Source organism: Rhinoderma darwinii, chromosome 4 (genome assembly GCF_050947455.1).
Source record: "Rhinoderma darwinii isolate aRhiDar2 chromosome 4, aRhiDar2.hap1, whole genome shotgun sequence".
Classification (NCBI taxonomy): Eukaryota; Metazoa; Chordata; class Amphibia; order Anura; family Rhinodermatidae; genus Rhinoderma; species Rhinoderma darwinii.
In genome coordinates this window covers 310,965,307-311,037,395 of record NC_134690.1, presented here as the reverse complement: position 1 = coordinate 311,037,395, position 72,089 = coordinate 310,965,307, and the positions used below count along the sequence as shown (strand labels likewise).

The 72,089-nt window shown below is 46.8% G+C and overlaps 1 long non-coding RNA gene across 1 annotated transcript; it reads right to left on the bottom strand.

Annotated features, from left to right (window-relative positions):
* Positions 1-45,667: 45,667 nt before the first annotated feature.
* Positions 45,668-52,758, bottom strand: LOC142761212 (uncharacterized). Its single transcript, XR_012883563.1, has 3 exons — positions 52,693-52,758; positions 45,956-46,336; positions 45,668-45,855 (listed from the first exon to the last, which is right to left on the bottom strand). It is a non-coding gene; the product is annotated as an uncharacterized LOC142761212 (long non-coding RNA).
* Positions 52,759-72,089: the final 19,331 nt, after the last annotated feature.

The window sequence follows — 72,089 nt, the reverse complement described above, 5'->3', positions numbered from 1 at the left end:
TATGTCCCAGTTCCCTATCAACCCTGCCGTGGACCCTGTCCGGGAATAGACCGACCCAAGCCTCCTTTGTTGTTTTTGCCATACCCTCTTGGCGTTGCGGTCCTTAGGGCCTGGAAGTACGCTTATAGACCCCCTGGGTCCTTTAACTCCTATTACGGATAATCCAGCCTTTCCTGCTGGTAAGGCTGGTCGCTCCTTCCTAGGTAGGTCATCCACCGACCCCATGTATTTTTCCCAGGTCCTCTCCGCTTCCTCTCTTCTCCCTCTAACCTCCATCTGCCCCGATGATGTGCCCTCTACTCGCCATATGTATGAATACGCCCAGTTAAAGCATTTTTATGGAGCGGTTAATCGACGCGCTTATCTTCACCGGTGGTTGACTGACTTTGAGCGCCTATGTGTTTCCACCCAGCCCCCTACCCATGCCATCTCCACATTATATAAATTACTCCTTTCACAGCGTTCCCAACAACTCCCCTCCTTCTGCGGGGCCTGGGAGAGAGAATTACATACTACATTTACTGATGCACAATGGAAGCGGTGTTTCTCCCTTTCTCAAAAAGCCTCTATAGCCATTAGGGCCCAGGAAACTAGTTACAAAATTGTCTCTAGATGGTACCGGGTCCCGGCTGCTCTTCATAAATGGTATCCGTCTGTGCCTGACAATTGTTGGCGTTGTGGTGCTGTGGGAGGTTCCATGTCTCATGTTTGGTGGAGTTGCCCCTTGTTGAGGAGTTTTTGTGATGCAGTACTTAAAGAGGCTCTGTCACCAGATTTTGCAACCCCTATCTGCTATTGCAGCAGATAGGCGCTGCAATGTAGATTACAGTAACGTTTTTATTTTAAAAAAACGAGCATTTTTGGCCAAGTTATGACCATTTTTGTATTTATGCAAATGAGGCTTGCAAAAGTCCAAGTGGGCGTGTTTAAAAGTAAAAGTCCAAGTGGGCGTGTATTATGTGCGTACATCGGGGCGTTTTTACTACTTTTACTAGCTGGGCGTTCTGACGAGAAGTATCATCCACTTCTCTTCAGAACGCCCAGCTTCTGGCAGTGCAGACACAGAGCGTGTTCTCCATAGATCACGCTGTGATGTCACTCACAGGTCCTGCATCGTGTCGGACGAGCGAGGACACATCGGTACCAGAGGCTACAGTTGATTCTGCAGCAGCATCAGCGTTTGCAGGTAAGTAGCCTGTCTGGCTGTCTGTTTGCCTAAACACAGCGTACGCTGCTATCTCTGTATTGCCGCCGAATTGTGTATCGCAGCGGCAACGCTGAGAACACTAAATAAAACACAACAGTTAGTTTGTCTCTCTGCATTGCCGCATAATTAACAACTGCAGCGGCAACGCTGAGAACACAAAACGCACTCGGTGACCAGCTAGCTGCTCACTGAGATAGATTGCCTTCTGTCCGCGTTGCTGGCCGAGCTGTTGCTTGAGCCAGGAATGGAACAGCAAGGCTGGTAACAAAACAAATACAACACAATCTGAAGACTAATTAACTGTTCATTGACACAAAAATTGTAATCCTTTTGCGCTGCTACTCACCAAAAGTTTGGAGCGGCAACGCTTAAAAGGTAGTCAATGATCAGGCAGTTGCTCATAGAGTTTGAACACAACCTCCTGTAGTGTGCATATGCAAGGTATCTTACAGATACAAAAATAACCCTTGCAGCACCACCTCCTTTATTTCCACCTGAGTAGTAGGGCCAACAAGCTTCCTACCCAGTGGAATTTGTTTAAAGCTGTAATCACACTGTGCAATAATTTAATCAAAATACCACACAATGTGGCAATAAAGGGGACATTGCACAGTATAATCCTTCTCCTACTACACTAGTCGGTATCAATAAAAAATAAAAAATTTGAAGGCGACATTGTCCACCATGCTCTACCTTTCCTCTTCTCTCCCTATACCTACATTTTTCATGATTTAATAGGTGGTGTACACCAGAGCATGGAGGGATAAATTTAACAACTTATAATATAAATTGGAGGTCTACTCTACCAATTTCCTCAAGAAACTACCCAATGCCAAGACGTTAGCTACCTTGTTTGTCAAACACATCCTGCGTCTCCATGGGGTTCCTGTCAATATTGTTTCTGACAGAGGGGTACAAGTTGTTTCATTGTTTTGGAGAGCTTTCTGTAAAAAGTTGGAGAGATTGATCTGTCCTTCTCCTCGGCCTTCCATCCTGAAACTAATGGCCAAACTGAGAGGACTAATCAGTCTCTAGAACAATATTTAAGGTGTTTTATCTCTGACTGTCAATATGATTGGGTCTCCTTCATTCCCCTCGCTGAATTTTCCCTTAATAACCGGGTCAGTTACTCACCAGGGGTCTCCCCCTTTTTCTGTAATTTTGAATTTAATCCACGGCTCGCCTCCGTTTCACCGGGTGGTTCCAACAATCCCGAGGTAGATATCGTTCATCGGGAACTGTGCACAGTTTGGGCCCAGGTTCAGAAGAACCTAGAGGCGTCCCAGAGCATACAAAAGACTCAGGCAGATTGTAATCACGGGGTAGGGAGACAGACAGGTGAGCCCTAATCTACCCGCCACTCAGTCCCTGCCTACTTGCACGGCCCGTCCTAGGCGACGGCGTACAGCTGGGCGACAGTCCCTACGCTCAATATGTGCACGACAGACAAACAGACAAGGGTACACAGAAGCTAAGGGAAATGGGGCAGTTGCCCACGGCGACACCGTGAGCATCAAGAGTAGTGAACAAGCCGAGTCAAACCAGGAGTGTACGAGGTACCAAACGCAGAGCAGGAGAGTAGTCAGTAAAGCCAGGGTCAATATGAAGCAGATGTCACTAGTACAAGCAGCAGCAGCAGAGCCAGGAAACAGGCAGAATCACAGGCATAGGAGGAGCAGGAAATGAAGGTAAAAATAGACAGGCTGTGATAGGTTCTCCCACTTCTCAGCCTCCCAGCCCGAGTGGTAGATGATCGAGTCACTATCAGACTTAGGAGCAGGTGCAGACTGATTAACCATGGGCGTCGACACAGAAGCTATGTCTGGCAGATCCTTTACAGTAGCCCCCCCTTTTATGAGTGGCCACTGGACCCTTTCTAGGTGGACCTGGCTTATTGGGGAACCGAAGATGGAACCTCCTGAGCAATACCCCAGCGTGAACATCCCGGGCGGGTACCAAAGTCCTCTCCTCAGGCCCGTCCTACTTGCACGGCCCGTCCTAGGCGACGGCGTACAACTGGGCGACGGTCCCTACGCTCAATATGTGCATGACAGACAAACAGACAAGGGTACACAGAAGCTAAGGGAAAAGGGGCAGTTGCCCACGGCGACACCGTGAGCAAGAAGAGTAGTGAACAAGCCGAGTCAAACCAGGAGTGTACGAGGTACCAAACGCAGAGCAGGAGAGTAGTCAGTAAAGCCAGGGTCAATATGTAGCAGAGGTCAATAGTACAAGCAGCAGCAGCAGAGCCAGGAAACAGGCAGAATCACAGGCAAAGGAGCAGGAAATGAAGGTAAAAATAGACAGAGGGTGGGAGCTAGCTCCATCTGGCCAGGCTATCATAGGCTCTCCCACTACTCAGCCTCCCAGCCCGAGTGGTAGATGATCGAGTCACTGCCTCGCTGCAGGACAACTGTCCCGTACTGAAAACATGATTACAGTACGGGACAGTTGTCCTGCAGCGAGGCAGGGACTCCTAGCATCGTACATAAGTATGATGCTAGGAGCCCGGCTCCCTGCACTGTGTTCGGTCCGGTACTTGCGGCCGAAATACGTCCGTCAATTACGGACGTAATTAGTGTGTGTGCACATACCCTTAGAGTGACTCGATCTGCTACCACTCAGGCTGAGGAGTGGGAGAACCTATCACAGTCTGGCCAGACGGTTCTAGCTCCCGCCCTCGGTCTATGTATACCTTTATTTGCTTCTTGTCTTTGCCTGTGATTCTGTCTTGTTTCCTGGCTCTGCTGTTCCAGCTATTACTATTGACCTCAGCTTCATTTTGACCCTGGCTTTACTGACTACGCTCCTGCTCTGCGTTTGGTACCTCGTACACTCCTGGTTTGACTCAGCTCGTTCACTACTTTTGATGCTCACGGTGTTGCCGTGGGCAACTGCCCCATTTCCCTTAGGTTCTGTGTACCCTTGTCTGTTTGTCTCTCGTGCACGTATTGAGTGTAGGGACCGTCGTCCAGTTGTACGCTGTCGCCTAGGACGGGTCGTGCAAGTAGGCAGGGACTGAGTGGCGGGTAGATTAGGGCTCACTTGTCTGTCTCCTTACCTCGTCATTACAGTGGATGAGCAGGTTGAAGAACAAAATTGCTTTGGGGTTGTACCCAAACAGGCTCTCCCATCAGGACACCTCTGAGTCTCTTTTCAGGGAATGGCATGGAGGCTCGATTCTCAGACTCTTTAAAGGACGAGTGTCACGAAAACATTTTTTTTTATATCAATTTGCATTTAGTGTTTTATTATAAAATATTTTATTTATGTGTGTTTGTGTTTTACTTTTTTCTAACTTTTACTTCACTATGGGGGCTGCCATTTTGTTTTTCATCTCTGTATGTGTCGATTAACGACACATACAGAGATGGAATACGGCAGCTACAGTGCATAGGAGTCAATGAACGGGAGCCGTTCCATTGACTTTGCTCTATGGCTCTATACTGCGCAGACGCAGGTCAGTCACACAGAGCAGAGCAGCTGTTTGCAGGGAAAGAACAGGCGCCATCTTGAAGACCAGCTGCACTGCAGGTAAGATGTGTGTCTCTGCATGTCCCACTCTCTATCTCACAGACCCCCGCTCTCGTGACCCTCGACGGGCCCCCCCCCCACCCGACGGTGAGAGGTTCATTAGTCACATTCCCAAACAGTCTCAGCACAACTAGAGAGATTTATCGTTATGGGGTCTGGGAAAGCTGGGTGACCACCATTACCCCTCCTACTGGATTGTGAGATTCATTAGTCACATCCCCAAACACACTCCAGTAGGAGTAATGGTGGTCACCCAGCTTTCCCAGACCCCTGAACGATAAATCTCTCTAGTTGTGCTGAGACTGAGAGATTCATTAGTCACATTCACAAACAGTCACAGCACAACTAGAGAGATTTACCGTTCAGGGGTCTGGGAAAGCTGGGTGAGCACCATTACTCCTCCCACTGGAGTGTGAGAGGTTCATTAGTCACATCCCTAAACATTCCAGTATGAGGGGTAATGGTGGTCACTTAGCTTTCCCAGACGCAGATATAACCAGGATTGGGCTGGATGGACGGGCTGAGGGTGCACAGGGTTTTTGGTGATCCCCCTCTGTCATGTGATCGGACCTAGGTTACCGGTTCATCAGACGGGGTTCATGTGACTATAAATCTGTCCATAACAAGAGACAGTTTACTCAGGACAAGCCCTGCCCTCATGCCGTAGTTGTGTGGTTCTGTCTGCAGTGATGGCGCTGGGTGGCTCTGACAACCGCCTCCCCCGTCGGGTCATCTCAGGACACAGCGCCGCACCTGTCCTCAGGTTGTGTCTGGTATTGCAGTTCACCTCCATTGAAGTGAATAGGACAGAGCTGTAATAACACACACGACCTGAGGACAGGTGCGGCACCATGTTTTCCTGGACGACCCTTTTAAGACTTTTCCCGTGTGTGTGTGTGGCAGAGCGGAGTGTGCACGGGCGCCGCTGATACTTCATAGCCGCCTATCAGCTGTTTTGAAGAATCAGCGGCGAGCACACACACACACACACACACACACACACACACACACACATTAGTCGCACAGATGGTGTAGTAAACATATTGCACTCGGTACCAACTCCAATACCCTTGACCCATGTATCTTAAGCTTGAAGAGGGTATTGGGTTGACCTTCATCTCACAGGTCCCCTCTGTATCTCAACACTGGTGTCTAAGCATCCGGTCCTAACTACCTTGGCAGAGGATCGCATCCTCCTCCTTTCAACATCCATCTGTACAGACAAATATGGATGGCTGCCCTTATAGGTTAAGATATCTGAGGGGAGCTGTAGATGAAGTACCATTTTGTGGATCTTCACAATTCTCATGTTTGTGGAACTATATCCCTATCTTACCAAACCCATTATCTTAAAATCAAGATATGAGTGTAATGCCAGGGTAACCTCCCCCTGTCAACCTTTCCTAAAGGACCACTCCAGTTAAACACAAAAGAATCAGCCATACTTTTAATTGCTGTTTTTAATTGCACTCGCAGAAGGCCTCAGATGAAATTGTGCTAAATAACAATTCCAACGTTATTATCCCAAATAGAGAGCAATTAAAACATTTTGCGATTATAGATAAATGCATTACCATCTTGAATTTCAAGGTCTAGGTGCGCAGTATAACAAGTTTACTTATAGTGTTATATGTTACCTGTCCGCACCTCTAGACCTAATGTTAGTTCACAGGAATAGACCACAATAGAATCTGTGAAGGAACCACAGAAGAAAACACAATGACAACAAAAGAACTGGGAACAAACAACAGGCCATAAACACACAGTACAGACATCAAAGAGATAACACCTAATTGTGAACATGTAAATTATGGCCTACTTAAAATTCACAGCTGAATTCCAAACCAGTTGTGGTTCGTTATTCAGATCTTTGAACACATTGTTTAGCAAATGTGTGGTGGAGCTTCTCATGTATTCTCATGTAAGGCCATTTTGTCCTTTTCTAAATCCACCATTTGATGTAATGTGGCCATTTTCTATTGCTTGATTACTAGGCTTTGCACGGTTGATCATTCCATGGCAGTTTCTAGCAATATGTCCCATCTGACCACATTTAAAACATTTAACAGGACCACATTGCTTAGTACCCAAAGACTTTCAGTACTTCGCAATTTGGCCTGAGCCGGCACATGCAAAACATTTAACAGTACATGCTCTGCTGGACTTAGGGCAGTCAACAGTACATGATCTCTTAAAGTTCTGCATGGCTAGGGACGCACTTCTTATTATTGTACGGTTACATTTGCGTAACACTTTAGTAACCGTGTTACCTTCAGGTTTCTGGATGGGATCACGATTTGGGACATCTGATCCATCACTTTTTCTACACCCCCCTTTTTGCCCTGTAGAGAGCAAACTTACAGCAGAATCAGGCCTTGAAAAAGACAAGGCCGGTAACATTTTTGAGAAATCTTTTATGATGTTTTGCATACTGGCAACCAATTGTGACCTAGCAGCAAGCTCGTCATTTAACTTGGCAATGATCGCACCATAGCTGCTGCATTAACCTTAAATGCATTGATCACAGCATAAGACCCAGTCAGCTGTGCATCAATATCATCACCATGATTTTTCAAATCTATCAACTGTGATTCCAGCTTGCAAACTTGCTTATCTCTATCAATTTTACATTGGGCATTCTCTGCCAGTTGTGTCTGCAAAGCACAAACCTGCTTCATATTGTTGACACAACACTGGCAGTGAAGATTTTGGGGAATCACTCTTCATTTCTGAGTTCTCCTCATACACACATATCAGTTTAGCCAGCGTGTGGAGCATTTTGGAGGTTTTGTTAAAAACACTCCTCTTGCTGATGCACATCTTATCAAGCGAATAAGCCTCGTCCAGCAGTGTGGACCACAGCGTTCCTGCTGACTCATATGTAGTGGGGGGGGGGGTACTGGATTGAATGAACTATGTTTAGCAAGGTGTTTGAGTATGGAGAAGCCCATACTCACTCACCCATAATCAGAAATCATCCTGGTCAGTGTTGTCCTCCTTGTTCTTTGCTGCATGAAAAAGGTCCTTTTACGCCGGAACTCTTTTTCCCGACCAGCTGGATTTTTACACGAAGGACACCGATGTCGATACTGCTGAAGACTCTAATCTGTTGCTCGATCGCCCGACGATTTATCGCCGTAGAGCAGCAAGCCGCAAAACAAAATAAAAACGTTAATACCTTTAGAAAAAAATAAATAATAATTAACGGTTATTAATTGCATCCTGTATTAAGCCTTAAATAAAACTGTGTTACTCGTCTAAACTTGAAGGTCTGGGCGCACAGTATAACACAACACTACACCGTGTACGTATGTTATCAGTCCACACCTCTCCGCTTATCTTCATTCACGTTTTAACACAATTTTATTCTACAAAATACAGAAATAAATTGAAAACAGTTGGGGCCGCGGCTCGCCATATGTTAAAGGGCTAGTATAAGGGTGGGTTTCACCTACTTGTGTCGCCCACCCTTACTACCTCCTTTATAATCAGGGTCACTAGGGTTATGCCTAGTTCCCCTACCTTTTCCTTATACTAACGTCAATCTAATTGCTTTTGCTGCCATCAAGGGAATAAGACCGTACAGTACCTAAAGTTAATATTTATCATACAGTAATCACTCATATATAAAATACAGTAACTAATTACAGTACAGTATAAACGCAGTATTACAATCCTAATCTATACCGCCACCCACTTACCTAAACATACATAGAAGTTACGTTACAACACAATACACATAAGTTACTTGTAATTCTCACACGCTCACTATCTCTGTCCCACTCCCTCCTAATATAACTGTCCCTGTACACTAAGTGTTAATAATCAGGTAAAAGGGTCAACAGTGGGAAGAGTTAAATGTTTCAAGGGTTAAACTAGGGATACAACAGGGGATGCGCAGGTCAGCAAGGGGTTAACTCAGGGACTGCAAGGTGTAGTAAGGGTTAACTCAGGGCAGCAATGGGTTAACTTCAGGGACTGCAAGGGTTAACTTCAGGGACTGCAAGGGACTCTGGGACAGCAAGGGTTAACTCAGGGCAGCAAGTGTCAACAGGGACTCAGGGCTGCAAGGGTTAACAGGGAAAGCAAGGGTTAATTTAGGGACAGTACTCAGGGAGAGCAAAGATTAACTTCAGGGACAGCAGGAGGAGACGGAGAGAGAGGGTTAGGCTGGGTTCACACGACCTATTTTCAGACCTATTACGCCTGAAAACACGGCTCCAATATGTCGGCAAACATCTGCCCATTCATTTCAATGGGTTTGCCGATGTAATGTGCCGACGACCTGTAATTTTACGCGTCGCTGTCAAAAGACGGCGCGTAAAATAACAGCCTCGTCATAGAAGTGCAGGACACTTCTTGGGACGTAATTGGAGCAGTTTTTCATTGAATCCAAAATGCGAGTACGAGCAATTACATCTGAAATTCAGGAGCTGTTTTCTCCTGAAAACAGCTCCGTAATTTGAGACGTAAATGCAGTTATCGTGTGCACATACCCTTAAGTGTAGCTGTTGCTACACTTGATACTTAGCGTGTCCTTGGTGGAGCAGAAGCAGGAGAGACCTTAATCCCATCGAAAACTTATGGAGGGAGCTGAAGATCCGAGTTGCCAAGCGACAGCCTCGAAATCTTAATTATTTACAGATGATCTGCAAAGAGGAGTGGGCCAAAATTCCATCTAACATGTGTGCAAACCTCATCATCAACTACAAAAAACGTCTGACTGCTGTGCTTGCCAACAAGGGTTTTGCCACCAAGTATTAAGTCTTGTTTGCCAAAGGGATCAAATACATATTTCTCTGTGCACAATGCAAATAAATATATATAATTTTGACAATGTGATTTTCTGTTGTTTTTTTAATATAATCTATCTCTCACTGGTAAAATTAACCTAGCCTAAAAATTTTAGATTGTTCATGTCTTTGACAGTGGGCAAACGTACAAAATCAGCAAGGGATCAAATACTTATTTCCTTCACTGTATATGTGTGAGTGTGTGTGTGTATATATGTGTGTGTGTGTGTGTGTTTGTGCATATATATATATATATATATATATATATATATATATATATATATATATATATATATGCGTGTGTGTGTGTGAAATTTTCCGAAAACACTAGCTGGGCGTTGTGAATAGAAGTGTATGATGCTGACATATGATGCTGACAAACACTTCTATTCACAATGTCCAGCTAATAAAACAAGTAAACACGCCCAGATGTTACAAACACAATACACGCCCAGTTGGAAATAAGAGAAAACACGCCCAGTTGTCCATTAGAAAGGCTCATTTGCATAAATATAAAATTGCTCATAACTTGTCCAAAAATGATTGTTTAAAAAAAACAAAAAACGCTACTGTTATCTACATTGCAGCGCCAATCAAATGCAATAGGAGATAGGGATTTCATAATCTGGTGACAGAGCCTCTTTAATGGTGGCGCAGGGTACCAGGGTAATAATGGGGATTAGTGTTAATCTCTTCATGTCTAACATTAAGTACCCCCCCTTAGTAATGGGCGTTGTGAATCAGCCAGCGACAATTACTAGGGCGGTAGTTATAAAGTTTAAACAAATACAAAGACATAGATAAAATATTTTATTGAAATAAAAATTCCACACAACCTTCGTTATCCATTTTATTGAGAATAAAAAAAAAACGCAGTTATCGAAGTCGTCCTCGAATCCGAAGTAGTCCAACACCCGAACTTGTAAAAAAAGAAAACACACAAAAGTAATTAGTATCACGTCAAAAAGCAAAACAATTATTATTCTTACCTTTCCTGGGTCCAGCGCTGGAGCTGCAATGTCAACAAGCTGGGCCCTATATCTAATCCAATCATGTGTGATACTGTCTGCTTAGCCACTATATCTAATCCAATCATGTGTGATACTGTCTGTTGAGTCACTGTATCTAATCCTATCATGTGTGATACTGTCTGCTGGGCCCTATATCTAATCCTATCATGTGTGATACTGTTTGTTGAGCCACTGTATCTAATCCTATAATGTGTGCTACTGTCTGCTAAGCCAATGTATCTAATCTTAGCATATCTATAGCACTACGACCCCAAAGCTATGGATGTCTCATATATATATATATATATATATATATGCACATATTCATACACACACATTTTTTTTTTGGGGTGGGCACATATGTATTGAGGTTATTCCCCCTGATGTTTTAAGTCCTTAGTGATGCCCCGGCTGCTAGTGCTGCATTGTTGGATCACTTAGGAGACCCAGCGATGCAGCTGAAAGCTGCGGGCCATCGGCCATGAGAAGTTGGGGGGGGGGGCCCAAGTGGAACCTTTGCATCGGGGCCCATGAGCCTTTAGCTACGCCCCTGAATGGGAACCATATGAAAAATACACAATGCTCACATTGTCTAATACGACAGAATACATACAGGAGAAAATAAGAAAACAGTGTCTAAGCTTTACAATATAGTACTGGGGGGATTGTGTACTAAAAAGAAAAAATAAGTTGTACGGCCACCAAGACGAGCTGGAGATCCTTCAGCTTCAATTATAGTATGTTCACATGTGGATTTTCACCACATTTTATTAAATTGGCATTAGAATTTTAGTGATCTGAATAGTAATCTGAAAATTGCCTGCCATTTTTTTTTTTTTTCATTTTTCAAAGGTTTAAATTTATAATTTTGCAAAAAATAAAAACGGACAAAAAAACTACAAAGCATGAAAAGCAAATAATAACACATTCAATTCTATTGAACCAACAAACCCAACCAGTCACACAGAGGCGTCCATTTCCTCATCTAAGGCTTCATTCACATCTGCGTCAGGACTCCGTTCATGGGTTCTGTCGAACCTTTCCGTCAGGGGAACCCATAAATGGAATTCAAATTGAAACAAATGGAAACCATAGGTTTCCGTTTGCATCACCATGGATTTCAATGGTGACGGATCCGGTGCAAATGGTTTCCCTTTATCACCGTTGTGTGACCGTTCTATAGTTTTGACGGAATGAATAGCGCAGTTGACTACGGTATTTATTCCGTCAAAATAACGGAACCCTTAAACAACGGTGACAAACGGAAACCATTTTTACCGAATCCGTCACCATTAAAATCAATGGTGATGCAAACGGAAACCTATGGTTTCAGTTTGGAGTCCGTGCTTGGGTTCCCCTGGCGGAAAGGTCAGACGGAACCCATGAAAGGAGTCCCAACGCCGATGTGAACGAAGCCTTAGTTGTAAGGATAGATAATGATTTCCTTCACATTTGAGCTACAAGTTACGTAGCCGTTTCTTTCAGCCTAACCCATCGGGACCAAATCTTTTCTAATTTGTAACGACATTTCCTACTCATATATAAAATGTTATACAGGAGGACATATTTATTGACAAGTTGTAACTAATGAGAAAGGGCAGGGGGGAAGGGTCTGTGGATTTCCAGGTCATATTTACCTGTGTTTTTTAAATGTTGTAAGAATCCTCGAAGGAAACGCCACGTTGGTACATATCGTATAATCTGTCCCTGAAAAATCTGAGAAAAGCTCAAAATATGCATGAAAATATTTAGGCCTCGGTCACACAGTGCAGAACATGCACTTCTATTAAATACAGGATTGCCGACATGTCCCCAACTGGAGTTTCGCCATAGCAGTTTCTTCTGGGGCCAGTGTGAGGAATGGGGGAACCACTCTGTCCATTTTGCTGCAGGTGGAGAAAGACTTTTTCTGTTATTTGCCCCTTGTCCTGAGCTCAGGAGGTTTTTCATTCAAATGAGACAAGCAGCCGACCAAACTGGGAAACCACTGAACCAGTCCAAACCAGTGTAGAAGTGTCTAAAAATAATCCTCTCCACTGTCACCTTCAGACTGTCCGACCATAATGGTGAGGATATGCGTAGCAGCAGCCGCAGGTGGGCATGGATTATAAATTTATAGTTGATGTGTTGATGTTTCTTTTGATTGTTGTGTTCTTATTTACAAGTTTAGAACCAAGCGCACCGCCTATGTAAACATGTATGCCGCCTATGTAAACATGTATGTGTATATAATTTCAGTGCTTTGCTGCCATCTAGTGACCAAACTGCATAAATAGTTTGTGTAGTGCTGTTGTGTTATGTGTGCAGGACCTGTTATCACATTCTGACCAGAGAGGCAAATTCTCAAGTTTGTGCAGGTGCTGCACAGCTACTCAAGTAGCGGAGAAGCTGAATCTTTATTTAACAGGAGTTTAGCACCATATTTAAATATGCAATATTTAAAAAACAAATCACCATCTTAAAGTTGTCAAACTGCGTTTTATCAGAGAAAAATGACTGTTATGCTATGTCATTGATATATACATTGTGTATTAAGTGTTATTCCACTTAAGTAAACATATAACAGATCATTCCTCCAATTAAGACCCTTCGGGAATCTTGTATGAAGCTGCAGTTCGCAGAACGCCTCCCTATTCAGGAAGTGACTTCTCCAATATCTACCCGTCTTTGGTTTCTTCACTTGTTCAAGGCCATAAAAACATTGGGGGGAATTTATTAAGATGGCATTTCATATACCAGTCTTAATATAAAGAAAGTTGGAGTAAGATGAAATACATTTATTAAATGTGTCACATCTTTCGGCCGTTCCTGCGTCACAATCGTTATGCAGCGACCGCGGCCATGCTCCATCCATTCCCCCTACCCATCGGACATAATGTAAAATAAAAAATAAGTATAATCTTTTCTCCGCTTCTCTTTTTCCCCCTTGATCCCCTAGGGCTCCCTGCTGCCCATACAATGCACTGACACCGAGCAGCGTCAGGTTCTTTATATGCGACAATGCACTCAACGTCATCACTGCATTGTATGAGCCGCAGCATGCAGAGAGAACATGAGGTGACCAGAAGGGGAGTGGTGAGGTGAGCATTCATTTTTTTATTTAATTGCCCGATAGAGGAGACGGAGAGGAGCCTGGCATGGGCCTCTACCTTGCTACGCTCCACATAGTGAAATTTTTGCCAATTATTAGCAGGTGTAGATTTCCGCTGTAGTTTACACCAGTTGTAAATTATTATAAATTTGTTGAGCTGCTGTCACCCCGCCCCCGTTTGGGAAGCCCCCTTTAAGAAAACTGGCGTAGAAAGGTTAATACATTTACCCTATAAGCTTTAAAAATTACCATTATGTGTTTCTAAGAAGTGTTTTTCTGCACCAGAGAGGCATTAATGTTTTTTTTGTTTTGTATCTGAAATGTGTACTACATTGCGCGTTTTGAACTTTCTAATCGTGCGCTCTACAGATGTAGTCAGCTTTATCTTGACTTTCAACGCATTAAATACAGTGTCAGTGTTTTTTCAATGACTTTTTAATGACTTTTGTTGTGTGATATGACGCTGCAGCAAGTTATCCGAGTCAAGATAAAGATGGCTACATCCATACATACACGCGATCACATTGTTTGCATTTAATGGCATAAATTACATGATGCTTAGTACAATTTTTATAAACGCATCAATATTGTAAGTACTTTTTAAAAAAGAAAAAACTTTTTGGGAAAGTCAAGTTTTGTTGTTACTGACACTGTAGAAAAGACTTGGTGACAACATGTAACTAAGAGATCTCATCCTCAGGACTGGATCCGGATTTAACATGGGTTCGTTTTTCTGAATGATTTTTTTATATTTCTCCAAACTTTTGGCTCTGTGCCGTTGAAGAAACTGGTAATTGATCTCTCGTGCTTCAGTATTTATTATTAAACAAGATGGTTTCTTTGTTTTGATGCCCTACTTAACATCCATTGTTAATATCCTGTAAAATGTAATCCACGGTCAATATTTATACATTGGTTGTGAAATGTCTTGTCATTTGAGCAGGCTATCCTAGTTCTTATAAATTCCCCTGTAGGTATTGCCTAGATGATGTGAGCTGGGTGACAGCTCCTAGCATTAAGGATGGTAGTACCCGAAGAGGGTTCACAAAATGTTTCCTTTTCTGTATTACAATTCCCCTGTAACATAATCTCGAAGAAGGTAACAGAATCAATGGATGCTGAGCCTGTAACATTGTAAATTAAATGTATTGGTATTATTGTATTCCATAAATGGTGGTACAGACGCCACATCACGACCCCTAAAAAAAAAAAATCGTCGATGTAGCGTCCATCCCACACAATCCACTCGTAAAAGGGATTATTGGCTGAAATATTTTTGTTCTCCCACCATGTCATAAACAAATTGTCCATGGAGAGGGAGAATTTTGACCCCATCAGAATAAAATAAAACTATCAAGGCAGAAGAAATTATGTGAGCGCAGATACTCCACTGACATTAAAATAAATTCTTGTAGACATTTGGAATACCTGGTGTATTTCCTCAAATGGAATTCTACTGCCTTGATTGCCGGAATATGTGTTATGCAGGCAGGCCCGCCATCAGAAATTTCTGGGTCTCATACAGTCAGTGGAATTCCATTTGAGGAAATACATCTGGGTCCCCCATTATTGGGGAATTTGGAGAGGTGGCAACGGAAAGTCGTGGGAGGGGAGCAGGATGCAAAGTGCCAGGGACTCTGTGAGCGGGCGGAGGAGTAGGCTAAGAGAACGGGAGGTGGCCGAGGCGGGAGTTGGGCCAGAGTGGATATGACGCTTGACCGGCGTCTGGGGAGGGGAAGGGAGACCGGTGGGAAGGTGGGAAAGGGCAACATAAAAAAAATAATTAAACTGAATCTACTGCTTTAAAACAGAGTCACTCACCAAGTTGCAGAGCAGGCCGCTGCTTCTGGCCCCTGCATGGGTCCCATTCCTTTCTACAAACCAATTACCACTGATCATAACTTTGATGAGCGGCGGCTGCCCACTTTATTTTACTTTTGTGGCCATGCCCCTGACAGTAGTACCAGCAGGCCGGTTTGCAGGGGTACTAGCCAACTATGTCACAGATAACCCAAGACCATGCAAAGTTATGGATTTTTGGCATCCCATGGAATATGGGAACAATAGGGAATTCTATCAGTAAGCATTCTGCCTATTTCTTGGCTAATACTCCTAATCCAATTCCTTCTTCTAGCAGATTTTTTAAAGATACTTTAAATGCGGTTCTTGGTTTCACCACAAGTTTGCGATATGTAGATTCATTGTCTAAAATGGTATGAACGTATCTGGAATATAAACAGGAATCTAGAACAACTCCTGCTCTGTGCACTCCTAAGATTTGGAGGACACAGTTATACGCTGGATATATGGTGAGCACCTCTGTGTTTTCACCTTTAGCCCTTATGTGTATATATGAACCTTTTAGATAGTTAGTCTTTACCCGCTAAGGTGGGAGGGTTGATTCCAATGCCTAGTTATGGTGGTGTCTGTAGACTGGAGTGTGGTGTCTGAGGAAGTAAAGGTCCTTTTAGACGGCCCGATACGGACCATGAAAACAAGCACCGATTGACGATACATCGTGTTACAAAGAGCAATCGTCGGTAATGTATGGGGGCAAACAATTGTTACTACACCCACACACCGCACCGATACGCCAGTCTAGCTGCCTCCGGGCACTGGACAATATTGCCGGAAGCAGATGGCTCCGACTACTGCATAGTGGCCGTTCGGCAGAACTACAGCTCGGCCTTTATTCTTTGACTTGAGCCATCTGCTACCAGCAGTGTTATCCGGTGCCCGGAGGCAGCTGAAGTGGCGGATCGGTGCGAGGTCCGGGTGTCGGGCACGCACTGATCATATACTGATGACCTATCCAGTAGATAGGTCATTAGTTGTCAAAACGTGGAAAACCCCTTTAATACTGGCGTTTCATACACCAGTCCTATTAAATCAGTTTACTGGAGTAAGACGCAACACATTTATTAACAGGCGAACGACTCTTATTAAATGTGTCGCATCTTTTAGCTGCAACGCGGCCTGTCATCAATACTTTATACATGCTGCGGTCTGCTGTAAGAGCCTGAGGGGATCCGGGAGGGAGTATCGGAGTGGTGAGGTAAGTACATTTTTAAAATGTATTTTATGGTCTGATTGGGGGGGTAAACAGTCTGATTGGGAGGAGGTATGGGTCTGGCACGGACCTTTGCCTTGTTACGCCCCTCAGAGATAAATCTGTGCCGCACTATACATATAGATTTCTGCTATAATTTACATCAGTTACTGGCGTAAATTGTAGTAAAATTGTTGGCCATTTCTGCTAAGCCCCGCCCATTTTTTGCCCCCAAAAATGTCAACCTTTTGTGCATTTTCTACGCTAGTAAGCTGTTGTAGAAAGGTTAATATATTCCCTCCAAAGGCTACAGACCATAATACAATATCTTTATTTTTTGTTCTCAAAATTTTTTATTCTAAATTAAACAGAGCAGATAAAACATTTTCACAAAATTGCAAAAGTTTGCACGCAGTGCAATACAATAAAGTAAAACTGTAGAAATTGTTACAGAGATATATGAACAATGGTAGGAGGTAGCCTCCCAAACAGTGAAGTAATAGGAAGTAAATAATAAAATCTAATGGTAAGTAACAGTACCATAACCATAGCAGAAGTAGTGCAATATTTAGGGAAACCAGTCCCAAAACAAATAGCAATGACGGTTAAGTGCAGATTTTAACACAAAGTTACATACACACAAGACGACAAAGGGAAACACAAACGGACAAAAGCACACAGTATTTGGCGAGATGAGCGTTCAAAAGAGGTCACCCAACCAAAGAGGCAGATCAGTACCACCCCGGAATCCGGACCACACTGACCAAGTTCGAACAAAAATCTCGGATTTACCACGATCAGCAGACATCAGCTCCTCCATCCTCAAAATCCCATTCAGCTCCATTACTCATTCCTTCAAAGAAGGCACAGTACTAGAAAGACCCGGTTACCCCAGTACAGAAAATGTCAAAAGATCCCGTTTTTGAGGTGTGGGAGTGATCCAGGAACCATGGAAAGCAATCCAACAGAAGGTGAGGTAGGAACGTCAGTGCCAAAAAGCTTATTGCCAAGATCAAAAATTTTTGCCCAAAAGGGACGGAGCTTGGGGCAATCCCACCAAATGTGCAACTTGGTTCCAGGAGCCTCCCCACACCTCCAACAATCAGCAGACACATTAGGAAATATCCTATGTAAAAAGGAAGAACAACGGTACCATCTGGTAATTATTTTATCGTTTTTCTCCTGAGCAAAACAAGAAGTTGGTAACTTATGAGCCAGAAAGAAAGAAGTTCCCTAGTCCTCCTCAGAATGTCGAACCCCCATTTCCTCCTCCCAAGCTGTGGTGAATGTCAACTGAGAATAAGAGTATCCCGGTTGGAGGATCCTATGTAAATAGGTCAGTACATGAGAAGGAGCAGAAGTCAAAGACAGATAACGTTCCAGAGGAGTCTTATCCTGTAGCAACACAAGACAATCACCCATGGAAGAAAGATATGAACGCAACTGAAAGTAGGGCCACCACATTGATCGTCTCCCCGGGCAGGCCTCAGAGACAGCAGCAAGCGACAAAATTGCACCATCAGGTGTAAGGGTCTGAGCCAAATATCCGCCATTCTGTCTCCCCAACAGAGGAATGTATCCACACTCACCGCCGGAGGGAAGGAAGGAAGGATTATCAAACAGAGGAGTCAAAGGACCCGGACGGTGAGCAAGGTCCAGGGTACCAAGTACCCGCTCCCATACCACAAGAAACTGACGCGTGAGGAAAGGCAGAGAAGACGTTGGTCGCTGGAAGCCAGACAACCAAGGCAAAGAGGACAATGCAAGAGAGGACATATTATTCTCAATGCGCACCCATTGCTTACCAGCAGCCGCACGGTACCAATCCACCAACCTCATGAGGATCGCAGCTTGGTGGCAAGTCCGGCAAACCTGCACCCCCCTCCACCTTGAGCCTACTGAGAACAGAAAATGTAATCCACGGCTTAGAAGAGCCCCATACAAATTTGGTTATGGCCCTATGCAGGGGCGTAACTAGGAAAGACTGGGCCCCATAGCAAACTTTTGACTGGGGCCCCCCTCCCCTGGGTGTCACACAACCCCCCCCTTGTAGATAGTGCCTTTTTTACAGCCCCCCCTGTAGATAATGCCATACAGCCCCCCCTCTGTAGATAGCGCCATACATCCCCCTGTAGAGAACGCCATACAGCCCCCCTGTAGAGAACGCCATACAGCCCCCCTGTAGAGAACGCCATACAGCCCCCCTGTAGAGAACGCCATACATCCCCCTGTAGAGAATGCCATACAGCCCCCTGTAGAGAACACCATACAGCCCCCCTGTAGATAACACCATACAGCCCCCCTGTAGATAACGCCATACAGCCCCCCTGTAGATAACGCCATACATCCCCCTGTAGAGAACGCCATACAGCCCTCCCCTGTAGATAACGCCATACAGCCCCCCTGTAGAGAACGCCATACAGCCCCCCTGTAGATAACGCCATACAGCCCACTGTAGATAACGCCATACAGCTCCCCTGTAGATAACGCCATACAGCCCCCCCTGTAGAGAACGCCATACAGCCCCCCCTGTAGGGAACGCCATACAGCCCCCCCCTGTAGAGAATGCCATACAGCCCCTCCCTGTAGGGAACGCCATACAGCTCCCCCCTGTAGGGAACGCCATACAGCCACCCCCCCCTGTAGGGAACGCCATACAGCCCCCCCTGTAGAGAACGCCATACAGCCCCTCCCTGTAAGGAAAGCCATAAAGCTCCCCCCCTGTAGGGAACGCCATACAGCCACCCCCCCCCCTGTAGGGAACGCCATACAGCGTCCCCCCCTGTAGGGAACGCCATACAGCGTCCCCCCCCTGTAGGGAACGCCATACAGCGTCCCCCCCCTGTAGGGAACGCCATACAGCGTCCCCCCTCCCAAAAAAATGCGACCTACAGTGTGTTCTACAAAATACATGTATCCCACAGTGAGGGATCAATACTATGTATATTGTTTAAAAAATATTATCCTCACACATATGTATATACATTTCAGTTCTTTGTGTAATATACTGATATATATAACAAGTTCTTTGTTCATGTCGGACACACCTATGGAAGACACCGCCCCCTGGAATGCAAAGAGGAGTGTGCAGAAGAATGTATAGGAAGACTTACAGCAGAAGAGCCAATGGAATTCAAGCAAGTCCCACATCTATAGGGAGGGGCATGTGTCTTCTCTGTGTGTGTTTCTTTGTTCTGAATAAAGTTCAGTTCCTCCTGGCTGACATTGAAGCTGTACCTCAGACATTTGTGTGGTGTACTTCTCTCCAGGCATGCCTTCAGCTTTCAATTTACAGAGGTGGTTATTCGGTGTGAAATACGGACCTGACACCCTCTCCACAGGATAGGGGATACATGTGTGATCGCTGGCAGCAATAGGGAGAACCGGGGACTGAAAGTCCCCTGAACTTCTCCATGACAAACCTGACTTCCGGCGTCTGCGCAGCTCAATAAAAATGAAAGGAGCGCTGGTCACGCATGCGTACAAGCACGACCGGCGCTCCATTCATTTCTACGGAGCTGCCGACACAGACCCCGGAAGTCCGAGGTTTGTGATGGAGAACTTCAGGGGACTTTCAGTCCCCCATTCTCCCTATCGCTGCCAGCAATCACTCATGTATCCCCTATCTTGTGGAGAGGGGATACATGTATTTTGCTCTATTTTGCGCCTTCAGGACCAGACACCGTTTAGCCATTTTTAGCACGTGTTAGTTAAATGGCTATAACTTTTTTATTTGTTGGGCTAACTACGTGATTTTTGCGACGTTTTTTTCCGTAGACAATGCAGGTTTCTTTTTTTATCATTTTTATACACACCTTTTTTGCTATTTTAGAATTTTTATTCATAAAGTTTGAAAATAATAGTAAAAAAATAAGCTTTTTTACATTTCAGCTATTTTTTTTTTGGTAATAACATAGTTTTACCCTAAAATAGACCCTTTATTTGTGATCGTCATGGTCTATCGTAAATTTTTATATATTACATGTCTATATTAGGGTAATAGGGTCAGCGCTAGCGTTACAACAATGATTGGAGGGGGGGAACGTTTTTTTTTGGGGTGGGTATTTTATGTGTATTTATTATTTAAAAATTTTTTGCACTTTACTTTATTATTTTTTTATTACTATGGTCTGTCCCTCAAAGGTCAAATAAGACCTTTGGGGAACTTTATATATATTTTTTCTTTCTTTTACACCATGTTTTTCCACAGTAACTGGAGCTGCACAGCAGCCCCAGTTACAGGGGAAATCAGCCCTCTCATAGTGACGATTGTCACTAATTGGGCTGTGCTGGGTCTAGTAAGACCCAGCAACAGTCTGCCACTAACGGCACCCGGCGATCATGTGACTAGTCACATGATCACTGGGAGGAATAGAGACAGCGCCGCTGCTGCTGTCTCTAAACCTGTACACAGCGCGCATTCAGCGCTGTGTACAAGTGATCAGAGAAGACAGAAGCAGCGAAAGCTGCTTCTATCCTCTCCTCAGGGTCCCCGGCAGTCACTGACAGCCGGAGACCCGACATTCAGCTGCTCAATCGCGCGGGCAGCAAGTTAAAACCCGAGCCGTAGAAAGTCTATGGCTCGGGTTTTAAGGACCCTGACCGCTGTCCGTAAAAATACAGCCAGCGGCCGGGAACCAGTTAATGGCAGAGCGGGGAGATACCTCCCTGCTCTGCCGTAGTGTTCAGTGGCGTCCCGCTGTAGCAGCCATAGCGGCTGCTAGCGGAGACTCCGGCCATGGTGGGGGCCCGTGCCGGCGGGCGACACGGGCCCCCTCATGCCGCGCCCCCCGTAGCAGCCGCTACTGCTGCTACGGCGGTAGTTACGCCACTGGCCCTATGCAAGGTCTTAAAGAAGGACGCAGGAACCGCAATGGGGACAGTTTGAAATATGTACAGAACATGTGGAACGGGGATCATCTGTGAGCTCCAAGGACACTAGACGCTCAGTTCGCTCCCGCTCACGGCGATCTTCGAGGCGTAGCTCATCACGCCGGTCCCGGCACCGACGTACACGGCACAGGAGATCACCTTCTTCGAGCTCTAGGTCCACAAGCTCACGCACTGGTTCGTGAACACGCGGCAGTCTGCGACACAGCCGGGACAGGCGTCACCATAGCCACCGATCATCCCATGGTCATCGCCAGATGGAAAACAGAAACACGGAGGGTACAGTAGCACCTTCGGCACCTGTTCCTCCTCCACCTACTCCTCCTCCATCCCCACCCTTGATGGCTCTGGTTCCCACTTCAGCTACTGGAGTTGGATTGCCTTCGGGCTTTGGGTACGGGGGGGAACTACGGATTTAGAATTGTTGTCAGTGCTGCGATCCCTGTTGGCGGGCACTCCGTCCATTCCAATGGTACCGGCCTCGCAGGCGAGTTCCCAGACAAGTCCTTCTAACTCTTCGTCTACCTGGACACAATCTTCAGCGCATATAAGTCCCATGGGGGTACGGCATGGTGGCGGTATGACGAAGAGTTCCGCAGACGCATGGCTCAGAAACCTGAGGTGGGGTGGGATACAAAAGCGACGGACGTATGGCTGCGTCTTATGATGTCGCAACGCCCATTTCAGCCAGGGGCCCCCTCCCCTCAAGTGTCCGGCGGTGTGGCCGCTGGGGCTGGGGGCCTCAGTAGTAGGCAGACTGGAACTTGCTGGCTCTTTAACGAAGGCCACTGCAAGTTTTATGGGTCTTGCAAATTCAAACACGAATGCTCATCCTGCGGTGGCCCCCATCCCGCAGTACGTTGCAACCGCCAGATTGGTGCAGCCCCCCGTCCCAATAACACGAGTAGGTCTGAGGACCCCAGTCCGCGTGGTAGAGATGCTGCCGTGGTTAGACAGGTACCCCAAGATGGGGGAAGCCGCATTGCTTAGGACTAGTTTTTCGTTCGGTTTCTTTATCCCGTTTGTTTATAATCCCTCGCCCATGTTCTCGGGTAATTTAAAATTGGCCAAAGAGTTCCCGTCTGTCCTGAACAACAAGATAGATAAGGAATTGGAGCTGGGCCGGATGGCCGGCCCCTTTACTGCCCCGCCATTCCCTAACATGTGTGTTTCCCCATTGAGTGTTGTCCCCAAAAAAGAGCCCGGTAAGTTTCGTCTAATCCATCACCTGTCCTACCCCAAGGGCAGTTCCATGAATGACGGGATTGATAAAGACCTCGCAGCAGTGTCGTATATTTCCTTCGACAGGGCGGTTGATTTGGTTTGCCGGGCTGGACAGGGGGCCCTTATGGCCAAGTCAGATATAGAATCAGCGTTTCGTTTGCTACCTGTGCACCCAGATTGTTACCACCTCCTTGGTTGTCAGGTAGAGGGCCTGTATTATTACGATATGTGCCTCCCCATGGGGTATTCAATATATTGTTTCTATTTTGAGGTGTTCAGTTAATTCCTGGAATGGGTTTTAAGGGATGTCACGGGCTCGTCCTCCACGTCGCACTACCTAGACGATTTTCTCTTTGTTGGCCCTGCTTCCTCACCTCATTGCGGAAGGTTGTTGGACTCTTTTTGCTTTTCGCAGTAGTTTTGGCGTGCCACTATCTACGGAAAAAACTGGAGGGCCCACCACGGTGTTGTCTTTCCTGGGCATCGAAATTGATTAGACGCAGATGATTTTTCGATTACCGGAGGATAAATTGGTTAAATTGCGTTCACACTTAACTGCTGCCATGTCGGTGAAAAAGCTGCAGCTCCTTCAGGTCCAATCGCTTTTGGGCCTGTTGGTGTTCGCCAGCAGGGTCATGCCCATGGGCAGGATTTTTTCCCGCCGTCCCTAGCAACTGCCGGTGTCCATTCTCCTTTGCATTACATGCGGATCACTTCGGCCTTGCACTGTGGCTTCCAGGTGTGGCTCACATTCCTAGCAGACTATAACGGGCACACGTGTTGGAGGTCTCTAACAACGAGATACAGCTTTACACCGATGCGGCTGGCAGCACAGGGTTCGGGGCGGTCCTGGGCTCAGCGTGGTGTGCGGCCCCGTGGCCCCATTTGTGGTGATCGCGTGGGTGGTGCAAGAATTTGTCGCTCCTCGAGTTGTTTCCCATTGTAGTTGCCATTGAGCTTTGGGGGTTGTCACTGTCTAATTCTTCTGTATTATTTTGGTATGATAACGCTAGCGTGGTTCATGCTGTTAATCATTTATCTTCCTCCTCAGGGCCGGTGGTTGTGTTGATTAGACGGTTGGTACTTAGGTGCCTTCAGCACAATATACAGTTCAGGGCTCGCCACATTCCAGGGGTACAGAATAACATTGCTGATGCTTTGTCACGCTTTAATTGGCAGGTGTTTCGCTCCATTTGCCCGCAGGCGGATGTGGAAGGGGCCAGCTGCCCGGATGCATTGTGGAGAATGCTGGATCTCAGCTGGTCCCCCTCGTGAGGTCGTCCTTTGCCCCGTCGACTTGGGCGGCATACGGTAAAGCGTGGAATGAATAGCTGGATGTGGTGGGGTTGCGCGAGCTAGGTCCGGCTGCGGATCCCCTGTTGACATATGTACTGGAATATCTGTCTCTCTTGTTGGCCCGTGGCGTCTCCGGCATATGCGCGCAGCGCCGCCTCGCCGGTTTGGCCTTTTTCTTTAAATTGCGCGCCTGGCCAGATGTCACGAAATCCTTTTTTGTTACACAGGCTTTGAAGGGGTGGAAGAAGTCTGCAGTGAGGAGGGAAGCCAGGCGGACGGTTTCTTATCCGATCCTTCTTAGATTGTTGGCAGTCCTTCCGGATACATGTTCCTCCCCATTCGAGGTTTCCTTGTTTGCTGCAGCCTTCATTTTAGCCTTTTTCGGTGCGCTGCGTATTTCGGAATTAATAGCCGTTAGCTCTTCTCGACCTGGGGGGGTTGCTATTTGATGATGTAGCGGTGTCCAGCTCGGGGGTCCGTTTTCACATACGCAGGTCCAAGACGGATGTATTTGGCAGAGGTTGTTGGGTTTCCCTTGGGCCAGTACCCGGCCCTGCATGCCCTGTGGAGGCCGTGTCCTGTTATCTGCGCTCCAGGGTGGTGGGTTCTCAATACCTGTCGCATGTTGATGGTAAACCTCTTACTAGGATCCAATTTTTGTCAGTTTTTAGATCGGCGCGAGCGGCCGCGGGCCTGCCGCCCATAGAATTCGGGACGCATTCGTTCCGCATTGGTGCAGCCACCACTGCTAGTTGCCTGGGCTTGACAAATGAGGAAGTCCGTCGTATCGGTCGCTGGCGATCTGACTGTTTTGCTGGGTATATCCACCCTGATTTGGTCCTGCATTAAAGTTGCGTTTCTTGTTTCAGGTTCACTCCCAACAATTTGGATCCTCGGGCACTCTTATGTGGTTTGGACGGAGCAGAGAGCAGCCATACGACCAGGAGGTCTCTCGCTGGGTCTGCTGGGGGTCAATGTTCGCTGGAGGGGGCTTAGCGGCTTGAGATGGTTGGACGTCCTGCCCGAGGTGGTAGCTATCAGCGGGAATCGTTCTATTTTGACAGTGTTGGTGATCCATGTTGGGGGCAATGATTTATGTTCTGTTCGCTTGGGGGAGCTGATCGCTCTCATACAGTCTGATTTGGAAAGGTTGACGTTCTTTTTCCAGGATTTAGTTTTAGTTTGGTCGGAAATAATACCCAGGACGGTCTGGCAAGGGGCCAGAGATATGCATGCTATTGAGCGCGGCAGGCACCTTTTGAATACCAGGGTCTCACGATTTGTTAGAGCTGGTGGTGGAGTTGTGATCAGGCACAGACAGCTCGAGGGAGACAACAGGTGCCTGCTACTGCCGGATGGGGTGCACTTGACCGATATTGGTTTGGAAATATTTTTGTCCGGGCTCCAGGATGGTATGGAGGAGGCTATGAGGAGGTTGACCATGGGTCGTGGGGAGTAGGTGTGCAGTGGTGAATGCACACCCTCCTCGTGGCGGTGTTGGGTAAAGAGCTGACCTTCATGCCCCGCCCTAGGAGGGCTGGCATTCGGGTATAAATCAGGTTTTTGTTGCAATTGGTTAATGTTATAAATAAAGAAAGAAAAATAAATATAATTATAATAAAGCTGTGGCCGACCCTCGTGTCAAAACACGTTTGAAATAAAGCAGCCCCGTTGTGTTATTATTATAGGGATTCATATTTTTCCCATAGCCAAATGGGGGTATTAGCGGTGTGCACACAGTCATGGATAACATAAATATACGTTTAAGCAAATAAAAGCATGAAGTAAACACTCACATGAGATTAATGTCGACAGACCAGCAAGAGCCATAAATCAACAAGAAATGGCAAGAACATAAAGTCCACCTAAAATAAAGAGAAAATTAAGCAGGCAACAGATTCATCATAGGAACATGTAAGCAGCAAACAACAGCCTCACAGGGCGGAGGCCAAATTGAAGAACCAACAGCAGACCGCAAAATAAACTTCAGGAAGGGATCATAGCGGATCAGCGCCCCGACCACTATTACACCGCATAAGAGATGCAGGGGAGCGGCCACTCCTCCGTGATCGTGGACACTGGGGCGGCTGCGGAACATACGGCCATTCAGGTATAGAGACTCGAGGCAAATGGAGAGCAGCGCAAAAATCCGGAATATCCCCGGGATCTCGAACAATCAGCAACCCGCCATCTTTCCGAACCTGTAACTGAAAGGGGTGGCCCCACGAGTAAGAAATCTCATGCTCTCTCAACACATCCAGCAAAGGACGCAGCACTCTTCATTTGTCTAAAGTCATCCTAGACAAATCAGACAGAAGTTGAATCTTGAAACCATTCAAGAAAACGTTGCCTTCATCACGGGCCTTCCTCATAATCTGTTCTTTGAGAGCGAAGAAGTGAACAAGGCATAAGACATCTCTAAGCCTGTCAGGATTCGGATTACGAGGACCAAGAGTTCTGTGAGCTCTATCCAACTCCAGAGGATAACCAGCAGGGCGCTCCAGTAAGGAGTTAAACATAGACTGTAAAGTGGATATAAGTTGCCCATGAGAGACATCTTCAGGAATGCCCCGGAGCCGAATACTGTTACGACGTTTCCGGTTTTCATGGTCCTCCGACAAATTAAAAAGCATGTGAATCTGGTGGGAGTGTTGATCCAAACGATCTGCATGTGAAACCTGTTGCACTGAGACAGATGAGATATCTCCTTCCATACGCTGCACTTGATCAGACAAGTGAGAGAGATTAGTAGTGAGAGATTGAATCTCAGATTTATAAGTGGTCTCCAAGCGGTTAATATAACGCTCCATGTCCTGTTTAGTAGGTAAAGCAGACAACTGTAGCCGTAATCCCTGTAAATCATCCCCTGGGGCGGTTAGATTGTGAGACAAGTGACCTGCTGTATCCCCTGGAGGAGATGGGAGGCAATGATGAAGGCCCCCGAATAGAAGATGAGAAAGTAGGGGAAACCCGGCCGCCATGAGAGGCACCACGTGGCGAGCGTTCCAGAGCAGGAGACGCCATGACAGTCCCAAGAGAACTCAGCTCACCCCCAGCCAGCAGGGATGGAAACTGTCCCACAGGACCACAGGTAGAGGAAAGGGTACAGCCGGTACCTGGAGCAGCAGCGGTGGCCGCAGATGTAAGCCCCTCAGCAAGCAGAGTCCCTCCGCCGTCTCGTCTCCCCTCCGGAGGCACCATCTTTGAAGAAGCTCCAGCAGCAGCGTCCGTAAGGAAAAGTTGAATTGAGCCGGCCGACGACATCTGCCTCGTCTGATATGGGGTCTCAGAAGTTGCCTTGGATTTCCTCACCATCAGGTAAGTGAACTTCAGCTTCTAACGGTGCTAATGATCGGGTTAGGGAAATGCCGGAACGGAGCTCTCAAGCAGCACGTCTGGTCAGCGCCATATCCAAGCCACGCCCCGTAATACAATATCTTAATATAAGGATGTGTACACTTAATTGTGCAGCAACGCTTGTTGTCTCCATTCTATGTAAGTGTGGGAAGTAGATGTCCGGCCTTATGATTTTGTGAAATGTGATAGACCCAGAATCCCAATCACCAAACCAAAGAATGCAAAATAAAGACACAAAACATTATAATTGGGTGTTAAATGGTCAAAGCTTTTATTATATTATATGACCAAACCCAAAATAGCAAACCTCCGACTCACGAAGAGTCACCCTCCAGCACGCAGGAAAGGAAAAACCCCCTGTGGGGGAAACCTCTAGGGAAACCATGGCTGGAGGATTGCCCTTCCTCTGGGTTTAGAAGGTGCCAAAATATAATTTGTAACAGAATTTGTACGTTTTCTCAGCTTTAGAATGAAAGACAATACAATGAACGAACAACATAAAACACATAATTCGGCTGATCTGGTTCGCTAGGCGTATATGTCTCTCTTCCTGGGCACCCATTAAAATGAATGGGCGATGCTCGGTTGAGACGGGTTCCCCAGAGGGGTCCTCCAGATCCCCCCCTCTATTACAGACAACCCGTATGAAGAGGATGGCATTAATGTGATTAAGAAGTGGTCTTGGGTGAAGGGTCTTCCCTGCTAGAACCTACAAATTACATCAGGTCGGCATTGGTGGGGAAGTCAAGCTCAAGGTCCTCAGTCCCATCCAATATGGCGCTGAACATGGCAGTAAAACCTTCTAATGTGGAATCTTCTTTATGTCATAAACATTTGTATTTATGACATCAGCACCTTCATCATCATTACTACAGGAGTTTCTTACCACTGCCGCCATGTTCATTGTGACGTCACCCACAGTGGTCTGAAGTGTTAACCCTTTAATGACTGGCAGTGTACTTACCACAGAGGCCATAAAGCTGGATAGTACATATCAGCGGCCATAAAGGAAAAGGGATAATGCAGGGAGCACCTCCCGCACAAGAACTATCCATGACAAAGAGTTCTCCAGGATAAGATAACTTGTCTGCTTTCTCCAAAAACCAGCACAACACCTGTCCATAGGTTGTGTGTGGTATTAAAGCTCATTACCATTCACTTCAATGGAGCCAACCTGCAATACCAGATACAACCTGTGGATAGGTGGGGTGCGGTTTTTGGAAGAAAGCAGCCATATTTTTCTAATCCTGCACAACTCCTGTTAGAAATGCTTCAAAAAAAAGTGGGGGGAGAAGGAGAAGAAGGGGAGAGGGAAAGAAGAAATTAAAAAAAGGGAAAAAGAGGAACTCTGAGGTAAAAGAAATCAAACTAGACTGAAAGGAGTCTGCTGGAGGTGCCAGATGGAAAGACATATTTCTGCCATGGGGACCAGATTAGTTGAAATGTATCTTGAAGGGGGGCTTCAGAGAGTGGGTTTTAACCCCTTCCCGCCCTATGAAGTGCTGTTGCATTGAAAAACTATGCAGTTCATCTTCGAATGCAGCGTCACAAAAACAAATTATTTTGTAAAAAATAAAACTATATAAATTTGGTATCGCCATAATCGTAACGACCCGCAGAATCAAGTTATCATGCAATTCATGCCGCCCGATGAACACTGTAAAATCAAAACAGAAATGGCAGAATTACAGGTTTTTTTTCAACTCACCCCACAAAATGTAGTTTTTTTTACATTTTTTTTTAATACATTATATGGTACATTAGGCCGCAGGGTAAATTCCACGTAAACAGTGCCATTCATCGGTTAACTGTTTAAATGATACCAGTTCAAGTGACCTTTATCGAGAAACACTATAAGACATTTTTTCCCAATTAACCTTTTAATTGGGCCTAGCATGTGTGATACTGTCTGCTAAGCCGTTGTATCTAAGCATATTATATGTGATACTGTCTGCTGAGCCACTGTCTCCTATCAAGTAGCAGAGCTATCAGGTGTCATAGTCTTGGGGTTCACACGCAAAGTTAAAAATGGCTGAAAATTACAGAGCGGTTTTCAGAGAACACAGCCTTTGATTTACAGCTGCTTTTGAAGCTGGAAACGTTTTTTGAGGTGTTTTTTTCTAGATGTTTTTGAAGCTGTTTTTCCATTGACACAATGAAAAACATCTCCAAAAACAGCTCAAGAAGTGACATGCTCCTTTTTACGTTCCGTTTTAAAATACAATAGGCAGATGTTTGTAGGCATTGGGCTACCGATTTCTCAGGCGTATTTGAAGGCGTTTACGCCCCGAAATATGCCTGAAAACACAGTGTGTGAATATACCCTTATAGATACGCTGTCTCAGATATATATATCTTTTTAGTTTTTTTTTAGGGGGTGGGCAAAACACATGTCTTGTGGCACAATACAGTCTGATTAGTGGGGGAGTTACGGGGTCTGGCTTAGGCCTTTTGTTACACACTCAATGTAAAATTGTACACTAGCTCGGACCTGGCGTTGATTTCTGCTTTACATTACGCCCGTTACTGGCGTTAATGATAGTAAAATTGTCGGCCCTTTCCGCAAAGCGCCACACACTTTTCAAAAAGTGCCAAGCACACCGTAAACTGCCCATAAACTTTCCCATACTTTTGGGACTTTTCTATGCCAGGTAAGCGGCTTAGCAAGGTTAATAAATTCTCCTTTAAGGCTACAGACTGTAATACAATATCTTAATGCAAGGATCTGTACACTCAGTGTCTGACTGAGGTACCTTGGACCCACGAAAGGAAATAATTCTTGGGGGTCTACCCTTCAACTATATAGAAATAATGTGAACACTCTTAATTGTGTACTAAAAACGTGTGTAGTAAAACAAAGACCAATATTCCCACCATATTGTGACAGATATCAGTCCTACACAGGCATTCTGCAGACCATATAAGTGAATACAGTGCAGTGAAATTCAGTGACTCACAGGTGACATCTTCTCAGATTGGAGTCGTTCATGTTCTCTTTTCTTCTTCATCCGGCCCAGAACGCCATGTTGACTTCCAGTCTTCTTAATCTCCAATGCCCAAGCGCGAACCACAAGATACATCATGAAAGTGTTGATGTAACCTAGATACCACGTTCACGTGACCCAATGTGCCACGTCACAGCGTATTCAAATCATGGAAGCGTTTAGTCTACATGACTACCGCCCGTCACGGTGCACATACCTTAGATTAAAATTTCGACATATAACTAACTCTAAACCTCATAAGCTAATTTTCTTTAGCTATTATACTAGGATGTACAATACTATATTAAAATATTATCATATTAGTCATGTGTCCTAGTATACCCACATCCAGCGATGGGTGGGATGGGTGAAACATAAAATAGTTTTCCATGAGTTTTGGACTGCGATGTGCTGCTGATCTCTCCTTTTGGGGGTAATATACAGGGAATATGGGCGTTATATAATGAACTCCCATCATCCCTGTATATACCTGCCATCATCCCCATATATGACCACCATTATCAGTGTATGTACCAGCCCACCATTATCTCGGTATAAAATCTCCATCACCCTGTATATACCATTAGGGCGGGCACTGTCAGCTTGCTGTGGCGTGCGGGCATTGTGGCTAAACAAGAAGTAAATGGGGTAGGCATTGAGGACACCATGGACCAATAGGATGCCTGGAACGCCGGTATATGGGAGAAGTCCAGCAGAATCTGAAAATATGCCTCCTGATTGCTTAAAGGCTATGTACACCTTTGCAATGTTTTTTTTAAATTGCCTTGTATGTATTTTGCTAAATAAATCAAATTTCTAATTGGTCTACCATTTGTCTTCTGTACCTACAGTGTATTTCAGTTTATGGCCAGCTGCTGTATTCAGTTATCTCTCTGAGGCCCTGTTCACACCTGCATTGGTGTGTTTCGTTGTTCTGCTCCATCAGTGGTGCAGAACAAAGGAATAACAGAAGCAACGGTTCCGTCGCACAACGGACACCGCCACCTGCCGACAGAACCCATTGACTTTAGTGGGTTCCATTGGCTTTCCGTCAGGCGGGGGGCCGTGATTTTACCAGAGACAATAGTGCAGATGTGAACGAGGCCTTATCCGTCAGTCATCACCCTAATGGCAAACTGAGCAGCTCCTCCTTTGCAGGCTCATGAACAAGCATTTACTGTGGAATCTGCACCTGTTCATGGTCCTATTTACTGCAAACCTCCTAACCATCCTGAATACAGCGGGACAGTCCAGGATTCCGGGCGGTGTTAGGCTGTCCCAAGCGGCCAGTGGGATGTCTTGGTGTGAACTGTATCTGCGTCCTCAGGATGCAGATACAGTTGAATCCAATGCTAATGTAAGGGATCGTCAGCTCCTTGCTTCAGTATTAGTACCACTCGTCGAGGAATTCCCGGGCACAGCGCTACTTTAAGTACGGAGCCCTTTATCTCACTATCCATATATGGACATTGACGTCGTGGACTACTCCTGAAGCGGAATCCACTGCCAGAGATTTGCCTATGGTCTGGGCGGAGATTCCGCTCCTAGGCGGAACCACTGACGTCACTGTCTATATATGTACAATTACATCAAGGTCTCCTCCTGGAGTGCAGTCCCTGGCCACAGCGTGGCCGACGCTCTGGACAGGGATTCTGCTCCTATAGGGAATGCCTTAAGTCACTGTCCATATATGGACAGTGATGGCAGGGGCTCCTCCTGGAGTGGAATCCCTGGGGGGTGTGGCACCATCTACATGGGCACTGTGTGTGACACTATCTATATGGGCACTGGCACTTTATATGTGCGCACTGGTACTAGGGGCAGCTAAGGGGGCATTAAACTGTATGGGGGCAGCTATTTGTCATTACACTGTGTGGGGGGTCCTATGGGAACATAATACTGAGTGGGCTGAACCGGGTATGTGGTGGCGGAGATTACTTAGATTAGATACTTGAAAGTTGGTAGGTATGTTTACTGGTGTGTGCTGGGGCAGAGCGAGTGTGTCTACTCTAAATTTGCAGCATAAGGCAATGAGGTTGCTTTACCACATGCCAATGCTGTAATTTTGGGAATTGCTCCCTCTAGTGACCAGCACATGGAAATTTTATGAATTAGAATCTAATTTATAATATTTCCTGACTTGTGAAAAAATTAAAAAAATTAAAACAATGTGTAATCAATTATATACTAACTGTTTAACTGAAAAAAAAAAAAATAATTTCTAGCGACACGTTCCCTTTAATACTGGTGTTTCATACACCAGTCCCATTAAACAGTTTGCTGGAGTTAGATGCAACACATCTAACGACTCTTAATAAATGTGTCGCATCTTTTAGCTGCAACGCGGCCTGTCATCAGTACTTTCTAAGTGCTGCGGCCTGCTGTACATTTAAAGTACATTTTTAAAATGTATTTTATTGTCTGATTGGGGGGGCATACAGTCTGACTGGGGGGGAGGTATGGGTCTGGCACGGACCTTGCCTTGCTATGCCCACCAGAGATAAATCTGGGCCGCATTATACATATAGATTTCTGCTATAATTTACATCAGTTACTGGCGTAAATTCTAGTAAAATTGTTGGCCATTTCTGCTAAGCCCCGCTCATTTTTTGCCCCCAAAAATTTTGACATTTGCGCATTTTGTGAATTTGTTACACTAGTAAACTGTTGTAGAAAGGTTAATATATTCCCCCCAAAGGCAAGGCTACAGACCGTAATACAATATCTTAATGTAAGGATGTGTACACTTAATTGTGCTGCAATGCTTGTTGTCTCCATTCTATGTCAGTGTGGGAAGTAGATGTCCGGCCTTATGATTTTGTGATATGTGATAGACCCAGAATCCCAATCACCAAACCAAAGAATGCAAAATAAAGACACAAAACATTATAATTGGGTGCTAAATGGTCAAAACTTTTATTGCATTATATGACCCAAAATAGCAAACCTCCGACTCACGAAGAATCACCCTCCAGCACGCAGGAAAGGAAAAACCCCCTGTGGGGGAAACCTCTAGGGAAACCATGGCTGGAGGATTGCCCTTCCTCTGGGTTTAGAAGGTGCCAAAATATAATTTGTAACAGAATTTGTACGTTTTCTCAGATTTTCAAGGAAAGACATACAATGAACGAACGACATAAAACACATAAATCTGCTGATCTGGTTGGCTAGGCGGATGTCTCTCTTCCTGGGCACCCATTAAAATTAATGGGCGATCCACGGATGAGACGGGTCCTCCAGATGCCTCCTTGTAGCACCTGTCTCCGCTCTGGCTAATAGAGGGGGATCTCCTGCTGGAAACCCCCCTCTATTACAGACAACCCGTATGAAGAGGATGGCATCACTGTGATGAAGAAGTGGTCTGGGGTGAAGGGTTTCCCTGCTAGAACCTCCAAATTACATCAGGTCGGTATTGGTGGGGTAGTCAAGCTCAAGGTCCTCAGTCCCATCCAATATGGCGCTGAATGTGGCAGTAAAACCTTCTAATATGGAATCTTCTTTATGTCATAAACATTTGTATTTAGGACATCAGCACCTTCATCATCATTACTACAGGAATTTATTACAACTGCACAACTCATACATTGTGACATCACCCACAGTGGTCTGAAGTGTTAACCCTTTAATGACTGGCAATGTACTTAGTACAGATGCCATAAAGCTGAATAGAACATATCAGCAGCCATAAAGGAAAAGGGATAATGCCGGGAGCATCTCCGCACAAGAACAATCCATGACAAAGGATTGTCCAGGATGAGATAACTTCTCTGCTTTCTCCAAAAACCAGCACCACACCTGTACATAGGTTGTGTGTGGTATTAAAGCTCATCACCATTCACTTCAATGGAGCCAACCTGCAATACCAGATACAACCTGTGGATAGGTGGGGTGCGGTTTTTGGAAGAAAGCAGCCATATTTTTCTAATCCTGCACAACTCCTGTTAGAAATACTTCAAAAAAAGTGGGGGGAGAAGGAGAAGAAGGGGAGAGGGAAAGAAGAAATTAAAAAAAGGGAAAAAGAGGAACTCTGAGGTAAAAGAAATCAAACTAGACTGAAAGGAGTCTGCTGGAGGTGCCAGATGGAAAGACATATTTCTGCCATGGGGACCAGATTAGTTGAAATGTATCTTGAAGGGGGGCTTCAGAGAGTGGGTTTTAACCCCTTCCCGCCCTATGAAGTGCTGTTGCATTGAAAAACTATGCAGTTCATCTTCGAATGCAGCGTCACAAAAACAAATTATTTTGTAAAAAATGAAACGATATAAATTTGGTATCGCCATAATCGTAACGACCTGCAAAATCAAGTTATCATGCAATTCATGCCGCCCGATGAACACTGTAAAATCAAAACAGAAATGGCGGAATTACAGGTTTTTTTTCAATTCACCCCACAAAATGTAGGTTTTTTTACATTGTTTTTTTAATACATTATATGGTACATTAGGCCGCAGTGTAAATTCCACGTAAACAGCGCCACTAATCGGTTAACTGTTTAAATGATACCAGTTCAAGTGACCTTTATCGAAAAACACTATAAGACATTTTTTCCCAATTAACCTTTTAATTGGGCCTAGCATGTGTGATACCGTCTGCTAAGCCGTTGTATCTAAGCATATTATATGTGATACTGTCTGCTGAGCCGCTGTCTCCTATCAAGTAGCAGTGCTATCAGGTGTCAGTCTTAGGGTTCACACGCAAAGTCAAAAATGGCTGAAAATTACAGGGCTGTTTTCAGAGAGTACAGCCTTTGATTTACAGCCATTTTTGAAGCTGGAAATGTTTTTTGAGGTGTTTTTTTCTAGATGTTTTTGGAGCTGTTTTTCCATTGACACAATGAAAAACATCTCCAAAAACGGCTCAAGAAGTGACATGCTCCTTCTTTTTACGTGCCGTTTTAAAATACAATAGGCAGATGTTTGTAGGCATTTGGCTACTGATTTTTCAAGCGTATTTGTAGGCGTTTACGCCTCCGAAATATGCCTGAAAACACAGTGTGAATATACTCTTATAGATACGCTGTCTCAGATATATATATATATTTTTTTTTTTTAGGTGGGGTGAGCAAAACACATGTCTTGTGGCGAGGGGCGTAGCTAAAGGCTCATGGGCCCCGATGCAAAAATTCTTACTGGCCCCCCCCCCCGCAAACTTCTCATGGCTGACGGTCCAACAATGCATCGCTGGGTCTCCTAAGTGACCCAACAATGCAGCACTAGCAGCCGGGGGCGTCACTAAGGCTGGGTTCACACACCCTATTTACGGACGTAATTCGGGCGTTTCAGCATTGAATTACGTCCGAAAATGCGGCTCAAAAGCGTTGGCAAACATCTGCCCATTCATTTGAATGGGTCTTACGATGTTCTGTGCCGACGGTCATTTTGTTTTTACGCGCCGTTGTCAAAAGGCAGCGCGTAAAAAAAAAGACGCCCGCGTCAAAGAAGTGCCTGTCACTTCTTCAGACGTAAATGGAGCTGTTTTCCATGGACTCCATAGAAAAACAGCTCCAATTACGCCCGTAATGGACGCAGCGAAAGACGCCTGCACATGCTATTACGGCTGAAATTACGGTGCTGTTTTCTCCTGAAAACAGCACCGTAATTTCAGCCGTAACAGACGCTGCCGTGTGAACATACCCTCAGGGCTTAAAATGTCAGGGGAAATAGCCCCAATACATATGTGTCCGCCCAAAAAAAAGTGTGTATATGAGACAGCATAGCATATCTATAGCACTACGACCCTATAAACTATGGATAGGATTAGATACAGTGGCTCAGCAGACAGTATCACACATGATAGGATTAGATACAGTGGCTCAGAAGGCAGTATCACACATGATAGGATTAGATACAGTGGCCCAGCAGACAGTATCACACATGATAGGATTAGATACAGTGGCTCAGCAGACAGTACCACACATGATAGGATTAGATACAGTGGCTCAGAAGGCAGTATCACACATGATCGGATTAGATATAGGGCCCAGCAGACAGTATCACACAAGATACGATTAGATACAGGGCCCAGTAGACAGTATCACACATGATTGGATTAGATACACAGCTCAGCAGACAGTATCACACATGATTGGATTAGATACAGGGCTCAGCTCGCTGACATTCCGGCTCCAGCGCTGGACCCAGGATAGGTAAGAATAATAATTTTGCTTCTTTATGTGTTACTGATTATTTTTGTGGGTTTGTGTTTTTTTTACAGGTTCGGTTGTTGGACTTCGGATTCGACGACTTCAATGACGGCGTTTTTTTTATTCTCAATAAAATGGTTAATGAGGGTTGTGTTTTTTTATTTCAATAAAATATTTTTTCTATGTGCTTGTATCTTTTTAAACTTTATTATCACCGCCTTAGTAATGGCCGCCGGCTGATTGACAACCTCCATTACTAAGGCGGGGCTTAATGTTAGCCGGTGCAGAGGCTACACTAACCCCCATTATTACCCCGGTACCCACCGCCACCAGGAGTACTGGGAAGAGCCGGGTACGAACCAGTACCCGACCATCTGTAGTGACGGGCAGGCACCGGGGTGGCCGCAGGCTGGTAGTATTAGGCTGGGGAAGGCCAAAAACAGTGGCCCTTCCCACCCTTGTAATGCTGCCTGCTGTTGCTGGGGACCCCACATCGTTCTTTCCAATTATTTTATTTATTTATTTTTTTTAAATGACGTGGGGTCCCCCCCATTTTTCATAACCAGCCAGATACAATAAAGTAGCAGCAGCCTAGCATCACCAGGGTGGGAAGGGCCACTGTTTTTGGCCTTTCCCCTCCTGATAATACCAGCCTGCGGCCACCCCAGTGGCCAACAATCACTACAGATGGTCAGGTATTGGATCGTACCCGGCTCTTCCCAGCACCCCTGGTGGCGGTGGGTACCGGGGTAATAAAGGGGGTTAGTGTTCGCCTCTGCACCGGCTAACACTAAGCCACGCCTTAGCAATGGACGTCGTCAATCAGCCGGCGGCCATTACTAAGGCGGTAGTAATATAGTTTAAAAAAACCCACAAAAGACATAGAAAAAATATTGTATTGAAATAAAAAAAAAAACCCACACAGCCCTCATTAACCATTTTATTGATAATAAAAAAAAAGCCGCCATCGAAGTAGTCCTGGAATCCGCCGTAGTCCAACGACCGAACCTGTAAGAAAACACACGAAAAATGATTAGTAACACATGTGTTAGGCTTAGATACAGGGCCCATGTGTGATATTGTCTGTGGGACCCTGTATCTAAGCCTACCACAACGTAGGATTAGATACAGGGTCCAGCAGACAGTAATCTTATACAGTATAAGATTACTAGTAATCTTATACAGTATAAGATTACTGTGTGCTGGGGCCCTGTATCTAAACCTACAGTGTGGTAGGCTTAGATACCGGGCCCAGCAGACAGGATCACACATGGGCCATGTATCTAAGCCTACCATGTGATTGGCTTATATACAGGGCCCAGCAGACAGGATCACACAATCTGTGATCCTGTCTCATGGGCCCCCTAAGCCTGATACATCGTAGGCTTAGGGGTTGTGCAGTCCCTAAACATTGATGGCCTATCCACAGGATAGGCCATCAATAGATGATGTGTCGCCCGGGACCCACAAATCAGCTGTTTTGAAGGGGCCGCAGCACTCGTACGAGAGCTGCTTCCCCTTCATTTCACTACTTGCTCACACTGTGAATCGCCGACACGGATTCACAGTGTGACCGGAATGAAGTGACAGGAATGAAGGGGAGCAGCTCTCGTACGAGTGCTGTGGCCCCTTCAAAACAGCTGATTGGCGGGTCCCGGGAGTCGGACCCCGCCAGTCAGGGCTAACCTTACCTTCCTCTTCGGCCGCGGCGGGAGTTCTGTCGTCTCGATGCTGTGCGCGGCGCATAGCGCTGTGACGTCATGCGCTGCGCACAGCGCTTGACGTCAGGACCTCCGCTGGGATCCGGAACCAGGAAGGTAAGTAAAGTATGTTACTATAGTAACAGGGGCCCGCGGCCCAAGTTACTATAGTAACTTTTTATTGATGTGGTGTGGGGGGCCGTGCAATTGCGACCGCTGCGACCACTATAGCTACGCCAGTGCTTGTGGCACAAGACAGTCTGATTAGTGGGGGAGATACAGGGTCTGGCTTAGGCCTTTTGTTACACACTCAATGTAAAATTGTACACTAGCTCGGAGCTAGCGTTGATTTCTGCTTTACATTACGCCCGTTACTGGCGTAAATGATAGTAAAATTGTCTGCCCTTTCCGCAAAGCGCCACACACTTTTCAAAAAGTGCCAAGCGCAGCATAAACTGACCAAAAACTTTCCCGCACTTTTGGGACTTTTCTATGCCAGATAAGAGGCTTAGCAAGGTTAATAAATTCTCCTCTAAGGCTACAGACAGAAATACAATATCTTACAGCAAGGATCTCTACACTCAGTGTCTGACTGAGGTACCTTGGACCCACCAAAGGAAATAATTCTTGGGGGTCTACCCTTCAACTATATAGAAATAATGTGAACACTCTTAATTGTGTACTAAAAACGTGTGTAGTAAAACAAAGACCAATATTCCCACCATATTGTGACAGATATCAGTCCTACACAGGCATTCTGCAGACCATATAAGTGAATGCAGTGCAGTGAAATTCAGTGACTCACAGGTGACATCTTCTTAGATTGGAGTCGTTCACGTTCTCTTTTTCATCCGGCCCAGAACGCCATGATGACTTCTTCCAGTCGTCTTCATCTCCAATACCCAAGCGCGAACCACAAGATACGTCATGAAAGGGTTGATATAACCTAGATACCACGTGTAATGACGAGGTAGGGAGACAGACAGGTGAGCCCTAATCTACCCGCCACTTAGTCCCTGCCTACTTGCACGGCCCGTCCTAGGCGACGGCGTACAACTGGGCGATGGTCCCTACGCTCAATATGTGCACGACAGACAAACAGACAAGGGTACACTAAAGCTAAGGGAAATGGAGCAGTTGCCCACGGCAACACAGTGAGCAACAGGTGTAGTGAACGAGCCGAGCCAAACCAGGAGTGTACGAGGTACCAAACGCAGAGGAGCGTATTCAGTAAAGCCAGGGTCAAAATGAAACAAGGTCAATAATAATAGCAGGAACAGCAGAGCCAGGAAACAGGAAAGAATCACAGGCAAAGACAAGCAGGAAATTAAGGTATAAATAGACCGAGGGCGGGAGATAGAACCGTCTGGCCAGGCTGTGATAGGTTCTCCCACTCCTGAGCCTACCAGCCTTAGTAGTAGCAGATCGAGTCACTCTATCAGACCTAGGAGCAGGTGCAGACTGATTAAGCACGGGCGTCGACACAGAAGCTGTGTCTGGCAGATCTTTTACAGTTGCCCCCCTTTTATGAGGGGCCACTGGACCCTTTCTAGGTGGACCTGGCTTATTGGGGAACCGAAGATGGAACCACCTGAGCAATACCCCAGCGTGAACATCCCGGGCGGGTACCCAAGTCCTCTCCTCAGGCCCGTATCTTCTCCAATGGACCAGGTACTGGAGGGAGCCTTGGACCATCCTGCTGTCCACAATCTTGGCCACCTAGAATTCTACACCTTCAGGGGTGAGAACAGGGACCAAAGGTTTCCTCGAGGTAGCCAAGGACAGGTAGCAGCGTTTCAGGAGGGAGGCATGAAACACGTTGTGTATTCGAAAAGACGGGGGTAACTCCAGTCGGAAGGAGACAGGGTTAAGGACCTCAATGAGCTTGTACGGCCCTATATACCGGGGAGCACATTTTTTGGACGGAAATTTAAGGCGCAAATTTTTTGAAGACAGCCACACCAGATCCCCGACCACAAACAAGGTGTTAGCAGAACGTCTTCTATCTGCCTGAGTCTTTTGTATGCTCTGGGACGCCTCTAGGTTCTTCTGAACCTGGGCCCAGACTGTACACAGTTCCCGATGAACGACATCTACCTCGGGATTGTTGGAACCACCAGGTGAAACAGAAGAGAACCGTGAATTAAACCCAAAATTACAGAAAAAGGGGGAGACCCCTGACGAGTTACTGACCCGGTTATTAAGGGAAAATTTGGCGAAGGAAATGAAGGAGACCCAATCATATTGACAGTCAGAGATAAAACACCTTAAACAGAAAATATGTGGAAGAGATCCTCCAGCTCACCTGACACTTGATGTATGTGTCGTGGTCATCGCACGGGCTCTCGTGTCGGCGCACGATAGGTATAGGCAGGCAAAGGCAAGAGGTTGAGTCCAGCGATAAAGAAGATAAAATGGAAACTAATTCCAAGTTTACTAAATTTTCAATTAAAAAGGTCCAGTAGGTTGGAGTCCTGGTGTGCAGATAGGAGTATGAAACGGTCCAGTCTTGGGGCCTACGCGTTTCAGACGTTAAACACGTCCTTAAACATGGCTGTTTTCAGCCATGATTAAGGACGTGTTTAACGTCTGAAACGCGTAGGCCCCAAGACTGGACCGTTTCATACTCCTATCTGCACACCAGGACTCCAACCTACTGGACCTTTTTAATTGAAAATTTAGTAAACTTGGAATTAGTTTCCATTTTATCTTCTTTATCGCTGGACTCAACCTCTTGCTTTTGCCTGCATAAAACACCTTAAATATTGTTCTAAAGACTGATTAGTCCTCTCGGTTTGGCCATTAGTTTCAGGATGGAAGGCCGAGGAGAAGGACAGATCAATCTCCAACTTTTTACAGAAAGCTCTCCAAAACAATGAAACAAATTGTACCCTTCATTCAGAAACAATATTGACAGGAACCCCATGGAGACGCAGGATGTGTTTGACAAACAAGGTAGCTAACGTCTTAGACACATCTTACTGAAGCGGTCTACTTCAACCCACACCACCGACTTGCCTTAAAATGGAGGCAGATTATTGATAAAATCAATGGAGATATGGGTCCAAGGTCTCTGGGGAATGGGCAAAGAACATAGTAAGCCCGCTGGTCGGGACCTCGTAGTCTTGGACCTAGCACAAATTTCACAAGCGGCGAAGTAGGCCTTAACGTCTTTAGGCAACCCAGGCCACCAATAGTTTCTGGCAATGAGGTGCTTGGTACCCAGGATGCCTGGATGCCCAGATAGCGCAGAGTCATGAATTTCCCTGAGTACCCTTAGCCAGATTTGCAGGGGAACAAACAGCTTGTTCTCAGAAAGGTTCCCAGGAGCTGAACCTTGATCAGCCACAATTTCGGAGACTAAGCCAGAATCAACAGAGGAAATGATTATACCTGGGGGCAAAACACAAGCAGGATCTTCCTCCGAAGGAGGGCTGGCCATGAAGCTACGCGACAATGCATCAGCTTTAATATTTTTACACCCAGCCCTATAAGTGACCACAAAGTTGAATCTAGTAAAAAAATAATGCCCATCGAGCTTGTCTCGGCTTTATCCTCCGGGCAGATTCTAGGAAGACCAGATTCTTGTGGTCAGTAAGGACCGTTACCTGGTGCCTAGCCCCCTCCAGGAAGTGGCGCCACTCTTCAAATGCCCATTTAATGGCTAAGAGTTCGCGGTTGCCAATGTCATAGTTACTCTCAGTGGGCGAGAACTTCCTGGAGAAGTAGGCACAGGGACGGAGATGGGTGAGGGACCTGGTACCCTGGGACAAAAAAGCACCCACTCCCACCTCGGAGGCGTCAACCTCCACGATGAATGGCTCCATTTGGTTGGGCTGAATCAGCACTGGGGCCGAGATAAAGCACTTCTTAAGGACCTCAAAAGCCTGGACCGCCTCCGGAGGCCAGTGGAGGAGATCAGCACCTTTGCGAGTAAGATCCGTAAGAGGCTTAGCGATGACCGAGAAGTTAGCAATAAATTTCCTGTAATAATTAGCAAACCCCAGGAAGCACTGTAACACCTTCAGGGAGGCAGGTTGGACCCATTCAGCCACAGCCTGAACCTTGGCAGGGTCCATGCGGAATTCGTGAGGATTTGACCCAAAAATGGTATCTCCTGCACCCCAAACACACATTTTTCGGTTTTAGGAAAGAGTTCGTATTCCCGAAGGGCCTGGAGCACCTTCCTGACATGCTCAATGTGGGAGGACCAGTCCTTGGAAAACACAAGTATGTCATCAAGGTACACTACAAGAAATACCCCCAGGTAGTCTCTTAAAATCTCATTTATGAAATTCTGGAACACCGCGGGAGCATTACACAACCCAAAGGGCATGACGAGGTATTCGAAATGACCTTCGGGCGTGTTAAACGCAGTCTTCCACTCATCCCCCTCCCTGATGCGGATAAGGTTATAAGCCCCCCGAAGATCAAACTTAGAGAACCATTGGGCCCCCTGAACCTGATTGAAGAGATCAGGAATCAAAGGAAGGGGATACTGGTTCCTTACAGTGACCTTATTCAAGTTTCGGTAATCGATGCACGGCCTAAGACGACCATCCTTCTTCCCTACGAAGAAGAAGCCAGCACCTACCGGAGAAGTAGAGGGGCGAATGTAGCCCTTGGCCAGGCATTCCTGGATATACTCTCTCATGGCTTCACGTTCGGGACAAGAGTGATTAAATATCCTACCCTTAGGGAGCTTAACTCCTGGTACCAAATTGATTGCGCAATCGTATTCTCTATGAGGAGGTAACACTTCGGAGGCCTTTTTAGAAAAAACATCAGCGAAGTCCTGAATAAACTCAGGTAGAGTGTTCACCTCCTCACAGAGAGAAATAAAATTAACAGAAAAACATGACTTCATGCATTCATTACCCCATTTGGTAAGATCCCCAGTATTCCAGTTAAACATGGGATTATGCATCTGCTACCAGGGAAGGCCTAAAACCAAATCGGACGATAATCCCTGCATCACCAGTACAGAGCACTGCTCCAAATGCATGGAGCCAATAATGAGTTCAAAAACAGGGGTATGCGGTGTAAAATAACCACTAGCAAGAGGAGTGGAGTCGATACCCACTACCGGGACAGGTTTAGGCAAGTCAATCAATGGCATAGCTAGAGACCTAGCAAATTCCACAGACATAATATTAGCAGAAGACCCTGAATCCACGAAGGCACTGCCGGTAGCAGACCTACCCTCAAAAAAAACCTGAAAGGGAAGCAAGATCTTATTAGGTTTCATATTTACGGGAAATACCTGTGCACCCAAGTGACCTCCCCGATGGCCACTTAGGCGCGGAAGTTCTTCTGGCTGCTTATTCTTACACCTAGGACAGTTGTTCACTTGATGCTTGTCATCCCCACAGTAGAAGCAGAGACTATTCTTCCTGCGGAGCTCTCTACGTTGTTGGGGAGACACGGAGGCCACGAGTTGCATTGGTTCATCCGAGTTTTCCGTGGAAGAATGAAGCAACGGAACCTCGGGAGCCATCATGGGGGAGCCAGAGGAGAAAGCACAAAAACGTTCAAGTCGTCGTTCCCTGAGACGTCGGTCAAGACGTACCGCTAAAGCCATAACCCGATCTAGAGAGTCTGAAGAGGGATAGCTAACTAACAGGTCTTTCAGTGCGTTCGACAGACCCAATATAGTTAGACCCAGCAGCAGTCTGTCAGTAACGGCACCTGGCGATCATTTGACCAGTCACATGAACACCGGGTGCAATAGAGACAGCGGCGCGGCCGCTGCCTATATTCATATACACAGCGTTCATTGAGCGCTGTGGCTGTGTAAAAGAGATCAGAGAAGACAGTAGCAGCGAAAGAGGATTCTATCCTCTCCTCAGGGTCCCCGGCAGTCACCGACAGCCGGAGACCCGACATTCAGCTGCCCGACCGCTTGGGCAGCAAGTTAAAAACCGAGTCGTAAAAGTCTATGGCTCGGGTTCTAAGGACCCTGACCGCTGGCCGTAAAAACACAGCCAGCGGTCGGGAACCAGTTAAGGAAATGGGTTTTGAAAATTGTTGGTCTAATGTAGAATCAGTAAAGCAGGAGCTACCAGTTATCCAATCCCCAATCACTCGTAGTGTAGCTGCCATATTGTAGAAATGAATCTGTGGAAAATGAATCCCTCCATTTTCATGATGTTGCTGCACTCACTGGCTCACTCTTGGTCTCTTTTGATTCCAAATGTAGCCTCGAAAGAGAGTATTCAGCCGCCTAACGTCCACTGGTCTCAAGTATATAGGCAAGGATTGTAGTAAGTATAACAATTTAGGGAAGACAACCATTTTTAATACATGAGCCCTACCTAAAAATGATAGAGTCAAGTGCCTCCAAGCCATGAGTTGGGATTCCAAACATGCAATAAAGGGATTAAGGTTTCTTTGATATAAACGTGATGGTTGTCTCGTGATGGTTACCCCCAAATAGGGAATGTAATCAGAGTTCCATTTAAATGCATGCTTCGAAGACCAGAGTGGCCTGGAGGGACCCTTAAGAATTAGGGCTTCTGATTTTTGTAGATTGATCTTGAAACCTGAGAGGGCGCCATAAATTGAGATATCCTGGAGGATTAGTTGTGAAGTAGAGGCAGGGTTAAATATGAAGAACAAAATATAATCTGCAAATACCGATAGTTTAATTTGAGAATCTCCAATTTGTATGCCTTGAAAACATGCTAGGGACTGGAGATGACGGAGAAGTGGATCTAGGGACAAATTAAATATGCTAGAGCCTGACGGATACCTTTAGTGGAATGTCTATTCCTTAAGAAACCCAGTTGAGTTGGGGCAATGATCGGTCCAAACATGGTTTGGAGGCGGTCGGTCAAAATCTTTGTTAGGAGCTTATAGTCTTGGTTTAAAAGGGAAATCGGGCGATATGAGGAAAGGAGGGTTGGATCCCTGTCAGGTTTGGGAAGCAATATGGTCCTGGACTCATGAAAGTTAGGCAGGTCAATCTCCCCACTAAATATGGCTTGTAAGGTCCTCGTCAATGTCGGTACAATATCTGGCAAAAGTTTGTAGTATTCAACAGATAGGCCGTCAGGACCCGGTGTTTTATTATTGGGTAGCTTAGAGATTACTAAAGCAACCTCCGCCTCCATGATATCATTATTTAAAAAGTGGAGTTTTTTTAATTGGCGATTTGCTTCATAAATATACATCTGGCGTGGCCAAAATACAACATTTCTGCCTTTATCGGCGGGTTTTACTACCACATCTTGCCATGATTTAATCCTCTCCAAGCTCTCTCTCTCTCTCTCTCTCTCTCTCTGAACTCGTTAGATTGTCATTCTTAATTTTCTTTGGAATGTTTTGCTAATCTTCAGAGACTAATTTAAAAAAAAAGGATCTACTGCGGGGCAAATAGACAACGGGGGAATTTTGTAGTTTTGGTTCTAATACAGATATGAATCTTACCTTCTGATATTCCCTCTTCTTGGTGAAAGAGTTTATCAAATATTCACAATGTTTCTCGTTCCTCAACTGTCACAAATAAATCGTCTTCCTCTTTAAAATGCCATTTCTTAAAGATCAAAGATTGTGCAAAAAATTGCAGATCTTTTACTGCTGACAAAAGATCAAAACAGGAGGTGGGAGAAAAGGTCAAGACTTTGTCTAACAGTGTAATGTCACTTATAGATAATTGATGCATAGAAATGTTAATTACCTTCTTGTGATGTCTTGGATTTTGTTCCAATCCCTTATTCATTTTTCTCATACTGTTGGACGACTGATTTTAGTTCCGTTTTCTTTTGTATCTTGGTAAGTCACGTGTAGAACTCATGCTACTACATAATGTCATATCATGGTGACCGCTCTGTGATGACAAAGTTCACATAGAAGAGGAAAGACTCAGTGATTCACCATTTTGTCTCCGATTCCATCAATATATTTTCTTCTGTTGAAAAACATTATTACTACATATCAATTTCTTTTTCCCACACGAGGCATTGTTGATCCAATTGCGTTTTAAATGTTTCTAAGTCTTCTTTAACCAGCCATGACCGTTCTCTGGCTCTAAAATCCATAGTTGGGTTTCTGCCACTATCTGTAAAAATATAGAAAACAAAACTGATAAATAATCCAAAAATACAGCAAGGATCTGAAATCCCAAATGCAGGTGCACGGCATTTAACAACTAGTGAGGGGAGATCCTAGAGTGAAGTCCTGAGCACATCAATATATATATATATATATATATATATATATATATATATATATATATATATATATATATATATATACATACAGTGAAGGAAATAAGTATTTGATCCCTTGCTGATTTTGTAAGTTTGCCCACTGTCAAAGACATGAACAGTCTAGAATTTTTAGGCTAGGTTAACCAGTGAGAGATAGATTATATATATATTAAAAAAAAAAGAAAATCACATAGTCAAAATTATATATATTTATTTGCATTGTGCACAGAGAAATAAGTATTTGATCCCCTACCAATCATTAAGAGTTCAGCCTCCTCCAAACCAGTTACACGCTCCAAATCAACTTGATGCCTGCATTAAAGACAGCTGTCTTAAATGGTCACCTGTATAAAAGACTCCTGTCCACAGACTCAATCAGTCTGACTCTAACCTCTACAACATGGGCAAGACCAAAGAGCTTTCTAAGGATGCCAGGGACAAGATCATAGACCTGCACAAGGCTGGAATGGGCTACAAAACTATAAGTAAGACGCTGGGTGAGAAGGAGACAACTGTTGGTGCAATAGTAAGAAAATGGAAGACATACAAAATGACTGTCAATCGACATCGATCTAAGGGCTCCATGCAAAATCGTGGGGTATCCTTGATCCTGAGGAAGATGAGAGCTCAGCCGAAAACTACACGGGGGGAACTTGTTAATGATCTCAAGGCAGCTGGGACCACAGTCAACAAGAAAACCATTGGTAACACATTACGCCGTAATGGATTAAAATCCTGCAGTGCCCACAAGGTCCCCCTGCTCAAGAAGGCATATGTACAGGCCCGTCTGAAGTTTGCAAATTAACCTCTGGATGATTCTGAGAGAGATTGGGAGAAGGTGCTGTGGTCAGATGAGACTAAAATTGAGCTCTTTGGCATTAACTCAACTCGCCGTGTTTGGAGGAAGAGAAATGCTGCCTATGACCCAAAGAACACCATCCCCACTGTCAAGCATGGAGGTGGAAACATTATGTTTTGGGGGTGTTTCTCTGCTAAGGGCACAGGACTACTTCACCGCATCAATGGGAGAATGGATGGAGCCATGCACCATCAAATCCTGAGTGACAACCTCCTTCCCTCCACCAGGACATTAAAAATGGCTCATGGCTGGGTCTTCCAGCACGACAATGACCCGAAACAAACATACAGCCAAGGCAACAAAGGAGTGGCTCAAAAAGAAGCACATTAAGGTCATGGAGTGGCCTAGCCAGTCTCCAGACCTTAATCCCATCGAAAACTTATGGAGGGAGCTGAAGATCCGAGTTGCCAAGCGACAGCCTCGAAATCTTAATGATTTACAGATGATCTGCAAACAGGAGTGGGCCAAAATTCCATCTAACATGTGTGCAAACCTCATCATCAACTACAAAAAACGTCTGACTGCTGTGCTTGCCAACAAGGGTTTTGCCCCCAAGTATTAAGTCTTGTTTGCCAAAGGAATCAAATACTTATTTCTCTGTGCACAATGCAAATAAAAATATATAATTTTGACTATGTGATTTTCTGTTTCTTTTTTATATAATCTATCTCTCACTGGTAAAATTAACCTATCCTAAAAATTCTAGACTGTTCATGTCTTTGACAGTGGGCAAACTTACAAAATCAGCAAGGGATCAAATACTTATTTCCTTCACTGTATATATTACATAGTTACATAGTTACATAGTTAGTACGGCTGAAAAAAGACACATGTCCATCAAGTTCAACCAAGGGACGGGAAAAGGGAAGGAAAAATTTCTACACATAGGAGCTAATATTTTTTTGTTCTAGGAAATTATCTAACCCTTTTTTAAAGCCATCTACTGTCCCTGCTGTGACCAGCTCCTGCGGTAGGCTATTCCATAGATTCACAGTTCTCACGGTAAAGAAGCCTTGTCGCCTCTGCAGCTTGAACCTTTTTTTCTCCAGACGGAGGGAGTGCCCCCTTGATTTTTGAGGGGGTTTTACAAGGAACAGGATTTCACCATATTTTTTGTATGTGCCATTAATATATTTATATAAGTTAATCATGTCCCCCCTTAGTCGTCTTTTTTCAAGGCTAAATAGGTTTAATTCTTTCAATCTTTCCTCATAACTTAAATTCTCCAAGCCCCTAATTAGTTTCGTTGCTCTTCTTTGTATTTTTTCCAACTCCAGGGCATCCTTTCTATGAACTGGAGCCCAGAACTGAACTGCATATTCTAGATGAGGCCTCACTAATGCTTTGTAAAGTGGCAATATTACATCCATGTCCCGTGAGTCCATGCCTCTTTTAATACACGACAATATCCTGCTGGCCTTTGAAGCAGCTGATTGACACTGCATGCTGTTATTGAGTTTATTATTTACAAGAACACCCAGATCCTTCTCAACAAGTGAATCCGCCAGTGTAGCTCCCCCTAGGACATATGATGCATGCAGGTTGTTGGTACCCAGATGCATAACTTTACATTTATCTACATTAAACTTCATCTGCCAAGTGGACGCCCAAACACTTAGTTTGTTTAAATCTGCCTGCAATTCATGAACATCTTCCATAGACTGAACTATATTACATAGCTTGGTGTCATCTGCAAAAATAGAAATAGTGCTATTAATCCCATCTTCTATATCATTAATAAATAAGTTTAATAATAGTGGTCCCAGCACTGAACCCTGGGGTACACCACTTATTACCGGGGACCATTCAGAGTAGGAATCATTGACCACAACTCTCTGGATACGGTCCTTGAGCCAATTCTCAATCCAATTACAAACTATATTTTCTAAACCTATAGTCCTTAATTTACCCATTAGACGTCTATGAGGGACAGTGTCAAATGCCTTTGCAAAGTCCAAAAACACTAAATCCACAGCGGCCCCTCTGTCTAGGCTTCTGCTCACCTCTTCATAAAAACAGATTAGGTTAGTTTGACAACTTCTGTCCTTAGTAAAACCGTGCTGGCTGTCACTTATAATGCTATTTATTGTCACATAATCCTGTATATAGTCCCTCAATAGCCCCTCAAACATTTTCCCCACGATGGATGTTAAGCTTACTGGTCTATAATTACCCGGGGAAGACCTAGAGCCCTTTTTGAAAATAGGCACCACATTTGCCCTGCGCCAGTCCCTTGGCACTATACCAGTCACTAGAGATTCTCTGAATATTATGAAAATGGGGACAGAAATAACTGAACTAAGCTCTTTAAGAATTCTAGGGTGTAACCCATCTGGTCCCGGGGCCTTGTGCACATTTATTTTATTTAATTTAGCTTGGACCATATCTACATTCATCCAATTCAGTATATCAACTGATATATTAACAGCACTGGCACCGGCTACATCAGCTGCTCTTTCTTCTGTTGTATATACAGAGCTAAAGAACCCATTTAGTAACTCTGCCTTCTCTTGATCCCCTGTGATCAACTCCCCATTACCATTATCTAGGGGTCCTACATGTTCAGACCTTGGCTTTTTAGCATTTATATACTTGAAGAATTTTTTGGGATTTGTTTTACTATCCTTGGCCACCTGCCTTTCATTTTGTATTTTTGCTAATTTTATTACATTTTTACAGATTTTATTAAGCTCTTTATATTTTACAAAGGCTACAGCTGTACCCTCAGATTTGTATTTTTTAAATGCCCTTTTTTTGTCGTGTATTGCCCCTTTCACAGAAGGTGTAAGCCATGTGGGGTTTAATTTGAGTCGTTTATACTTGTTACCTATAGGAATAAATTTTGCACTATAATAACTCAAAGTAGATTTAAAAATCTCCCATTTATCATTGGTTCCATTATTTGACATTAGTTCTTCCCAGTCCATATCCTGAATTGCAGCCCTCATCCTGGGGAAATTGGCTTTCTTAAAATTAAATGTTTTTGCCCTCCCAGCCTGCGTTTGTTTTTTACAGTATAGGTAAAATGTAACTATATTATGATCACTGTTACCGAGGTTTTCACGAACATTGACATTCCCAACAAGATCTGCATTATTAGAAATTACCAGATCCAACAGAGCTTCACCTCTAGTCGGGTCTTGCACAAACTGGCCCATAAAATTTTCCTGCAACAGGTTGAGGAAATGTCTCCCCTTTGCAGTTGAAGCTGAACCATGACACCAATTAATATCCAGGAAATTAAAATCTCCCATTATCACTACAGTACCCGCCTGTGCAGCCCGCTCCATCTGTTTATATAGCTGAACTTCCATCTCCTCAGTTATATTGGGGGGTCTATAGATTACACCAAAAGTTATTTTTTCAGTGTTTACCTCCCTTTCTAGTTCCATCCACAAGGTTTCAACCTCCTCACAGTATTCACCCACTATTGTCTCTTTCAGACTCGCCTTCATATCATTTCTCACATACAGACATACACCACCACCTTTCCTATTTGTCCTGTCTTTCCGAAAAAGTGTAAAACCCTGTAGATTTACAGCCCAGTCATGTGAAGAGTCCAGCCATGTTTCAGCAACACCAACTATATCTATATTTTCTTCCAGTATCAAGGCCTCCAGCTCCCCCATTTTGCTTGCTAGACTTCTGGCATTTGTGAACATACACTTTATCTTGCCTGTCAGTTTTTCACTTTTATTATCAGAAATGTGATTTGACATTAATTGGGCCTTTTTATTTACACTGATGTTTTGTAACGAAACACATATGTGTGTATAGAAGGTAGAAATTCGAGGCACTCACCGCTGTTTCTTTAACTCCCGACCATGTAATCAGGAAGTGGCTGGGAAGCAGCGTGAGCACAAAAAGCTAGAACAGGGTTTGGGGGCAGCGGCGGATCATCGTTAGGAAGGTTCGGGCAGCCGCCCAGGGCTCTAGGCTCCCAGGGGGCCCATGGCTGACAAGCCCATAACATTTATTGGCTGGGCTGCACGTGCCCCCTCAAGCCCATTGGCGCCTAGCACCGGAGGGGGCCCCGATGCTAGAGACAGCCACATTCACTTGTATCTGTGTCCTCAGGACGCAGATATAAATTAATACTATAGGCTGCAGGCCAAGTTAAGACTGCAGCCTATAAGATGCTGGGAAGACTCCCTGGGCAGGCCGCCGTGATGACGTAACTGCATCACGCTGGTATGCGCATGCGTTCTGCCTGGAGACAGTGCAGCGCACCGTCCGTCGTGGGAACGGGGCAAGGCAAGTACAATGTTTTGATTTGTAGGGCTATGTGACAATATACAGGGGGTGATTGCTGTGTAGCACTATATACAAGGGGAGGGGTGAATTGCTGTGTAGCACTATATACAAGGGGAGAGGGGGCTGTGTGGCACTATATACAAGGGGAGGGGGGATGTGTGGCACTATACACAAATGTCTAAGATGGAAAAACCCATTTAAGCTGCACACTCGTCTTTAATAGATGAAACACTACTCTATGGCCAGAGGTAGACAACTAACTGTTAGAATATCCAAATGTCCTCAAGAATATCCTCCAAGAACAAGAACTCCAGAAGAAAACTCTTCTGCAAACCGCAACCAAACCGCATCTGACCGGGGAAATCCAACTCAAAATCACTTTATTACCAGAACTGTATGAATTATTTCTATCACACCTACTTTACTTAGTCATAATACTTTCTATAGGAATTTTATCAACATTTAAATTGTAACTAAACTTTCAAAAAAGTTTGACCTGTCATAGTGACAGAAATGTTGATCGGTGGGGGTTCTAGCACTGAGACCCCCACCGACTGCTAAAACGAAGATGCAGGGTGAGCGATGTACTGCTTCGTTTCTGGTTGTCTTCCCTCGGAAAGTTGAGCAAACGGTGTACAGACTCAGACTTTCCATTTAGCCCGTACAACGCTAGCTCAGCTTTCCAAGGAATGCCAATCAGAAACCGTGCGGCACAGCACTCACCCAAGCGCTTCTGCCGCTTCGCTGTAGCAGTTGGTGGGGGTCTCAGTGCTGAGACCCCCACTGATCAAAACTTCTGCTATGTCACTTTGATATGTTAAAAGTTTAGTTACACTTTATCAGCCTCACACAAGACTAAAAACATACCTTTACCCAACTGCCTCATGACAATCACAATACCTAAACAGCTCCAACGCCAGCCACAAAGTCCTATAAATTAATCAAATGCAAAAAAAGCTTCTAACCAGTGCCACATTTTTTTTCTGCCTCCCATTGATTTCAATGAGAGGTCAGAGGCGGAAACCGCTCCAAGAAAGAGATTTTGGTCATTTTTTGGGCGCGGATTCCGATGTGGTATCCGTGTGAACTGACCTGTGGAGCATTCACCATCTTGATTCTCTAAACTTGGAAATAAGACACCTGGAAAAGAAAAAGAAGAAGGAGGTGTGAGAATACATTCCTGGTAAATGCTATGTATTTCTATAATGTCTGTGAAAAGATGTTACTGCAGCGTGTGATCCTACAACTAGAATCTATCCGGATACTTACCAGTCACTGATACTAATTATAAAGGGGGCGATTTATTAACAATGGCGTTTTATACGCCAGTCCTAATAGAAAAATATATTTGGAGTAAAGTGCGACACATTTATTAAGAGGCAAAAGGATTTCAATAAATGTGTTGCATTATTCTGCTAGGCCGTGCAGTAAAATTGTGCCACAATGACCGCAGCCATGCGTCTTAGCATCCCTACCACGTCTCCCATAACATAAAATTAAACAGCCAGGAAAAGAGCGATCATTGTTCCTGGCCGTTAGTCCCATCTGTAATACACAGCTGACAACTGGAGCGTATGGAGCACGCACAGCGCATGAGCGCTCCATACATCACCCCCCGCACCCGGACGTATCTGACACATCATTTTGTGGGAAGTGGTTAACCCCTTAACGCTCAGCGGCGTAATAATCCGTCGTGCTAAGTGTATCGTTCACACTCAGCAACGGCTATTACGTCGCGGGAGTAACAGCCATTTCGGCCGTCTTCCCGACACATGCAGGAGCTGTGACAGCTGCTGTCTTGTACAGCAGTTGCCGCAGCTCCTATAGCGGGGACCGATAGCTGTGTCCCCGCTGATTAACACCTTAAAAGCCGCGTTCAATAGCGATCGTGGCTTTTTAGGGGTTAAGATTCCATCGTCGGCTTGCTACACGATAGCGGCCGGCGATGGTGACTATGGCAACTGGACACCTAACAATGGCGTCCGGCTATGCCATCGACGGAAGCCTAGTGGGTCCTGACAAAGTCAGGACCCACTATGCTTGCTGTCAGTGAGTAGCTGACACCTCTAATACACTGCACTATGCATGTAGTGCAGTGTATTAGAATAGCGATCAGGGCCTCCTGCCCTCAAGTCCCCTAGTGGGACAAAGTAATAAATTAAAAAAAAGTTGTGAACTACAAAATTATTTTGTTATTTATCCTGCGCGGTGAACGCCGTAAAAAATAATAATAATAATAAACCGTACCAGAATCACAATTGTTTGGTCACTTCACCTCCCAAAAAATGGAATAAAAAGAGATCAAAAAGTCGCATGTACCTAAAAATGGTGCTGATCGAAACTACAGTTTGTTACGCAAAAAATAAGTCCTTGCACGGCTTTCCTGATGGAAAAATAAAAAAGTTATGGCTCTTAGAATAAGACAACACAAAAAGTAAATGATTTTTTACAAAAAGTATTTTATTGTGCAAACGCCATAAGACATAAAAAAAAACTATAAACATCTGGTATCGCTGTAATCGTATCGCCCCGCAGAATAAAGTGAATATGTCATTTATAGCGCACGGTGAACGCTGTAAAAAAATATAATAAAAAACAATAGTAGAATTGCTCTTTTTTAGTCATGGGCACAATATATTGGACACTGAAATGGCATATATATAGAAAATTGCAAATCTCACACTGCACAATCTGCTGCACATTACCTTTTACACAATACCTGTGGGGTCAAAATGCTCACTACACCTCTAGATGAATGTCTTAAGGGGTGTAGTTTTTAAAATGGGTCACTTCTCGGGGGTTTCAACTGTACTGGTACCTCAGGGGCTTCTGCATACATGACTTAGCAGCAGAAAAGCTCCGGTAGGCCAAATGGTGGTCCTTTCCTTCTGAGCCCTCCCATGGGCCCAAACGGCAGTTTATCACCACAAATGGGGTATTGCCGCACTCAGGACAAATTTGGCAACAAAATGGGGTATTTTGTTCCCTGTGAAAATAAGAAATTTTGATCAAAAATGACATCTTATTGGAAAAAATGATTTTTTTTTAAACTTCACAGCCCAATTCAAATACGTGCTGTGGAAAAACTGTGGGGGTCAAAATGGTCACAACAACCATAAATCAATTCCTTGAGGGGTGTAGTTTCCAAAATGGGGTCACTTCTGGTGGGTTTCCATTGCTTTGATACCTCTGGGGCTCTGCAAATGCGACATGGCACCCGAAAACCAATCCAGCAAAATCTGGACTACAACAAACACAGAGCGCTCCTTTCCTTCTGAGCCCTCCCATGGGCCCAAACGGCAGTTTATCACCACAAATGGGGTATTCTCGCACTCAGGACAAATTGGGCAACAAAATGGGGTATTTTATTTCTTGTGAAAATAAGAAATTGTATCAAAAATTACATCTTATCGGAAAAAAATTAATTTTTTAAATTTCACAGCCCAATTCAAATACATGCTGTGAAAAAATTGTATGGTCAAAATGGTAACAACAACCATACATGAATTCCTTGAGGGGTGCAGTTTCCAAAATGGGGTCACTTTTGGGGGATTCCTACTGTTTTGGCACCTCAACACCTCTTCAATTCTGGCATGCTGCCTAAAATATATTCTAATAAAAAAAGGCCCCAAAATGCACTAGGTGCTTCTTTGATTCTGGGGCTTGTGTTTTAGTCCACGAGCACACTAGAGCCACATGTGGGACATTTCTAAAAACTGCATAATCTGGACAATACATATTTAGTAGTATTTCTCTGGTACTCTTTTAATAGAAAAATATAAAACATTACAAAATAAACGGTATTTACAAAACAAACACAACAAAACAAAACTTATGTACATTTCTGTACAATTTACCCAGCCTGGCCCTTCTTACATAAATCCCCATGCATACATAACTATAATCCCATACTCATTCATACACACACCTAAACCCCCCCAACCCCAAGAAAACATAACTATAACACTATATACAACATACTCTTAAAAACCATGTGCCAACCAATGGCCCCCTAAAAAAAAAAAACACCACATATATAAAACAAAATAAATAATAATCACAATAAAAATAAACAAAATAATAATAATAAACTCTAAAAATAAAAGTTACCATCCCATGGTGCACTTACTTCAGTGCACCATGTAAATGAAAAGAAAAGAACAAAACATAAAAAACAACCAAAAAAACCCCAAAAAAAAAAAAAAAAAAAGGTTTTTTATTTTTTATTTTAATTTTTTTTTTTTTTTTTTAAATAATTTTTTTTTTTTTATTTTTTTTTATTTTTTTTTTTTAATATATTTTTTTTTTTATTTTTATTTTTTTTTTCTTTCCTTTTTATTAACTTATCCACATTCATACCTAACCCTGTACATACTACCTTATCCATCACCACCCATCACCTCCCCCAACCAGCATCACGCCTCATGTCCTTCCATGTCCGCATAGTTCAGATGCTGGCCCCCACCACCCAACACATCACCCAACCAGCCCGATCCCACGTCTCATGTCCTCCTCACGTCCACGTAGTCCAGAATCAGGCTGGGCACACCCCCAGGCCCCCCACCCCACCTATCTACTGCCCATCTTACCTAAACATTCACACAAACCCATGCATAGACCTATACACCATATCGACACATAACTATAACCAAATACCATACTATATACATAAACCCGAAAACCTAAGTTTGGCTGCTTGTAAGCCCTTTTTCTGTCTCCAAAAAGCTCAAAACAAAAACCTACTTGTGCTTACTCAGCCCATCACCAGAGGAGAGAGAGAGGAAAGCCCCCCTAGAGCACCAGACCAGAGGCCAAAGCCAACCCCCAACCACCACCCCGGTCCCTATCGCTAAACCTATCCTGCTTGCCCTATCTCTATCCCTTATTACTTTATAAACTAATCTGTCCCTCCTGCTGTCTCTCATTCTGTCCCTATCGCTATTTCCCGGTGTCATGGCCAGGTGCAGACCCCCACCTCCAGTCTAATACCCAGGGGCACTCCCTCCCCTCCCCCTGAAGGTTGGTTCCACCTAGGGCACCCTAAAATTGAAGCCCCTCCAAAGTCGAGAGGCCTTGGATGCACCCAGTTTCTCAACCTCCAGAGACCGGACCTTCACCAGGTCACCCATGATATTCCTACACACCTCGTCCTCCAGGAGGATTTTACACTGAGTCGATACTAAGCACCGTGCATTCCACGTGAAATACCTGATCACTAGACTAACTAAAAAAGAAGTGCAATGATCCCTTCCACCCAGGTCTCCGAATGCCCCATAGGCCCAACCAGCGTAGGAGAGGTTGGTCAGACCGGGCCAACCGATGGAGGCACCCACCCGTTTGTAAACCTCTGCATTGAAGGGACACTGAAGCAAGAAATGGTCCATGCTTTCCAGCGTGTCATCGCACTCCTCCCGAGGACAACCTCTTTCATCGGAGTTTCTAAACTTCAGATTGCCCCTTACATACAGCCTCCCATGGAAGCAGCGCCAAGCCAGATCCCAAAACTTCTGGGGAATCCTCACAGAGTTTAAAAGTTTTAATCCCACCCCGAGGTCGCTACTTGGGCAGTCCCTGAGCGCCAGGGGCTTCTGGAAGCAGGTCAACAAGACCTTTCTGTCAAGAAATTTTCTCGACATGGTCTTGATCTCCCTCGCCTCCAGACCCCACCGACGAACAACCTTCAGAACCGGGGCGGCATAAGCCGGGAGGTGCCCATGGGGTACACGCAGGTCTTTCGCTTGGCCTCCTGTCTCCCATTCCTGGAAGAAAGGCCGAAACCATCCCCTGCAGGAGGATATCCACAGAGGAGCCCTTTCTCTTTCAAAGAGGTTCGCCAAATTAATTTTAATGAAGGTGTTTACTAGAAACACCACTGGGTTAACCATACCTAACCCACCTAGTTTCCTCGGTAGGTAAGTAACCTCCCTCTTGATTAGGTTAAGCCTGTTTCCCCATAACAGTTGGAAGAACAGGCTATAGACCCGAGTCCAGAGAGGCTCTGGCAACATGCACACGCTGCCAAGGTAGAGCAACATGGGCATCAGGTAAGCCTTGGCCAGGTGAACCCTTTCCCTAAGGGACAAAGACCATCCCTTCCATTGGCCAACCTTCTGGGCAGCTATTGATAGCCTACCGTCCCAGTTTTTCTTGGGGTAATCACCCGGGCCAAATTCAATGCCTAAGATTTTAGCAGACCCTTTGGGCTCTGGGAGGGTGTCCGGGAGATCAAAACTAGGATCCCCTCCCCCCAGCCAGAGACTTTCACACTTGTCCCGGTTGATCCTGGACCCAGATGCCCGTGAGTAGCGCTCAACTTCTGACATCACCCACTCTGCCTCCCCTCTCGAGGAGACAAAGATAGTGACGTCATCCGCGTACGCAACCACCCTCTGAGTGGCTTCCGGCTCCTCCAAGTCCATCCCCACCCCCGCCAATGGCCCACGATCGAGCCGCCTAAGAAAGGGGTCGATCGCGAAAACATACAGCAAGGGGCTTAAGGGACAACCCTGGCGGACACCAGACCCAACCTCAAAGGGGGTTCCAGTCCAACCGTTCACCAGTGCAAAAGACTCAGCCCCAGCGTATAGGGTCTGGAGCCAATTAACAAACTCACCCGGTAGGCCATACCTCAGAAGGACTGACCATAGGTACTTGTGATTCACCCGGTCAAAAGCTTTGGCCTGATCCAAGGACAGCATGTACCCCTCCCATCGGCCAGAATGTCCCTGCTCCACTGCCTCTCTGACACTGAGGACAGCACTAAAGGTGCTGCGGCCTGGAACAGAGCAATGCTGGGCCGACGAAAGGAGCCGGGGTGCAAACTTCACCAGCCGATTAAACAGTACTTTTGCGAGAACCTTTCTGTCCGTATTGAGGAGCGCTATGGGACGCCAGTTCTCAATACGGGTCGAATCCTTACCCTTTGACAGAATGATCAAGGCCGACTTGCCCATTGACTTTGGCAGAGCGCCCGAGGAGAGGCACTCATTAAAAACCGCAGTCAAGAGGGGAACTAAGGTTCCCTTAAAAGCCTTATAAAACTCAGATGTTAAGCCATCTGGGCCTGGCGACTTTTTGATGGCCAACCCATCAATCGCCAGCATAACTTCCTCTTCCTTGATCGACTCTGTCAAAACACCAAGCGAGGGGTCTGCTCCTGGCTCAGGGATGGTTTCAGCCAGGAAAGCCGACATTTCGTCTCGGTTTAGATCCTGCTCACCCAAAAGCTGCGAATAAAAGGATCTGATGACCTCCAGGATCCCTGATTTGGATCTCATCAGGGAGCCTGTACTATCTACCAGTCCTGTCACCACCTTACGACTCACTGACATCTTGCAGTTCTTGCAAGGGTCGGGCGAGCGGTACCTCCCGAAATCCCGTTCAAGAACCAAAGACGTGTGCCTATCATATTGGCATCTTTTGAGCAGAGCTTTCACCACGGAGATTTCCTCACGGCTACCTCCGGTTGAGACTAGATGTTCGAGTTTCCTCCTCATGTCTTGATACAGGCGATACCTGCTCATAGACCTGAGGCACGAGATCTGACGGAAAAACTCAGCCACCCGTTCTTTGAACACCTCCCACCACTCAGACTTAGTACCACCTAGATCCAATAAAGGTACCTGGCTCTGAAGAAAATCCTCGAAGGCCTGTCTTATCTCTGCTTCTTCCAGGAGAGTAGAATTCAGCCTCCATATACCTCTTCCAATCTGGAGGGACTCTGCAACATTCAAAGAAAAAATAATCATACAGTGATCGGAGAACTCCACCTCAACGACGGACACTGCCGAAGAGATGGCGTCCTCCTTTAAAAAAAACCTGTCTATCCTGGACCTACGACTACCACTATGATAGGTGAACCCCGAGTGGCCTGGGGTATACCGAATGTGGATGTCCTCCAGGCGAGCATCACTAGCTATTCTATTCAACTCGACACTATCATAGGCCAGTACCTTTCTGGAACCTCCTCTGTCTTGGGGCCTAACGACAGTGTTAAAGTCCCCTCCAAAAATGACTTGTCGGCCTGTAAAAAGGAAGGGCTTAATCCTCATGAAGAGACTTTTCCGGTCCCACTTTGTCTGGGGACCGTAGATGTTGATAAGTCTTAGTTCTTGTCCCCTCATGAGAACATCTAAGATCAAGCACCGCCCCATTTCTAACTCGATCATCCGCCGGCATGTGACCGGTGCGGTAAAAAGTACCGCCACCCCGCTATATGGCTCAGCCGCAAGAGACCAGTAGGAGGGCCCACGTCGCCACTCCCTCCTAGCTTTCACGACCTCTGCCAAAAGTGACAGTCTGGTCTCCTGCAAAAACAAAATGTCAGCTTCAACCCGGCCGAGAAAATCAAAGGCTGCAAATCTAGCCATATTCGACTTAATGCTGGCAACGTTAATCGATGCCAGCGTCAACGGAGTGGGTGCCGCCATCATAAATGATTGAGTTAGACGGTTTTCTTCTTCCCACCCCTTGCTTTCTCCTCTGAGGAGGACCCCTCACCCTCTTTACCTCTTTTTTTTGTTTTTGAGGAGTCCATAACCTCCACCACCCCCCTCCCATTCTCATCTCCTGGGTCCGGGCCGACCCCCTCCCCCGGGGACAGTGGCCCCCGCAGAAGAGGAGGCTCAACGACACCTAGACTCCCTACCGTGCTCTCCCCCCCGGCCTGGGGGTCTGGAATATCCATGAGAACACGGTATCGGTTGGGGGAGCACACCAGGGGGGTGCAGGTTTCGCCTTCCTTGGCCGGGGCAGGGCCAGATGTTTTTAGCCCTGTTTTGATGTTACCCGGTGTCCCCTGTTTTGTTTTAGGCTGTGACCTCCCTTCCTCTTCCACACTTTCATAGTGGGAGGACTGGGAGTCCTCAGCCCTCTGCTCTCTCTCTATCCTCCTTATCTCCTCGTCCAGTACGGCCCCCCCAAGAGCATCAGTATCCTGGGGGGCATCCAGGTCCGAGCCAGAGGAGTCCCCAGTTTCCTGGGTCCTCCTCAGCTCTCGTTCCCTTCTGCGTTTTTCCGCCCTTCTCTGACGAGAAGGGGGTCCCCTCCTGGCGTTCGTCCTTTGCTCTTGGGCTCTATCGTCTCTGTCCACCCCCTCGCCCACGGAGACCTCCCTCCTTACATTCTCCGTAGGGTTGGAACAGACATTGACGACTGAGCGCGGACACCGACTGAAAGGGTGACCTAGGTCACCACACAGGTTACACCTAATCTGCTCACACGATGCGGCCAGATGGCCTACCCCCCCACAATGAGCGCACTTCTGCACAGTGCAGCTTGCGCTCAAGTGTGAGGGGTCGCCACACCGGTGACACAGCTTCGGCTGCCCCTGGTAGAAGACAAGGATTCGATCTCTTCCCAAGAAAGCAGATGATGGTATGTGGGACACCGTCTGCCCCAGACGCTTAAGTTTGACCATAAACGTCCAGGCTCCCGACCAGATGCCAAACTCATCGCAGTTCTTCCGTGGCATCTCTGCTACCTCACCGTATCTTCCCAACCAGGTCATGATGTCCACACAGGAAAGCGACTCGTTACGGGTAAGAACGGTCACTTTCCTGAGACCATTCTGGCGAGAGATTGCTTGCGCAGCAAACCCTCGCCAGCCGGGCTCGCTTTTCACCAGCTCATAGTTCCCCCAGAAGACCTCAAGGCCCCCCGGCTGAACAAAGCTGATGTCAAACTCAGCCGTACCATGAGGATGTATCAAGGCGTAGATGTCACTCGCCTTGAAGCCCATCTCCAGCAGCAGCTCCACCACCCTCTTACGAGGAGGGCACGCATCATTGCCACGCCACTGGAGACGGACCACATTCCTCCTGGCCACGGCCGGCCCGGTTGTTGGGAGCGACCACTGATCTCCCCGTCTCTCTCGGAAGGCATCCAGACCATACCTATTTATCCAAAAGGATAGGTCCTTCTGCACTCCCCCTACTGTTATCGTCTGCTTCCCCTCCCTTAAGGCTTCTAGGAGGCGCTGTTGCAAACTGCCGTCCCCGGGCCCAGAAGATGAGGATGGGTGGGCCGACGGTCCCCCCACCACAACGCCCGCATACGACCTGCCGGGCGCTCTGGCAGAAGGAGCAACCGGCCCGCCACTGGTTGACACTCCCCCCACAATATTACAACCCACATTAACATCCACAACATTACCACCACCAACAATATTACCAACACTACTAACATTACCATTAATATTTACATTTTCACTTACATTCCTCTCCACAACTTTCATACCGGCCAGGCTGGTTACAGAGTTCTTCCTCTTGTCGATGGGCTTTTTATAAGTTGTTTTTGTCGTTTTTGGGGTCTCCACATCATCAGGTGCCGCTACTTCTGGGGCGCCGCCGGATATCTCAGGCGGCAATCCCTCAGCACCCTCCGCTTCACCGACCTCCATTTCTGCTGCGCCACCTATGCGATGTTCGGGAGGAGGGGTGCCGTCACCCCCCGTGCCCGCTAAACCCCTCCCACCGCCTTGCGGCGATGCAGATGGAGGGGCCGCAGGCACAGCTAGAGCCGCTCCCGGCACCAAACCACCCCCCCCTCCCGTCGGGGGGTGGCCAGCAGTGCCGGAGCCTCTTCTACCGCCACAACTCGCTGCCGCAACACTTTTTGGTGCGTCCGCCGGCCGAGTCACATGACCAGCGGACTTCCGGTTTTTCGGCGCCACATCCGGTTTCCGGTTCCCCCCGTCCCCCGGCCTCCGGCTTGCGCCAGAGACCGGCTTCTGAGGTTCCTCATCCGCCGGACACGGGGACACGCCCCCTAGCGCCACGTGGCCATCGACACCACCTCCTTTACAGGAGACGGCGTCTGGCGCCATCTTGGCCACATTGCTCAAAACCAGCACCATGTCTTTCTGCCCACATACCCGCCACGACCCCACTGCAGAGGCCGGAGCTGGGGGATTTGCGGGGTTTGCGTCCCGAACCGAGCTCTCACCCGGTCCGGAACGCAAGGAAGACAGGTAGGAATATTTGTAAGATACTCCACCTGTCTTCCCCTTTGCCTTTTTCCGCCTCAACTTCCATAATTTTTTCTTTTTTTTTCTCTCCTCCTCCGGTGGCAACTCATCTCCAAAAGTAAAGTTCTGGAGGGACACTGGGGACTCCTGCAGCCGTATTTGCGTGAGCAACCCCGGAGGGTGCCCACTGCCCGATTCAAAGTTTTGCACAACTTGGCTGCAGGAAAGTTCCCCACTTGCCCCTCCGTTACTGCCTTCCCAGGGGTCCTCCGAGCCCGTCTCCTCCCGGGTTGGCGTCCTCTCCACCTCCACGCTTTCCTCCATTTCTGTGGCCCCCACTTCTGCGGCCTCCATTTTTGCGGCCTCCATTTTTGCGGCCTCCACTTTAGCGGCCTCCACTTTTGCGGCCTCCACTTTTGCGGCCTCCACTTTTGCGGCCTCCACTTTTGCGGCCTCCACTTCTGCGGCCTCCACTGCCTCTGCACTTTTAGCAGCCAATGCCTTTACTCCCCTTTTGCAGGGGGTTTCATTACTTTGCGTGGGGGACGCCATCAGGGAAAACCTTTCATCATTCTCCAATTTCTCCCCGAAGGCTCCCCCACCGACCACAATCTCCATCTTCCTCTCCTCCACCATATTAATTTCCTCCAAAATTGTCTTTACCTGTAGATTATACCGGGACCTCTTAGCGCCTGATGTTTTCGCGGCTCGTCCCCTTGCGACCGCCAGATCTTCACGAAGCCGCCGCAGGGACTTACCGAGGTCCCGGTATTCTTCCAGCCGGGCAGCTAGGCGGGAGCTGAAGGTTTCCACCGACTCTCCCGACCGCAGTAGCCCCCATTCCTCTACCGTGCTCTGGTCCTCAGGTCTGGCATCTGGCCTTGCTGGGCCTTCTGGTCCTCCACCTGGATGATCCGCCATGTCTCTCCTCCTGGCTCCTTCCAGAGCCCCAGCATCAGGGGGGGCCGCACAGATCTTTCCACGGGATGACCTTCTCACCCCTGATGCTGGCTGCACGCTCCCAGCAGGTTGGGAAGACCCCCTACCCCCCGCCTGCATGCTCCAGGGGGTAGAGGTCTGAGGCTCCATGTATGAATGGAGCCTCCTTCAGGGAAGCTTCCTTAGCCCAGGCAGGTGATAGAAACCTGGGCTGGTGAAAGAAAGGAAACTCCCTGGATTCCGGGTGTGGTCCACACAGCACACTCACAGCACACACTCAGCAGCTCCCAAACACACAACCTCCCTCCTTGCTAGTCACTGCTGGTGTGGCGTTTCTCTGGTACTCTTTTAATAGAAAAATATAAAACATTACAAAATAAACGGTATTTACAAAACAAACACAACAAAACAAAACTTATGTACATTTCTGTACAATTTACCCAGCCTGGCCCTTCTTACATAAATCCCCACGCATACATAACTATAATCCCATACTCATTCATACACACACCTAAACCCCCCCAACCCCAAGAAAACATAACTATAACACTATATACAACATACTCTTAAAAACCATGTGCCAACCAATGGCCCCCTAAAAAAAACACCACATATATAAAACAAAATAAATAACAATCACAATAAAAGGAAACAAAATAATAATAATAATAATAAACTCTAAAAATAAAAGTTACCATCCCATGGTGCACTTACTTCAGTGCACCATGTAAATGAAAAAAAAGAACAAAACATAAAAAACAACAAAACAAACCCCCAAAAAAAAAGGTGTTTTTTTTTTTTATTTTTTTTTAAATGTTTTTTTTTTTTTTTAAATTTTTTTTTTTTTTTTTTTTTTTTTTTTTTTATATATATTTTTTTTTTTTTTTTTTTTCTTTTTATTAACTTATCCACATTCATACCTAACCCTGTACATACTACCTTATCCATCACCACCCATCACCTCCCCCAACCAGCATCACGCCTCATGTCCTTCCATGTCCGCATAGTTCAGATGCTGGCCCCCACCACCCAACACATCACCCAACCAGCCCGATCCCACGTCTCATGTCCTCCTCACGTCCACGTAGTCCAGAATCCGGCTGGGCACACCCCCAGGCCCCCCACCCCACCTATCTACTGCCCATCTTACCTAAACATTCACACAAACCCATGCATAGACCTATACACCATATCGACACATAACTATAACCAAATACCATACTATATACATAAACCCGAAAACCTAAGTTTGGCTGCTTGTAAGCCCTTTTTCTGTCTCCAAAAAGCTCAAAACAAAAACCTACTTGTGCTTACTCAGCCCATCACCAGAGGAGAGAGAGAGGAAAGCCCCCCTAGAGCACCAGCCCAGAGGCCAAAGCCAACCCCCAACCACCACCCCGGTCCCTATCGCTAAACCTATCCTGCTTGCCCTATCTCTATCCCTTATTACTTTATAAACTAATCTGTCCCTCCTGCTGTCTCTCATTCTGTCCCTATCGCTATTTCCCGGTGTCATGGCCAGGTGCAGACCCCCACCTCCAGTCTAATACCCAGGGGCACTCCCTCCCCTCCCCCTGAAGGTTGGTTCCACCTAGGGCACCCTAAAATTGAAGCCCCTCCAAAGTCGAGAGGCCTTGGATGCACCCAGTTTCTCAACCTCCAGAGACCGGACCTTCACCAGGTCACCCATGATATTCCTACACACCTCGTCCTCCAGGAGGATTTTACACTGAGTCGATACTAAGCACCGTGCGTTCCATGTGAAATACCTGATCACTAAACTAACTAAAAAAGAAGTGCAATGATCCCTTCCACCCAGGTCTCCGAATGCCCCATAGGCCCAACCAGCGTAGGAGAGGTTGGTCAGACCGGGCCAACCGATGGAGGCACCCACCCGTTTGTAAACCTCTGCATTGAAGGGACACTGAAGCAAGAAATGGTCCATGCTTTCCAGCGTGTCATCGCACTCCTCCCGAGGACAACCTCTTTCATCGGAGTTTCTAAACTTCAGATTGCCCCTTACATACAGCCTCCCATGGAAGCAGCGCCAAGCCAGATCCCAAAACTTCTGGGGAATCCTCACAGAGTTTAAAAGTTTTAATCCCACCCCGAGGTCGCTACTTGGGCAGTCCCTGAGCGCCAGGGGCTTCTGGAAGCAGGTCAACAAGACCTTTCTGTCAAGAAATTTTCTCGACATGGTCTTGATCTCCCTCGCCTCCAGACCCCACCGACGAACAACCTTCAGAACCGGGGCGGCATAAGCCGGGAGGTGCCCATGGGGTACACGCAGGTCTTTCGCTTGGCCTCCTGTCTCCCATTCCTGGAAGAAAGGCCGAAACCATCCCCTGCAGGAGGATATCCACAGAGGAGCCCTTTCTCTTTCAAAGAGGTTCGCCAAATTAATTTTAATGAAGGTGTTTACTAGAAACACCACTGGGTTAACCATACCTAACCCACCTAGTTTCCTCGGTAGGTAAGTAACCTCCCTCTTGATTAGGTTAAGCCTGTTTCCCCATAACAGTTGGAAGAACAGGCTATAGACCCGAGTCCAGAGAGGCTCTGGCAACATGCACACGCTGCCAAGGTAGAGCAACATGGGCATCAGGTAAGCCTTGGCCAGGTGAACCCTTTCCCTAAGGGACAAAGACCATCCCTTCCATTGGCCAACCTTCTGGGCAGCTATTGATAGCCTACCTTCCCAGTTTTTCTTGGGGTAATCACCCGGGCCAAATTCAATGCCTAAGATTTTAGCAGACCCTTTGGGCTCTGGGAGGGTGTCCGGGAGATCAAAACTAGGATCCCCTCCCCCCAGCCAGAGACTTTCACACTTGTCCCGGTTGATCCTGGACCCAGATGCCCGTGAGTAGCGCTCAACTTCTGACATCACCCACTCTGCCTCCCCTCTCGAGGAGACAAAGATAGTGACGTCATCCGCGTACGCAACCACCCTCTGAGTGGCTTCCGGCTCCTCCAAGTCCATCCCCACCCCCGCCAATGGCCCACGATCGAGCCGCCTAAGAAAGGGGTCGATCGCAAAAACATACAGCAAGGGGCTTAAGGGACAACCCTGGCGGACACCAGACCCAACCTCAAAGGGGGTTCCAGTCCAACCGTTCACCAGTGCAAAAGACTCAGCCCCAGCGTATAGGGTCTGGAGCCAATTAACGAACTCACCCGGTAGGCCATACCTCAGAAGGACTGACCATAGGTACTTGTGATTCACCCGGTCAAAAGCTTTGGCCTGATCCAAGGACAGCATGTACCCCTCCCATCGGCCAGAATGTCCCTGCTCCACTGCCTCTCTGACACTGAGGACAGCACTAAAGGTGCTACGGCCTGGAACAGAGCAATGCTGGGCCGACGAAAGGAGCCGGGGTGCAAACTTCACCAGCCGATTAAACAGTACTTTTGCGAGAACCTTTCTGTCCGTATTGAGGAGCGCTATGGGACGCCAGTTCTCAATACGGGTCGAATCCTTACCCTTTGACAGAATGATCAAGGCCGACTTGCCCATTGACTTTGGCAGAGCGCCCGAGGAGAGGCACTCATTAAAAACCGCAGTCAAGAGGGGAACTAAGGTTCCCTTAAAAGCCTTATAAAACTCAGATGTTAAGCCATCTGGGCCTGGCGACTTTTTGATGGCCAACCCATCAATCGCCAGCATCACTTCCTCTTCCTTGATCGACTCTGTCAAAACACCAAGCGAGGGGTCTGCTCCTGGCTCAGGGATGGTTTCAGCCAGGAAAGCCGACATTTCGTCTCGGTTTAGATCCTGCTCACCCAAAAGCTGCGAATAAAAGGATCTGATGACCTCCAGGATCCCTGATTTGGATCTCATCAGGGAGCCTGTACTATCTACCAGTCCTGTCACCACCTTACGACTCACTGACATCTTGCAGTTCTTGTAAGGGTCGGGCGAGCGGTACCTCCCGAAATCCCGTTCAAGAACCAAAGACGTGTGCCTATCATATTGGCATCTTTTGAGCAGAGCTTTCACCACGGAGATTTCCTCACGGCTACCTCCGGTTGAGACTAGATGTTCGAGTTTCCTCCTCATGTCTTGATACAGGCGATACCTGCTCATAGACCTGAGGCACGAGATCTGACGGAAAAACTCAGCCACCCGTTCTTTGAACACCTCCCACCACTCAGACTTAGTACCACCTAGATCCAATAAAGGTACCTGGCTCTGAAGAAAATCCTCGAAGGCCTGTCTTATCTCTGCTTCTTCCAGGAGAGTAGAATTCAGCCTCCATATACCTCTTCCCATCTGGAGGGACTCTGCAACATTCAAAGAAAAAATAATCATACAGTGATCGGAGAACTCCACCTCAACGACGGACACTGACGAAGAGATGGCGTCCTCCTTTAAAAAAAACCTGTCTATCCTGGACCTACGACTACCACTATGATAGGTGAACCCCGAGTGGCCTGGGGTATACCGAATGTGGATGTCCTCCAGGCGAGCATCACTAGCTATTCTATTCAACTCGACACTATCATAGGCCAGTACCTTTCTGGAACCTCCTCTGTCTTGGGGCCTAACGACAGTGTTAAAGTCCCCTCCAAAAATGACTTGTCGGCCTGTAAAAAGGAAGGGCTTAATCCTCATGAAGAGACTTTTCCGGTCCCACTTTGTCTGGGGACCGTAGATGTTGATAAGTCTTAGTTCTTGTCCCCTCATGAGAACATCTAAGATCAAGCACCGCCCCATTTCTAACTCGATCATCCGCCGGCATGTGACCGGTGCGGTAAAAAGTACCGCCACCCCGCTATATGGCTCAGCCGCAAGAGACCAGTAGGAGGGCCCACGTCGCCACTCCCTCCTAGCTTTCACGACCTCTGCCAAAAGTGACAGTCTGGTCTCCTGCAAAAACAAAACGTCAGCTTCAACCCGGCCGAGAAAATCAAAGGCTGCAAATCTAGCCATATTCGACTTAATGCTGGCAACGTTAATCGATGCCAGCGTCAACGGAGTGGGTGCCGCCATCATAAATGATTGAGTTAGATGGTTTTCTTCTTCCCACCCCTTGCTTTCTCCTCTGAGGAGGACCCCTCACCCTCTTTACCTCTTTTTTTTGTTTTTGAGGAGTCCATAACCTCCACCACCCCCCTCCCATTCTCATCTCCTGGGTCCGGGCCGACCCCCTCCCCCGGGGACAGTGGCCCCCGCAGAAGAGGAGGCTCAACGACACCTAGACTCCCTACCGTGCTCTCCCCCCCGGCCTGGGGGTCTGGAATATCCATGAGAACACGGTATCGGTTGGGGGAGCACACCAGGGGGGTGCAGGTTTTGCCTTCCTTGGCCGGGGCAGGGCCAGATGTTTTTAGCCCTGTTTTGATGTTACCCGGTGTCCCCTGTTTTGTTTTAGGCTGTGACCTCCCTTCCTCTTCCACACTTTCATAGTGGGAGGACTGGGAGTCCTCAGCCCTCTGCTCTCTCTCTATCCTCCTTATCTCCTCGTCCAGTACGGCCCCCCCAAGAGCATCAGTATCCTGGGGGGCATCCAGGTCCGAGCCAGAGGAGTCCCCAGTTTCCTGGGTCCTCCTCAGCTCTCGTTCCCTTCTGCGTTTTTCCGCCCTTCTCTGACGAGAAGGGGGTCCCCTCCTGGCGTTCATCCTTTGCTCTTGGGCTCTATCGTCTCTGTCCACCCCCTCGCCCACGGAGACCTCCCTCCTTACATTCTCCGTAGGGTTGGAACAGACATTGACGACTGAGCGCGGACACCGACTGAAAGGGTGACCTAGGTCACCACACAGGTTACACCTAATCTGCTCACACGATGCGGCCAGATGGCCTACCCCCCCACAATGAGCGCACTTCTGCACAGTGCAGCTTGCGCTCAAGTGTGAGGGGTCGCCACACCGGTGACACAGCTTCGGCTGCCCCTGGTAGAAGACAAGGATTCGATCTCTTCCCAAGAAAGCAGATGATGGTATGTGGGACACCGTCTGCCCCAGACGCTTAAGTTTGACCATAAACGTCCAGGCTCCCGACCAGATGCCAAACTCATCGCAGTTCTTCCGTGGCATCTCTGCTACCTCACCGTATCTTCCCAACCAGGTCATGATGTCCACACAGGAAAGCGACTCGTTACGGGTAAGAACGGTCACTTTCCTGAGACCATTCTGGCGAGAGATTGCTTGCGCAGCAAACCCTCGCCAGCCGGGCTCGCTTTTCACCAGCTCATAGTTCCCCCAGAAGACCTCAAGGCCCCCCGGCTGAACAAAGCTGATGTCAAACTCAGCCGTACCATGAGGATGTATCAAGGCGTAGATGTCACTCGCCTTGAAGCCCATCTCCAGCAGCAGCTCCACCACCCTCTTACGAGGAGGGCACGCATCATTGCCACGCCACTGGAGACGGACCACATTCCTCCTGGCCACGGCCGGCCCGGTTGTTGGGAGCGACCACTGATCTCCCCGTCTCTCTCGGAAGGCATCCAGACCATACCTATTTATCCAAAAGGATAGGTCCTTCTGCACTCCCCCTACTGTTATCGTCTGCTTCCCCTCCCTTAAGGCTTCTAGGAGGCGCTGTTGCAAACTGCCGTCCCCGGGCCCAGAAGATGAGGATGGGTGGGCCGACGGTCCCCCCACCACAACGCCCGCATACGACCTGCCGGGCGCTCTGGCAGAAGGAGCATCCGGCCCGCCACTGGTTGACACTCCCCCCACAATATTACAACCCACATTAATATCCACAACATTACCACCACCAACAATATTACCAACACTACTAACATTACCATCAATATTTACATTTCCACTTACATTCCTCTCCACAACTTTCATACCGGCCAGGCTGGTTACGGAGTTCTTCCTTTTGTCCACTGGCTTTTTATATGTTGTTTTTGGGGTCTCCACATCATCAGGTGCCGCTACTTCTGGGGCGCCGCCGGATATCTCAGGCGGCAATCCCTCAGCACCCTCCGCTTCACCGACCTCCATTTCTGCTGCGCCACCAATGCAATGTTCGGGAGGAGGGGTGCCGTCACCCCCCGTGCCCGCTAAACCCCTCCCACCGCCTTGCGGCGATGCAGATGGAGGGGCCGCAGGCACAGCTAGAGCCACTCCCGGCACCAAACCACCCCCCCCTCCCGTCGGGGGGTGGCCAGCAGTGCCGAAGCCTCTCCTACCGCCACCACTCGCTGCCGCAACACTTTCTGGTGCGTCTGCTGGCCGAGTCACATGACCAGCAGACTTCCGGTTTTCCGGCGCCACATCCGGTTTCCAGTTCCCCCCGTCCCCCGGCCTCCGGCTTGCGCCAGAGACCGGCTTCTGAGGTTCCCCATCCGCCGGACACGGGGACACGCCCCCTAGCGCCACGTGGCCATCGACACCACCTCCTTTACAGGAGACGGCGTCTGGCGCCATCTTGGCCACATTGCTCAAAACCAGCACCATATCTTTCTGCCCACATACCCGCCACGACCCCACTGCAGAGGCCGGAGCTGGGGGATTTGCGGGGTTTGCGTCCCGAACCGAGCTCTCACCCGGTCCGGAACGCAAGGAAGACAGGTAGGAATATTTGTAAGATACTCCACCTGTCTTCCCCTTTGCATTTTTCCGCCTCAACTTCCATAATTTTTTCTTTTTTTTTTTCTCCTCCTCCGGTGGCAACTCATCTCCAAAAGTAAAGTTCTGGAGGGACACTGGGGACTCCTGCAGCCGTATTTGCGTGAGCAACCCCGGGGGGTGCCCACTGCCCGATTCAAAGTTTTGCACAACTTGGCTGCAGGAAAGTTCCCCACTTGCCCCTCCGTTACTGCCTTCCCAGGGGTCCTCCGAGCCCGTCTCCTCCCGGGTTGGCGTCCTCTCCACCTCCACGCTTTCCTCCACTTTTGCGGCCTCCACTTTTGCGGCCTCCACTTTTGCGGCCTCCACTTTTGCGGCCTCCACTTTTGCGGCCTCCACTTTTGCGGCCTCCACTTCTGCGGCCTCCACTTCTGCGGCCTCCACTTTTGCGGCCTCCACTGCCTCTGCACTTTTAGCAGCCAATGCCTTTACTCCCCTTTTGCAGGGGGTTTCATTACTTTGCGTGGGGGACGCCATCAGGGAAAACCTTTCATCATTCTCCAATTTCTCCCCGAAGGCTCCCCCACCGACCACAATCTCCATCTTCCTCTCCTCCACCATATTAATTTCCTCCAAAATTGTCTTTACCTGTAGATTATACCGGGACCTCTTGGCGCCTGATGTTTTCGCTGCTCGTCCCCTTGCGGCCGCCAGATCTTCCCGCAGCCGCCGCAGGGACTTACCGAGGTCCCGGTATTCTTCCAGCCGGGCAGCTAGGCGGGAGCTGAAGGTTTCCACCGACTCTCCCGACCGCAGTAGCCCCCATTCCTCTACCGTGCTCTGGTCCTCAGGTCGGGTGACTTGCCTTGCTGGGCCTTCTGGTCCTCCACCTGGATGATCCTCCATGCCTCTCCTCCTGGCTCCTTCCAGAGCCCCAGCATCAGGGGGGGCCGCACAGATCTTTCCACGGGATGACCTTCTCACCCCTGATGCTGGCTGCACGCTCCCAGCAGGTTGGGAAGACCCCCTACCCCCCGCCTGCATGCTCCAGGGGGTAGAGGTCTGA